Source organism: Falco biarmicus, chromosome 7, assembly GCF_023638135.1.
Source record: "Falco biarmicus isolate bFalBia1 chromosome 7, bFalBia1.pri, whole genome shotgun sequence".
Lineage (NCBI taxonomy): Eukaryota > Metazoa > Chordata > Aves > Falconiformes > Falconidae > Falco > Falco biarmicus.
The window spans coordinates 71,690,356-71,744,752 of record NC_079294.1 but is presented as its reverse complement, the minus strand read 5'-3'; the positions used below and the strand labels follow the sequence as shown (position 1 = coordinate 71,744,752).

Here is a 54,397-nt window from a genome sequence, read left to right as displayed (position 1 = left end):
AATCAGTCTGTTCCCCCAGAACAGGATTTCCCTGCAGGGATATGTACAGACAGGAGGAATTTTTAACCGACTTTTTTACAGTGTGAGTTAAAATCTTTGGAAAATCTCACCTTATGTGACTTTGCAAGGTCTGGCCAGGCTGACAGTGCCAGGGAGCAAAGCCAACCCCTTGGATGTGCCTGCTGGGTAATGTCACTTGGGTGCAGTGACCTTGGCTCCAGTGGCAGCCGATCCCTGCATGAGGCACTGCTGTCCTGGCTGGTGCAAAGGCTGGGACATGAGCAGGTTAGCAAAGCTCTGACGAGGCCAAAATGCAACGTTTGATGTAGAAAATGTCTTTGGTTCCTTTTGTCTTTGAGTTGCAGGGGAAGCAGGAGGGGAGGAGTCTGTGGCAGGGGATGCTGTGTGCAGGCGACACCCTTTTATCAAAATTCATGTGTCTTGGGGAAAACGTACCTGGCCAGGGCTGAACATGAGTTGGATGGTGGTTTTGTTTTCTTTTCCTCTCTGTAAAATTGAGACCTGATGGATGAAAATGTAAGATCTGCAACTCCTTCCCCAGCTTGCCTTGTTTCACCCTGCGTGGGGAGGAGCTGGGGCTCTGGAGACCCTCAGTGCACAGTTAGGGATGGGGGTTGGAGCAGCACCTTCCTCCCGGTGCCTCAGGCTGCAGCTCAGCGCTGGCTTATCCTGGGTGGGTGTTTTGGTCAGTGAGAGGCATGTGGCCGACAGAAGAGACATGCAATGTGTTGTGGCCCTTGCAAACAGCATCTAATGGTCCAGAGAAAGTCTGCGCTGGGATGGAGGGACCAAGCTGGGCTTTGTGAGTGCTCAATACTTTCAATTATCTCAGAAACCACCTCCTGCTCTGTGCTGTTCGCTGTTCCCCCCTGCAATGTCAAAAATTGTGGCTGCTTTTCACAGCCCCATGAGCCAGTTAAGAGTTATGGGATGTCTGCTGGGGGTTTATGGCAGTGGAAGAGGTTAAACCAAGGGGTTTTTTTCATGTGGCTCTTGGATTATCTGATTGTGGGTCAAGTGGCCCAGCAGCAAAGCTGTTGATTGAGTTATAAGGGTGCTGGGGGCAGATCAGCGTTACTCAGAGCTTGGGCTGGAGTTTGATGCTGAGTGGTAAGAACTGGGGCAGGCCAGGGCTGGATGTGGAAATCCGGTGAAGGTTATGTAGGACATGGTCCTCCACCAGCTTGGGAGTGAGGTGAGAGCACCTGGGTGCTGGGGGGAAATCTGTACGTCTCCCTGGTCCTCTCCTCTGGGAGCTGCTGACGGGTTGGGTGGGTATTTGGCCAGATCCCATGCAGCCATCACAGAGGTCCTGAGTCACCTGGAGAACCGGTGGCTGGGTGCTGGGAAGAACTGGGACATGGTGTGCTCCGGCTCTGCTGATAGTCCTGGCAGCAAGATCCTGGGGATGGGGCAGAGGGAGGGGAAACGGCTGCAGTTTTGAGGCTTCAAATGAGGTCTTGTTCCTCCCCTCTGCCCGAGCTCTCCTTTAATGGGAACACACCGTGAAACAAGAGTTGTTAAAGCTCTCCTTGCACTGGGGCTTTTGATCAGGGAAGTATTAATTACGCTCGAAAGCAAAGGAGAAAGACTAATGAAGGGGAGATCAAAGGGAGCAGCAAGCAGGCTGAGTTCAAAACCAGAGCTCACTGTGGGGACTGCTCTGCAGGGACCTGCCCCAGCACCTACTGAGAAGGTCCTTGCTGTCGTCTGGACTGTCGGAGGTGATGGGGCATCCGTCAGAGGCTGATCTCCACCAGAAAGCACTCTGTGGTGTGACCTTGGCTGCCAGCCATGCTAATCATAGGATCAGAGAAGTGATTATTAATTATTTAGCTGGGGAAGGGCACAGGGCTTTGCAGCTCGTGGTTTGCATTGGCCCAGAAACACAGTGTTTGCTCCAAGGAGGTTGTGCAGCCCACAGGCACTGGGAAATGCCCTGGAGAAGAAGAGGACCAAGGGACTGGGCAAAGGTTAAGTTAAAAGACAATATTGGCACAAAACCAAATGGGAAATATGTCTTGGAAACGGGGAGCAAATGTACAGAGGGTGGACAGGTTGGCAAACATGTAAAGCTGCGGCAATGGAGAGATGCTCTCAAATGCTTCCTCACTGCTGAGGACTGGGAGAAGGTATGCCTGATAATTCATTTGCTAGTTGATGGAATAAAAAGGCAAATATTTGCCTTGATGAATTGTGTCTGGACATGGAGGCTGGTTGAATAACGAACTGCTTACACATAGATATTTTATCCATTAGCTGGCAAGAGCTATTAGCAGTGTAACCTATTTGGGAAGGCGATTTGACAAGCGATGGGAGCACCTGCAGACAGGAGCCATATAGGAGAGTACTGAGATGATACTTGGGGTCATCTCCAGGTCTTGGGCTTCATCACTGGTGGATGTCCACTACACCCTTCCCAGCCTTGGCTCTCCCATCACAGGTATCTCATGCTTGAAGCAACCTCTTCCACCCCTTGTTGTCCCTCCCTCACTGCCCATCAGCCCCCCAATCTCCCCTTTGTGGACCATGGACCCGCTTTGCCTTTAATAGGGAAAAAGCTCCTCCTTGATGTGTCTTAAATAACTTGTTGTCTTGGGCAGGCAGGATTCCCCCAGGAGCTGTATATTTTTAGTGCCTGATATTGTTTTAATCATAGCGAGGAGTGCTGCTTGGAAAATATTATTTTAAGATGTGCAAAATTAGAGATCCTGCTGTCGGGGAAGAATTGGATGGTGGCTAATGAGTTTGGAAGCATGAGCTGGGTGGAAGAACCACTACGACCTTCAGGCAGCTTTGGAATTTCCCTTTTCCATGACAATTTAGTCTTTTTGTGCCCTGGGCTTTTATCTGAGGTAGAGAACCCAGTTCTCTGATAGTTTTCACAGGACCTGGTTGGTATGTGCGTGGGGTCCCTGGTGGCCTTCTTCATCAGGTTTTCCCCATGCATCAAGTCCTGCAGGACTTATCTGGGGTGTCCTGCTGGCCTTGCCTTAACCCACAGGGGAAAGGGCTGACCTGATTCTGCGCCCCATGGGGCGGAGCAGAGGATGGGTTTGCCTTTAGATGGGTCTTTGGTTGTTCTTGCAGCTGGGCAGCTCTGCTCTGCCAAGCCCTGGCTGAGTTATTCTCCTCCACCTCTTGAGCCTTTGGAGACTTTGCCAAAATGTTGGGTGGTTTCTGTCCTGCATCCTGAAAGTCCATCCACATTGTGTTTTCCAGGCTTTTTGGGAGCAAGGATCCCAGCACAATCTCTGAATGCTGCAAGGATGGGGTGGAGGGATCCCATGTGTTATGGGGGCAGTAGAAGGGGTTTGAACTCCTCCATTGGGCTACTGGGAAGGTGCTGGGAGCTGGAGAGCCTGCTGCAACCGCCTTCTGCATCCTCTCCGCACCTCTTTGACTCTCAGCTGTGATTGCAGAGCAATCCCCAAACCAGAGGGGTTGCACAGCAACATGAGCTGAGAACAGGGTGGAGAGGAGCAGGGGCTTTCTGGTTAACACTGATGATGCTGTTTGATCCTCCTCTTTGCTTCCTCAAGTTTAAACATTGCTTTGCTGGAAGTGGCAGCAGTCAGGGCAGGGAGCTGCTTTTAGCCTTTTGTAGCCGTGGCTCCTGTGTGTGGAGCAGAGCATGGTGCATAGGCACAAAAAAAAAAAATAAATAAAGCAAATAGGGGGGTTCTGGGGCTCCTGTGTCTTCTCGCCAGCTCTGGGTAGGTGGATGGTTGTGGCTGGCTGATTGTCTTGAAAATTTGTACACTGATGTGTCCAATTCTGGGCTGAAATGAACCCGAACAAGAATCAGCCTGATCATATCAAATTGCATGTCAGACTGATGGCACTTCAGCTTTGCCTGGGGGGAGTGGCAGGGCGAGCCCCTCCTGAGCACTAGTGGTTTTTCAGAAGCTGAGCTTGTGGGGTGATTTGTGCCAATGATGACAAATCGTAGCATGTAACCAGTTGGTGAGGAGGGGGGTGTTATCAGCATGGGTGACAGGTCCTTGCAGCCCCTCAGTTGCCCTCAGCGTGAAAAGTGACCTTTGTAGGTGTCAACCTAGGGGGAGTGTGGGCATTAGGGGTCCTCCAGCTTGCTTTTCTCTCCAGATGCTCCCCCGGGCTGGCTCTGCTGGGGTGATGATGTGCCACACTAGGTTGTACGTGTAGGAGGGCCATAGTGGTTCACATCTTCTGTGGCTGGGTGCGGCGGTCAGCAGTGAGGCATCATGGCCAGGCAAGAACAAGTGGTTGAGGTGTCTCACCCTGCACCTTCTCATCTCAGGGTCCTGGCTGGAACAGCTCGTTTCCAGCAGGTTTTGTACCTTGTTGTGAAAAAAAGATAGTGAGTGTTACTAGCAGTGCACCCTGCTCTTGGAAATTACTCTTCTTGCATGAGTAATCCTTTTTCTAGTGCTCATTTATAAATGACTTATTGGGACAACCCTGCTCTGGAGTGCCTGGGTTCACCATGAAGGGCTCAGCAGCAGGTTTCTGCTCTCAGACTCAGTGAGCCTGAGCTTTGTGCTAGTTTGCCACTGATCGCACATGCTTAACCTGTGACCATAAGGCCATGACCTGCATCATCAGATGCTTACCCTCAGATTTAGAAAGCCCACAGCAGAAAGAGGCTAAAGAGAAAACTGTGCCCTGGGGGTGCTGCCCCAGAGCCCACCCTGGAGTTTTTTGGTATAGCAATAGGACCTGTACCCTGTGGGTTTTTTTAATAGGGCGGGTTCCTCACACTTGGTTCCTTCCTGTCCAGAGAGTTTTGTATCTCCATGTCTCGGCAATCATGCTGGGAAAGCCCTGTGCTGGCCATGTGCCTGGGGGGGAGCATCACCTGGTACTTGGAGGTGAAGGATGCTTTGTAATCCCATTCCAAAGGACTGCCCTGCTGCTGGCCCTGCAAGTGAGGCCCCTGCTCCCTCCTTCCCCTCTTGCCCCCTTTTGCATCTAGAGAGCATGGCTTTTTATTACAGCAATTTCCCTGTATTACATAGTTGGTGCTGGGGAGAAGTGCTTTCAAAATATAATTTGTGCATTAGCTCCAGAGCCCACTTGTGGCTTTGCTAGTAGCTTACACTTAAGTGATGCTCTTGCTGGGGAAATGAAGGGGTTTATCAGCCCTGAGGATGGATGCAAAGCCATCTGTGCTCAACCGAGCGAGCGCCTGCCCAGCCTGGAGCTGCCTTGAGTGAACAGTTCCTTCTGCAGCAGGGCTGAACTCATCCTGGCGCTTGCCTCTGGCCACCAGCCACTGCGAGCAACCCCTCACCCTGAGCCACCAGCCCTTGGAAAGCCTTCATGCCCTTAGCAGGAGGCTGTGGGCTCTTTGGCGTCTTTCTTGGGGTTGCCGCGAAGTTTTGGAAGCTGGTGCTGGTTGCAACGCCAATATATGCAATGTCAAGATTTCCTAATTTCTGATATTTTTAGAGCACCCAGGCAGCCTGTTTGCTTTTTACAAGCATTTCTGGGCAATAGGCAGGTGTTTTTCATGCAGCTTCTCCACTCTTTCTCATCTGCTACCCTCCCCGGTGGCATCGAGGAGGCCAGCTTGTTCAAACAGATTGGAGTGGAACATTATTTATTTGTAAAGGTCCTTGGCTGCAGTGAGGGAGAGCAGGGAGTGTCACTGGGGACCAGCACAGTATGCAGCCACCTGGCATGGGATGCCCTGTAGCAAGCACTGCTGGTGACAAATGAGGTGTTTTTGCAGGGCTGGGCTCTTTCTGAAATGAAAACCAGGACTGTGTGGTGGTCCCTTGGAGCTGAGAAGCAGGGCTGGATGTGCAGTGGCACCTGGCTGCTCTCAGAGCTCGTGGTGGGGTCAGGGCATTGGGGTCTGCTCTTGGCTTGGCCATCAGCCCATGTCTAACCTTGCGGTTTCTCTCTGCTTGTGTCGTCAGGCTAACCCGCCTCCCAGGAGGATGGGGGGAGGATTTGGGAATGAGTTCTCCCACAGCCTTGCGTGGCTGTGACGGGGGGTGCTCCTGGGCTGTGCTCTGCAGTCCCATCTCAAGCCACCTGCTATATATCAAGGTACTCTGCTATGTCCAAGTGACTGGTCCCTTCAAGCAATTTTAAGGCAGGCACCCAAAAAAGCTCTGTGAAACATCACTTGCCGGGGTCAGTCAGCTCCTGAGGGCACTAACATCTCCAGCTGGCAGTTCAGAGGGACCAAACTGTCAGTGATGGAGGAAGGACCTACCTGAGGTGAGACAGGTGGTGTCTGTAGCCTGGTTGGGAGTGAGTGATTGTCCGGAGCCCTCGTGTCAAGGACAACTCCTGCAAGTGGTGAAGTTGTGCTGGGAGTATCTGGGTAGGTCTAGACCTTGCCCTTGCCTAGGCTTTGAAATGTAAAGCTAGAGGGGGGGAAAAGACTAGATTTATGGAGCTGTCCTCACTAAATGACCCTCAAATTCCTGATTTACACAATGCTTCTTTATATACAGCTCAGATCTTCACCAAGCTAAATCAAAGCTGATTTTTTTTTTTTGTTGTTTTAGTGTTTATTGTTATGATTTAGGGTACTGCAGCTCGCTATCAAACCCAGTGGCTGTTAGCACAGTGAACCTAGTCGATCTTTCCCTGTTGGAGAGTCTCTTCTGCTGCCACCTTCAGTGCTGTGCTGTGAGGCTGGTGGGGAGACGTTCTCCCTGTGCCCACAGGCACCCACACCTGCCCCAGGCACCCACACCTGTGTGCTCAGGACGAGCCACCCCTCCATGGCCGCATTTCAACAACAGGATGGAGCTCACCTCTCACCCTCTGCTAACAACATTTCACGAGATGATATTACAACCATCTGATTAAACAGAGGATATTTGAATTGAAAATTGGAGATGAGTCCCAGAAGGCATCTGCTGCTCTCTGTGTGTGGGAAGATCGTTTTATTTTGGTAAGAGGCCATGAATATGAACCCACCCTTGGAGCTGCCATTCCTGCTCCCCCCATGGGGACCCACCTGCAGCCCAGGTCCACCCAAGCATCACCCCCAGAGGGTGGGGGTCATGACCAAAACCATGACTCGGGTCCTTGATCTGAAGATGAGACTCATTTTCCCGGAGACAGCACAGGACTGGGGCAGATGCTCTGCACTGGGCAGGATGGGGAGCAAAGCTACTGGGGATGTGGTGCTGGTCACCAGGGGATGATGCTGCAGGTGGCATTGGGCCAATCTGTAGCGTAGGTGCCCACTGGATCTGCAGGCACTTTGAGCTTGTCCAAAATTCACTAGTTAAGCAAAAGCCACAGTCACAGGACCATCCTCTGCTGCTGGTGGCTGTTTCCAGGGGCAAGCTGGGTCAGCTGGCACTTTTCCAATTGAACCAAAATGCTTGGAGCTGAGAAAACTGAGCACAAAACAAGTTCAGGAAGAAACCCAATTATTTTCCCACCCAAAATACATATCTCTGGATAATGCTAATTGCACATCTCTGAATAATGTTAATTGCACACAACCTCTGTGAAGACATATGTAGTTAATAATACCTTGGTCTTCAAATATCCTCTTCGGAACTCATGAATATAACTAAAATGCATCATTTTTGTCCCTTTAAACACTCCCTGCTTTATCACGAGGCTAATGAGCGTGGTGGTGGGCGGAGAAGCTGGTTTCCAGCAGGCGATGTAGGTCGTGCTCCAGTTTTTCTTTCTCCAGTAAGCAGCTGTGGGACCTTCTTCTTTCCAAACCTATTCAGTCCCCGACCCGGGGATGCAGCACCGTGCCTGATGGCACCGAGCAGCGGCAGCATGAACTGGAGAAGCAGTGGAGCTCACGGAACCTTCCTCAGCCCACGGCTGTAGATATTTGTGCTGTCCAGAGAACAGGCTTGGAGGGCTTGGCCACGAGCACTGGCTTTTGGGCCATGAGTGCTGGCTTTTGGGCAGATATGGCAAGATGGGTTGGGGTATAGGTGCCTCTCTTGGGGGCTGCTTCCTTGGGAGTTCTGCAGAGGGGTAAGACCAGCATGCTGGCCATCTGGGTGGCTTCTGGTGTTTGCCCCACATGCGTGACTCCAAATTGAGATCTTTGCTTTTCTAGATGGTCTTGAGGACCTTCCAGAAATTTAATTTCTCCACTCCTGTGCTCTCCACCTCACTTCTCTTTGTGTCCCCACACTCCCAGGGATGCTTGGGGACGTCCCTTACCACCACTGTGGTCTCTGCCTGGCTGCGTGAACCCTGCATGACAGTCCTGGGGGGGATGTACGGCTCATATATGGGAATCTGGCTGTCTCTGAGACTGGTAAATATAGCTGCAGCGGGAGCATGTCTGCATGCGTGTGACAGTCTGTGCAGCCAAGCTCTATTTTTAGGAGTGCTGGCAAAGGACACACACACACACACACGGATCTAATCACAGCTTCTCCCAGGCAAATGTTCCCTTTCTCTGGGTTTCAAGCCATGCTTATCAATTTTCTCTGCATTGTTTCCGTCCCTTCTTCTGCGACATGTCAATCTGCTGTGGGGAGGAGGGAGAAAATGAGCTGTGATGGGAAAGAAAGTTGGGAGTGGGAGATTCCTGAGTGGGAGCAGGGTCTGCCTCCCAGACTGGGTGATGCTTTTCCAGCTAACAGCCCATCCTCATGGGTGGGCTCGGGGGATGCTCCATGGGCTGGGTATCCACTGGGACAGCTTGTGGTTTGGGGGAGCTGGATGGAAAGGTGGGGAGTGCTGAGATGTCCCCCAGACACCTAGTTTTGCTTTGTAGGATGATGGAGGAATGGGAGGGATGGGTGCAGGGAGGAATGCTGGAGGCTGAGTGATTAAAACCAACCATCCTCCAGGCTGTGATTTAGTGCCGTTGGCAGGAAGGGGCTGTTAATTTATTAAGACTTGCAAGATGTCCAGCTTTTTTTTTCGGTATGTTTTCCTCTTGGCATGGCTCTCCAGGGAGGGATGACATTGGTGACAGGTTTGGTAGCGTGGTCATTGGAGGTCCTGGTGGGTATCCAGCCTCAGGTGTGTTCTAGGCTGGACAACCCCAAAATCTCACAGTGCCAGCAGCTTTCCCCAGCCGTGCTGCTCACAGCTCCCCTCAGAACAAATATTCTGATTTATTCAGTTCACCTCGAGGGCCAGGGAAGCCACATGTGGTTGAATTTCACAGGGTGACGACCTCCAGCAGACCCATGTCTGGGGGGTGATAGCGCCTGTGCCAGCTCCAAGGCATAAATATTTCTATAGGTGATGCTCCTCGGCCAAGAGAAGTATATTTTTCCTCCGGCCGATTTGCAGGCAGTGGCAAGACAAGCTTCTCAGGGTCTCTCCCTGACTCATTAAGTGGTCAGAAGCAATTAATTTAACCCCTCACTTTCTCCATTTGGAAAGACAAGGGATTATTAATTGCCCTTGGAGGTGGCAAAGATGGATGAAGCCAGTTAACGCTTGCCCTGAGCTTTCAGTACAGTTTCTGTTTGCTTCAGATAATGAAACTAAACCAGTTTGATCCCCCAAACTTAGCAGAAATCCTGGTGGTTTTAGCTAAAATTCTCCTTATCTAGCACTAAGAGCAAGTAAAGATTCCTTGTGGTCTAAGCAGGACTGTGGTGTGGAGTCTGACATTTTTAATCTATTTTATTTTTATTTGAGGGGTGGGGGAGCAAAACCTGCTTTTCTCAGAGCTGGTTGCAATATAGACTTTTTTTTAGTTCAGTGGCATAAAGATATAAAGAATATTCTGAAGCAGAATTAACATTATTTTGTTAAAATTCTTGATGAACAACACCACTGAAATTGTCCTAGTTGATATGCTGTTTGCATTGACGGGACTTCAATTTCTAATGTTCAAATGAAAAGTTTGAAACTGTTTTTTCAAGCAGAAAGCCATCCTAAAAAAAATAATAAAATGCCTAAATAGGCCCTATTTTTTGTTTTGTTTGAAATTTAGCAGAAAAAGGCAAACTGGGTGTTTGCCAGGAAGTTGGGTCAATAAATCTCTTTTTTTTTTTTTTTTTTTCCTTCCAGGAAAAAGGATGGTGGCGGTGGCCAGCCTGGACAAGCCATTTCTAAATCCAAGCTCAAACCAAAAAAAGCCATCACAGGAGATAGCAGGGAAGAAAACGGCTCTAGGCAGAGATGCCACCTGAAAGCCCTGTCCCTGCCAACCCTCCCTCCTCCAGCTGATGTGACAAAACTCCAAAGAAATATATTTTCTAAATGGGCTATTTGCTTTCCTTTACCATTTGCCATAAACACAGCTTTTTGTCTCATAGCAAAGATGCACTCTTGCTTTTATAAGCCCATCTTAAGCACCACTTCTTACATCAATGGCTTTAAATGAAAAAAAGAAAGCTCTTTTGAATACAAATGTGGCATTTACTTCCTTAATGCCTCTCTTGCGCTAAGCTACCTTCAAACCCATCAGAGACACTTTAATATATTGAACAGAACTCCCCTCATTTTGATGCTAATGCAGCATTTCATGCAGATAATGTGCTTGAATCATGCACTGAAATACATTAAAGGTGAAATCTAGAGCTTCAAGGAACCGCTGGTGGCTCAGCTTTCTCCTCCTTCCCCATTTGCATCTGCAAGCCAGGTCTTGCCAAGCTCCCTGGCAGGTCCAAGGTTGAGCTTGTCCTATATAACTTGGTTTGTCTTTTAATTTAATTTAAAAGAAAATCCAAATCACCTGATTTTTCATACCATTTCATTGCAATGGGATGTTCACTTGTGGGACTCCTTGCTGCAGGATGTTCCGGAGGACAAAATGGGCTTTGCCAGCTTGTGAGAAGAGGTTTCAAGGGGCTTTTAAGCACTGTCTGTGTTCAGCCTCTGGCATCCCTGTGCCCAGGGCATGCTAAAAGCCAGAAATGAGTGTCCAAATCCAGGAAGAACATCTCTGCACACTTGTTTTGCTGCTTGCAAGCTTCCACATCTCCTCTTGGTCTTCTTTGGAGGTGGGAATTACTGATCCCACCTGGAAGTTTTATAACATTCCTGTTCTCATAATGCTTGATACCATCAGCTGGGTGTCCTCTGGTGATGGGAGAGTGCTGGATGCTTCCATTCACTGTCCAGAGTAAAAATTAATAATAAGCTCCAAATCTGGGTCAATGTGAACTGAATCTTTTTTGGGGGAAAAAACATTTTTTAGAGTTTACATTTTGGGTCAGCAGGTGTCAGAGGACCTGACAAGAAACTCTTTGTTTAAAAGAAATTAATTTATTTGTGGAAACCTCATTTTGTTTTGAAGAAATCAAAGGCAGGCACATCAAGGTTTGGAAAGACTTTCAACTGTGCTTTTCTGTGAGTGTTATTAAAAAAAAAAAAGTCTGTTTTCTGCTGAAACTCCTGTGATCTGGGTCTGCGAGTGCCTGTGTGCCCCAGAGGAGCTGTTTCACCCTAGGTGGGACATACTTGTGTCCAGCATTTACTGCCCTCAGCATGGTGCAGTGGCTGAATAATCCCCTGCAAAGCTGCTTCCAGGTGCAAAGGAGAACAGGTGGAGGCTCTTCGCTCCACTCTTGCAAATTAGGTTCATTCCTCTTAATGCCACTCACTAATGGGCAGCTATCCCTTCAGCAAAGCCCGAGGAGGGGCAAGGGGGGGCTGTTAGCTGTATTACCTGCCCTGTGGAGCAGCTTGGTGTCTTCTACTTGCATGGGAGAAAAAAAATGTCCCTGCAGAGAGCTTCATCCCTGGGGCTTTTTTTACTGTTTTCAGCCTCAGGAGGTGGGATAGTCCCTTTTCCCATCCCCCCAAGGATGCCATTGTATGCTTGGTGGCGTATTAATCTCAAGCTTCTGTTGTTGTTCAGATGATGACCCTTGTGCAGGCGTTCCTGGATGAGCACACTTGCTACTCCATCACTTTGACCATGCTAAGGTGAGACCGACCCAATTTACTGGAGGGTTGGGCTGGATGCAACAACCCTGATGGAATAAGGATGGGACCCTCTCTGTGTGGGTAACTCTGGTGTCCAAACTTAATAGTCTGGAAGGAATGTGGGTCTGGGGGAGACCCAGGTGCAGATCCTGGTGATGATGTGACCACTGTGAATGTGACTTCTGGGGAATCTAAAGAAGCAGGGAGGGGAAATGAAACCTCTTTCACCACTAGTATGCTCAATCCACTTTGCTTCATGGAAATCATCTTCTTAAAGCAGCTCTGTCCTTGCTGCAGCCCAGTCTTGGAGGCTTTCCAGCAGCTCCAAGAAGAGGCAGGGTCCCTGGTCAACAAGATTAAGCTGGAGGTGGAGCTGTGCAGCTCTGCTTGTCTTCCTGCCTAAAGATGGCTCAGTCCAGGTGACGCGACCCTTGCCAGAGCATCCCATGGCCCTTTCCTTGCTGGCAGTACCATCTCTGCCAGCCCAAAGTCCACTGGTAAGGGTGCAGGGCCACCAGCCCCGAGACTGGGACCAGATCTTTGCTTGGGTTGAAACGCCCTTGTCAAAACCCCACAGGTATCTATCCTGGTCTGAACCTTCCTCTGGCCACAGACCCATCTCCCCCATTAGGATAACTGCCACTGACATTTCAGTAGCACGTTTCTTCCCAAAGGGATTCCTGGATCACTTCAGCTGCTGCTGCTGAACCGTGGCCACCAGTGAGGCTGGGTGCCCGTCCCTCATCCTCCCTTGCTGGCAGTCAGGGCAGGGGGATGCTGCTCAACACATCCCTGGGCAAGGTAAGAAAGCATTGTGATGAATGACTCAGAAGGGTGGGAAAGGGGATAATTTGGAAGGAAAACCAAGGGAAAATGTGGATGAAAGCGTGGGGATGGTCTCCATTGCTGGGCTGCTAGGCAGGCCCTGGGGTGATGTGTGAGTGGAGCACATCAAGAGGTCACCCCAGACCATGCCATGACTTTTCTCACATCAGTTCATTAAAAAGCTTCAGTCCTGGTGAAGGTGTGGTACAGCCTCCTGGGTCTCAGTTGGAGTGGGCCTGGCAGAGGCAGCCCAAAAGGGAGGGGGGTCACTGGGTCTGGCTGTCCTCAGCTTCAGCAGGAGGTCTAGGGAGATGATGGGTATATATCAGTGGAGCTGGTGTTTAATGTTTCCCCCCAAGCCAGCTCTCCCAGGCTGATGCATTTTCTGTGCCATGGATCTGCTTCGTGTCCCTGCTTACAAGTGTCTTCTTGCAGGTGGTACCTCAGCTTGTGGCTGAGCATCTCTGGTCCATCCTGTCCTCCTGCCACTGATGCAGATGGGTACAAGCCGAATGCATGGAAGGAGCCTGGGCTGGACAGAGAGATGCAACCTGCCTTCCCAAACCTTCTCAAATGCAAAGGTCTGAGGGACGAGCCACTCTGTTACTGCAGGAGGTGGAGGAGGGAGTGTGCAGTGCTGAACAAATCCTTTCTGACAGCCGGGAAATGCCGTGGCCTTTGCGATGGAGCTGAGCTGACGGGCGGCACGACTCCCTGGGCAGGCTGAGCCTCCTCTTCCAGCGCTGCTCGGCAGGGACCGTGCCTGCAGTGGCATGATGCTTGGAGATGGAGTCAGCAAAGGCAGGCTTGGACCCCTTGGAGGGGGGCTTGGAACCCCTTGGAGCCCCCCTTGGATGGGGCTTGTACTTTTGCATACAGGGTGCAAACTACACCCATACCTTGTTGTCCCCTTTTCAAGCCTTGTTGCTGCTTTTATCCCCTTTCCCCATTTGCTCAGTGCTGGACGTGGGTCTTGAGCCCCCCACTGCAGTGAGCTCAACCGGTGCTGGGTTCACACCTGCATCCCAGTGGACCTGCAGCAGTGCCTGCTGAGATGGACGGGGTTTTACATCAAAGTGGAGGAAATCTCAGGGCTTTTTTGAACACCAGTGAGATGCTGGGCAGCTGGAGAGCATTGCTTGCCATCCTCAGTCCCAATTTTCTTCGGCTTTCAAGTGTTTTCCTCTCCATGAACCATCGTGTTCAAGCAGGCTGGCATCAGCTGGGCACTGTGAGAGCCTCTCTGGGGCTGGGAGATCTTTCTTTTGCAAATGATGGGGTTTTAGGTGTTTCCCCTTCCCTGGGATGAGCTGAGCCCCTCTGCCCCATGCCCAGAGCCTGCGGGGGCTGCACTTGCCGGGGCTTGTCCTCACCCCCACCAGCACCATCAGCCAAGCTCATTTCCCCAATTAAACATTATTAGTCTTTGAGCAAAAGGAGGAAGGAGGCGGCAAGGAGGGATTTTTATTGGGAAATCGTTTGTTCCTTAATTGAATTGCTCCCGTTAACAGAGGCGAGGAGAAAAGGAACAAAAAGCCAAACGGGAGGTAAAGGCGCTTAATTCACTTCTGCTCGAGAGGAGCTAATATTAATAAACTTCTGGATGAAAGGATTTGCAAGGGTTTGTTAGAGGGATTAACTCCAAAATGGTGATTAGATTTCCCGCAATAAACTCACCGATAAACAAGGGAGCTGGTGAGATGCAGATGCCGTCCCTGTGAGGGGTGAGGTCCCTCCCAGCTGCCAGGCCTCCAGCGGAGGAGTCAGTCCCTGCTCCAGGGCAGGGGCTTCCTCCAGGTTTACCCCAAAACCAAGCAGAGGTGATGTCCTGGGCCCTTCCCAAGGGGGCCTGGATGTTGCTCGGATGAGGATCCTGCAAACCTGAGCCTGGATGGAGGTGGCACAATTTAGAAGAACCATATGGACCAAGGAGCAGGATCTGGGAGCCGCTTGGGTGCCCATCCTCGCAGTGGTCCCCCCAGCCAGGTCCCACCCCGGGGATGGATGCTCAGAAAAGCCTGTATGTGGCCATCCATGCAGCTTTTCCATGAGTATGGTAGGTGGGCACTGGTGTTTCAGGAGTGTGGGGAGCACTGGGTCCACCTTCCCCCTTGGGGAAGTGAAGGAGGAACTTCTGAGATCTTTCACTTTGCCTTTTTGTTTTCTTTTTAATGAAATATCTTTGTTTCAGGCATCCTGGCACGCTGCTAATTAAAAAAACCAAAACAACTGGTTTGACTTTTGCCTTTTAAATTTTGGTGGTTTTTTTTAAATTTAAAAATGGATCTAGATAGAGGATATAAAAGCCTGAAACAACACATGCCATGCTGGGGCAAAAAGCACACGTTGTTCCAAGGCAAAGAAAATATCTCTGCTTGTCCTCAAACCATTTTTTTTTCTCTTTGATTTTGCTGAAGCTTTCTACAAAAGTTTCTGTTTTGCACTAACCTAAATATTTTTTTTCTCAAGTTTTTGCTTTGTTCCCTGAATTAACTCTCCACGCTGTTACCTGCTCCATGTAGGGGCAGACACAGACCTTCACTGGTACTTTCTCTCTTTTGTCACCCAGCTGAACAACATGAAGAACAACTGTGCATCCCACCATGCTGCATGTTCAAACTCTGCTCTTCAAGCTCCCACTATCCATCCATCGTCTGCATCAGAGCCACCGCAAGCCATAGGAGCACCTAGGAGGCTATGTCTGCTGAGGTAGGTCTGTGCAGAGTCCCACACCATGCTCTTGCAAGGACCAAGCAAGGGGAAATAGACTCTGAATCTCAGCCAGGGTTGCTGGGGTTGAAGGAGCGGCTTGTTTGCTGCCAGTGGTTGCAATCAGGTTTCTCTGCTGATGCTGGACCAGCGTGAGACCTTCTCTGGTTCGTGATGGGCTCTTGAGAACAGAAAATCTGGCTGGTGAAGGAAGAAAGAACTAAAAGCTGGTTCAGAGGTTGATGCTGGCTGCATGTTGATGGTCTTCAAAGCACTGCTTGCATCGTACGATGATTGAGCATCCTTTAGCACGTGGAGGCACCCAGCCGTGCAAGCACTTTGGAAACAGCAGGCTAACCAATTTTTCCCCCATAACAGAGTGAAAAATTAATGCTGTCCCCATTTCTCAGATAGAAAACAGGACCCAGAGTAGTCCAGACCACCCAACACAGAGATGCCCAAATCCGCTGCTGTGGTACCCAGCCCTGGAGAGGCCCATCGGAGCAAGTCCGGTTGCAGCTGAACAGCTACATCGCAGCATCAATGGGCAGGCAGAGCTGTTTTGATTTCATTATGCACACATGTTTCCTTAAAGTGGAATATTTAAAAAGGGAAGGGGAAAAAAAATCATTCAGAGGGTCATTGTCACACTCCAAGCATCAACTTTTATCTGTTTCAAATTATTATGATCAGATAAGAATGCCATCCGAGGTAGGGCTGCTAGGGTACCTACCTTCCCCCCTAATTCCTGCTCTTGACAGTCTGAGCTTAAACTCTGCACTGAGCTTATGAAAAAGTAAACAAAAAAAGTCAAAACCAGCAAAAATGTGCTTGGAGGGAGCTGGGGGTGCTTGGGCAGGACTGAGATGACAAATGCAAAAAAGGGATTTAGGGATTTGGTCCTTGCTCTGTCCTGGGGATTGGAGGACTTCAGGGAGGGTATCAGCGATGACATAGGAATGAGATGAAGCTGGAGAAACGTGACTGAGAGTGCATGGGTTTTGCTGTTCCTCTTTTCTTTGGTGCATCCTGGGTTTATTCATAATTTTAATACTTTCAAACCACCCAGAACAACACATTTTGGTGTTGTTTTCTTAGGGCAGAGCAGAAACCTTAGCCTTCTGGGATGGGAAGGTGTCCCCATCTCCTGTCTGAATATTCATCATTCCCAGCTTTATCCAACAGGATAAACCTGCTTTCTCCTCCATAGCCTGCCCTCTCTCTCATCCCTCCCCTTCTCCTTGCTCTGGCCATCCTCAGGGCTTGGGAAGCCTGGGGAAGGAGAGTCCTGGCAGTCAGAATGGTTTAGAGCTGATGAGGCCCTTTGGGCAGCCACACCTGGAGGCTCCTGAGGGGGATGCAAGGCTGGTATGGTCACCCTTGTGACCCTGGAAATGGATCCTTGTGCATCCCTGGAAATGGGTGGCTGCTGACTCTGGGGATGTGGTGACTCACAGACTGGCAACCAGTGACTCACGGGCAGGTGCTGTGGGATCCTCCATAAGAATTGGCCTCAATTTGCTCCAGCAAGGATGGGGAGGCTGGAGGGAAGGTAGTGCCCCCACAGTCAGCTCTAATTGCAGCCACGGCCCCCCTCGTGTGCTCACCGGTACCCCTTACACATCCTCGGAGATCCCAAATGGGCAGCACAGCATCCTGACCCATGGTGTTTGCAGAACGTCCCCAGCAGCTCCCGCCAGCACTGTGCCCTCCTCTTGTACCCAAGGTGTCCCCATCTGCCACCCACCTTTTGTCCCCAGCCTGTATGGCTTTGAGGAGAGGGGATCTGGTCCCCTCCTGGGCTCCCCCAGGGATGCTGCCCTCTCCCAGCATCCTGGACCTCCTTGGCTCAACAATCCCTGGTCCATGGGGCCGAAGGAGTTCCCTTTCCAAGGCTCCTTTCTCCCCAGAGGGTTATTTAAATCCTCTCCATGTGCTAAAGTGATGCTGCTGAATGACAAGAACACATCATGGGATGAAGGCAAGGGTATAGCACATGTTTCTCCATCCCAGAGCAGGGAGGACGGAGGGTTATTGCTACCTCAAACCTGCAGCAATGCTGGAGCCTGCTTTTGCCAAGCAACCTCGAGACTATTTTTTTTATTAGATCATCAGGTCAGCTGATAAAGATAACTTGACTTAATGCACTTTGACTTCTGTGAGGCATTTGACTTAATCATGCATCCCAGTCTGATAAAAATCCAGCACTGCACCAGCCCTGTGCAGCCTGTGTTAAATGGTTTAAAAGCCGGTTAATGGAGAGATCGTCAGTGTTGCTCTTCTTGCTCTTTGCTATATTTGTCACTGAGCTGAAAAACGATATAAAATAAGTGCTGGACATATTTGCAGATGCTGAAATGTGGTGAAGCAGAAAGGGGAAGCAAATAACCCGTTAAATAGGGATGGCCCCAGTGGTGTGGAGAGCTGGGGCTTTGCCGAAATCCATCTGCTGTTGAACTACCGAGGCAGCCCCAGGGATGCTGTGGACAAACAGGAGAGGATGTGACATCTGTGTCCCCAGGGAAGAGCCTCGGTGGGGGGGGATTAGTCAGGCTGGAGGTGCTCACAGGGAGGGGAAGGGGATATCTCAAAGCAGATGGTCTTCAGTCAGGACCAGCACCAACACATCATGTCCCCAGCATCTATACCTGTTATCGGTGCTGGTGGGGAAACTGAGGCACAGGGCAGCCCCGCAGCATAAGGACTGCATGGAGATGGTTTCTCCAACCCAAAATCATGCAATAACTCTGCTTTTTATTTTTTTTGGAGTGTGGATCCAGGGCTGCCCCTGGGGCTGAGCTTTCCATGTCCCTGCACAGCTGTGAATGCTGAAGCCAAGTGCTCTCTCTGATACTCTGCTTCTCTTGTTTCCTGACCCTGCCACCCTGAATCGTTGGAAAAATGCCTCTTAATTGCTAGACACTCACTTCTCTGCTAATTAACCACCTTGCAGGCATTTAGTAAATGATGCTCTTTGTTCATAATTACCAGGAAAAGGTGATTCCTACCTCCCAGAAGCAAACTCATTTTCACCTACTGGGAAACATATTTTCTTTTCTTCTTTTAAATTTGGTGGGCTGAGAGAGCTGAGTGTTTTACAGAGAGGCAGGCCTGGCTCCGGAGGGTAGTTTGATCCTGCAAAGTGCTGTGTAGGGATTCGAGGGGAGTTGTTTGCTTTTCTCCAGTCCCTTCAGAGAGCCTTGGAGCCAGCCCAAGGGCTCCATTAGCTTTGGCTCTCAGTCTGCCCAAGGACCCTAGCTGGGCATTTCACCTGGTTTCATCATGCAGCATCTCCATTTAATTTTATTTAGGTCCCCTCTTGTGTTTTAAGGTTTATTTTGGTGTGTGTAGAGGCAGGCATCATTCCCCTGGTATGGTTCCTGCTTAGCTGAGCTCCTGTATCAACGACTCCCTCCATTGCTTGCACCATTGCAGCAGAAGGGGAAACTGAAGCACGAGGCCAGGAGCACCTCGGTCACCACGGAGGTCGGGTGGCACCTGGTCTGTGCTGTCTCAGACATCCCAGTGGGAACAACCCAGCCCTGACACTGGGGACGGTCCAGCCCCAGGGCTCCACTCCCCCAAAGGGGTGTGAAAGCCCCAGGGTCTAGCGGGACAGGCGATCCAGTGCTGGGAATCGCATGGACCCAACACAATTCATTTCACTTGTGGTCCCCTGCAGCAGCTTGCTTCAGCACAGAACCACCAGCCCCGTTTCCGACCCAGCTGTCACATCACTGTTTGATATTCCCCATGAAAAACCCGGCAGCGAAGCCAAGAAGTTATTTCCCCTCTGCAAAATTGCCCAGGGAAGAGCCAAGTTCAGCTTTTCTATAAATAGCCCTGGCCACAGTCATGCTGTTGTCACACCGGCTCCTGTGCCGAGTTGTGGCCTCTGCCCTGAGCCCGGCTTTGCTAACTCAGCACCACTTTGCTAATTCAGCACTGCTTTGCTAACTCAGCACCGCCAGAGCGCATGGTGTTGACCCTTGACTTGGAATGGTGTTGACCCTTGGCTTGGAACGCCGGGCCAGCCTGGTCAGCTGCCCAACTCAGGCATTTGCACCGTTGCAGCCAGCGGCCGTCAACTCCTCATCAGGCCTGGTGAGTGAGGTATTTCCAGTGATCCAGAAAGAAAACTTCCCTTTTCCTTGCAGTCTTTGCACAGTATTTGCATGGAATACTGAATTTTAGAGTGCTTTTCCGCTCAGGGAAAGCAAAGTGCTGGGGACCAGCTCCTTGCAGCAGCACCCTCCATGAGAAGCAGCATCCTTGGTACTGGAGAAGGTGAAATAGGTACAGTTAAACACAGCCAGCCACGAAGCCCTTGCAAATGCCAAGTGTGGACTTCAGGCTCTGTCGCGTGATGTTATCCAGCCCAACCCGCACCCTGTGGCCCTTGCAGAGCACCCCCTGATCTGGCTCCATCATCCACCGGCTCTGTGGACTGACTGCTTCCCAGGAGGGAAGGCTGATGGGAGAGGCTGTAACTCCACTGGTGCTCTCCCGACTGATCTTCAAAAGCGCTTTGAAGTTGGGGGAATCGGTGAGGTGGGTTTTTTCTTTCTTTCTTTCTTTCTTTCTTTCTTTCTTTTTTTTTTCTTTCCTTGGTACTAAACTTTAGAACTTCGGATTTTAATGAGGAAGGAGCTCTGTGGCATTCATCAAATGCTGCCAGCCATTAGAACTCAGGAGCAACAGCTGAGCAAATAAGCAGGGACATTGAAAGGACAGAAAAAAAGGAAAGAAATTCCATCAGATGAGAACTGAAATGTCTCAGGGGAACCCCTGGTGAAACTGTCCGCTCCCCACGTGAGATGTCCCATTGCATGGGGACATGGGGACATGCCTGCTTTGCCAGGCCAAGGACACCCAGCAAGGTGGTGGCAAAGCCTTTGCCAGTGCTAGGAGGTTGCAAAAAACCTATATAATATTTTAAATACATTTTTTTCATATTTAGATTTTGGTCTAGAAAGAGAAATGTTGCTCATCAGACACTTCTAGTGGTTCCTTGGGTATAACTCGTGGCTTTTTCCCCTGTGAAAGGACCCAAATATAACCAAGGATCTGTTTAAATTACAGGCAGGACAAAACATAGGAAGTTCTCTGAGTTAATAATAACCATAATATGGATATTACTCTCCAGGCTTTGTCATCCAACAGCTTGTATTATTCAGTTCTTCACACCCTGGGCTGGTTTTATTCTGTAAATTCGGTGCTGAGGCTGACAGGCAACTTGGAGATGAGCGTCTTCCCTAGGGTCTGCTCATGGCGAGGGCTTGGAGGGTCCCCCCAGGCTCAAACAATGTGTTTTTGGTAGCCAGCACCCAAAAATGGGAATAATATTAACCCTGAAGATACGTGCTGGTCTGTCCCCAGTGAGGTGATGGGAGCAGGGGCTGCTTAGTGGCTTTTTTGGGGGACTTCTGGAAGAAATAGGGTGCTCTGCATACATCCATCTGTCTGTCCCATCCTCCCATCTGGGAGGTTATTCAACTGCCTGATTTTAATCAAATTTAGGAGAGAAGCTGGTATCTCAGGGAGAAATGGCTCTTGGGTGCTGCTTATTCACAGCAGGATGGCTCCAAAGGAAGACATTTCGGGGAGGGGTGGTGCCCAAAATGATGCACCTGAGCCTTTTCCACATGGATTCAGGGCTGGTACAGGCTCTTGCCTGTGTTTAAAAAACCAGCACTCACACATTTTCAATTCATCAAGAACAGAAAAAGTCACTTTAGTAGAAAGAAAACTTAGTCTTTGTCCATCCTCTGGTCTGGTCCTTGGCTCGTGCAAGGGCTTTCAGCATCCCTCAGCTTTGCCTCTCTGGATGCAGACCCAGGCTCTTCCCACTGCCACCACATCCCTGTTGGTGTGCTTAATACCCTGAAATCGAGTTTTCTAATTGGGGTTTTCTAATTGCTGCTGTTGGTAGGGCATCTGGGGTGGGCTTGAGGCAGGACCACAACTGTTGGCACCTGTGGGTGCTGCTGAGGCTTAATTAGAGGGCTGGGGAAGTTGGGGGCAGCTGTATTTTTGGAGGAACTGTAGTGCTATGGTGACCTCAGGAGTGTGTGTCCTTGCAGGGACCACCCCCCACCCCCCATGTGCCATCACCAATCCCCTAAAGCCAGGACATCATGTGGTGAGTGTGGTGTAGGTGGTGGGGGGCAGGGCTGGTGCTGGCTGTTGTGGGGTGCCGGGTGTTGTTGGGTTGGGGGTGGTGGTGGGTTGTAGGCTGCTGGGCATCCCCGATAGTAGCCCTACCCTGGAATGGGATGTCCCCCTCTGTGGCTTGTCCTGATGCTGCTGTGCATCCCTTCCTCTGGGGTGGGGGGAAACCCTGATGCATTGGAACGCCCTGCTCTTCCATCTGGGTGTGGGCTGACCTTGTAACCTGCTTTTCTTACTGTCTGGGGGGGTCTGAAGACCTTAGAGAGCCCTTTAGTGTTACTAACATCTCCCTGGGGAGCAGGCTGGGGATGAACATCCCCCACACGTGGCTGCTGCCAGGCACGGGGGCTTATTAGTACTTCTGGGGCATGGCTTTCCTGACTGGGACATGGGAACTGGACCCCAAATTTGGATCTGTGGGAGTGGGGTCCCTGCTTAAGCAGGTGCCTGCTGGGCTGAGATAGTCAGGGTGGGCACAGAGCAGGGTGATGCTGCCCTGTGCCAGCTCTGCAGGGATGCTCCTCATGGTGCTGGGTGCTGTGCCTCTGTGGCAGGAAGGATCTAGGGAGGGTGGACACGATGGGGCAGGACCCGCTCGCAGGCAGCATGGGGGTGAGGGACCAGGCTGGCTTGGGCTGAGCTTGGCATCCTACCCATAAGCATCCTGCTGCAACAAACTGGGGTACCCATAGTTGCCCCCATTTTGAGGCAGAACACCCTCCTTGCTGGCCAGGTTTTGGAGGATTTGTTAATTCCCTGTAGACCTTACAATGAGATAGGGCTCCCCAAAAGCATGGCCCGAGGGACATGCTGGAGCTGCGCATGCCCCCCCCCCCCCCCCCCCCCCCATTTTAGCCCTGGCAGGGACCGTGATATCCTATGAGGAGGGGAAGGAGGGACAAAACCACCTGCTCCGCTCTTCTGCCTGCAGTTTAGGAAGGCTTGAAAGAACAGCAGAGGGTGAGAACGGAGCTGACACGGTGCAAGGATGGATTATCAGGCCAGGGGTAGAGAGTTTAAAAGAAAAATCCAGGGCTTGAGGAGATGGGATCAAAGGTAGCACTGGGCGATGCCTTTGAGGTAGAAGCAGACATGAAGGGAGGAAAAGAGCTCATAAATTATAAAAGTTTATGGTCCAGCTTCCTAATTATTCCCTCCTAATCACATAATCTCTTTGCAATGCTTGGTAAATGGCTCTAAGAGCTCAACCAGGTGGACGAGCATCCCAGGCACCATCCCCCTCTGATTTATCGGCTAGGAAAACCTGAAATGATTTTGCAGCGTGGAATGATTGTAGCTTTAATTAGTCTTACTTTTTTTTTACAGCATTTTCATTTTCTGTCTGGATTTGCTTACATCTTTCTGTAAGTAAGCGGCTTAAGGGTGGGGAGGTGGGAAAAACATGTCGATGCAGTTCAGGAGGAGGAGTGGGAGCTCAAGACTCTGTGTTCAGTTTGTGCAGGTCTTTGCTGAGATGTCTCTTGGGTGCTTTGCTTTCAAGGAAAGGGAAGAAATCAAACCATCTCATTCATCTTCACCTGAGAAGATGCTGGCACCTGCTCTGCAGAAAGCAAGGCTTATTTTTCTTCCCATTGGGTTGAAAAGCCTTTGATTTCCCGTTTAATTACATATATTTTGCATCCCACCGGAGCAGTCTCTGTGGGGGTAACCCTAATAAATTTTTGGGATGTGGGAGCCTGGCTCTGTCCTTGCCGTACATGTCTGATGTCCAGGAGATGAAATCATTCCAGGACCTGGAGCAGAGCCTGTCCTGGAGGCTCCAGCCATGGAGATCTGCTTGCTCTGGGTTAAAAGCAGGAGGAAGAAGGGATTGCACCTTTCAGAGGCAGTTTAGGGGGCTCAAAGGGAGATGCAGAGGATTTTTAGGGTGTGCACAATGCTGTAAGAAGGTGGTGACCCCATGCCAGGACCTGCTGCAGGTCCTGCATGTCCTTGAAGGGGAGATTCAGACAGCCTCAGCATGTACCCAAACTGATGTTGTTTTGGCCAGGAAAGAAATAAAATAATAAAAAAACCCCAATGGTTTAAGAGCTGAGACAGAAGAACAGAATTACCGTATGCCTTTTGGTGCTTTCTGAGTGAAAATAGCTTTCCAAGGTGTTTGGGAAATGTCCAGCCAAGGAGAGCATCCTCGTTGGGAGCATGTCCCCACGTCCTTCATCTCCTCATGGAATAGCAGGGCTGGTTGGCTGTGCAGGGGAGTGCTGAGGGGCTTTTTTGGATGTGAGAACGTGCCTGCAAGGGGCTTCAGGTTCGTGTTCATGGACCAGCCAAAAATCTTGCTGGCATCTCCACAACTGGAATATTTTCATCACTTATTTGGCTGCTCTGGTCTCCTTCATGTATGTGACTTAAGCATCGACCTGAAGCAAATCTGTTGCTGTCACAGTGCCTCAGTGTCCCTTTTAGTGCTAGGTTTTCTCCCTCGCCCCAGCCCCATAAAGGTACCCAGCAATGCCAGCTCAGCTGCAGGATCCAGGCACCCCATAAACACTTCAAATAAGCAACATGGAGAAAAACATTACATTTGACAGTTCTGTGATCAGATATACCTGGAACATATTTCTCAGCCTTTTTCTTTTTCCTCCTCCTTGACTACTCCCAGCTGGGCTGGAAACAGGGCTCTGCTGTGATGATGCCCCATGCTGCTGATATTTAGGGTGACATTTCCCATGGAGGAGGAAATCCTGCACCATGCCGCATGTTTGCATCTGAAGGGAATGAGATGCAGCAAATAAACACAGCCCCAGTGTCGTCGCCCCCCCCTGTTACACAGGTAATTTATTCCGTGGATTTCACGTCGCACAAAGCACCTGGAAAATAGCTGTGTGGGCTTTCCATATGGGTTGCTATTATTTTCCAGGGTACAGAAAACAGATTGTTGGAAGAACTCCCTGTTCTGTGGCTTGTGCTATTTTATTTTTTAATTATTTTTTTTTAAAGCAGAGCAGCAGTCAGTGCTGTTTCCTCTCTGCTGAACGTGGTGTAGAGATTGCTTCTAGTGCAACTCAAAGCAGGAAAAGGCTTAGAGTTTTTAATTAAAAGCTACAATCTGCTCTTTCCTCTAAATGCAAAGTCTCACCTACAGGATGGGAGAAAAAAAGAATAATAAAAAAAAAATCCATTTTCACTCCATGAGGATGGACTGAGATTAAACCGCGGGGTTGCTCCTCTGCAAATCAAGTTGTGTTGCTCGTTGGGGATCTCAGCAGCAGGTTGGGAAGGTTTTAGGAAGCCCACAGCTCTGCTAGCGTGGCCACATAGTCGATATATTTATTATTATATAGGCACCCTTTTCTTGAGCATGACCCTCCTGCCTGAACCTCCAGCAGCTGTGCTGGGCCTGATCCTGCCGAGCCCCCCAGCCTCACCCGGAGGCTGTTTGCATCCCCTAGGAGGGGGAACCACAGATGTTTCCCTGGCCCGCCGGCTGTTCAGCAGCATCCATGCATGGCTAAAGAGGTCAGCTTGCTTTTAAGCACGTCACCGAGCATCTCTGTCTCCCCCAGGATGCAGGGTACCAAGAGCAGCCTGTGGGGATGGGTGGGAGGGAGCTTTCACTGTGGCAGCTGAAGATGCTGGAGGACATGGGAGGTCCCCAAGGGGACGTGGTGTCAGGAATGCATGGGCAAAGGGATGCTCCAGCTTGATAATCAGGGAGTTTTTATTTGCAGTGTAAATGGGCTGACTCCAAGGAGGTAGAAGATGGGTCTCCTATATTTGGCGCTGGGGAGCATGTCTAGCTCTGCCTGTTGTTCCTCCATCTGCGATGTCTGGCTCGTCGGGGTGGTGAGCCCCCGGCTCAGTGTTTTCGTCAGGAAGTGAAAGCTTTGGGAGGTTGTTTTTCCCCCCTTTTTGCTGATGATGGGGGAAATGCTCCAGCCCCTTCTCAGACATTGCAATTCCTTCACCACACCTGTATTCTGCCCTCCTTGAAGGGGGACCATTGCCCCCAGGATGGCCTTATGTTCCCTGGGGGGTACTGGGCAAAGACATCCTGCCTGTCTGGTCCCATAAATGTCACAGTTTGTGCGAATAAAAGAAGGAAGAGAAAGGCAGTGAAGGGAAAAAAAGTATCGCTATAACCTATAATAAAAGGAAGATGCTAATAAAGATATTGTTCATTTGTTGGACTGCGGGGCTGCATTAATATTCTCTCCGTCTGGCGGCTCTCCGCCTCTGAATTCAGAGCCGTGTCCTGGGTAAAACATGAAATGTGCTATAAAAGAAGGACTAGCAGCTGGGACCCTCCCTGGGGCAGATGGGGTCTGGGGGCTTACCTGTGCCAGGGGCATTGGCTGTGGGGGGATGTAACCCCTTACAACCCCCTTGGGTGCGTTTGGTTGGGGTCAGAAATGTGTTTGGTTTCTGTTTTCATCGGTTTGATCCTGAGTCTTCAGGGTGATCCTGGGTCATGTTCTGGGGCTTTTCCTGGCAAATTAGAGCCAGGGGTTCATGGGATGCACGAAATCAGTGAGACCATGAATGCGTTCATCAGATACAAGGTGAGATGCAGCTTTTATATTAAATCTCCAGCTCCCTTCAACTTAATTTTCCATTAAAACCCTCTGGAGGGATTGAACGGGGAAAGACGGAGAGGTGTGGGAAAGAGGACCCCTGCATCCTTCCCACCCCAGCCTGCACCCATCTGTCCACGCTCCCACCCTTCCCACCCCAGCTTGCATCCCTGGACGTGAGACCCAGAAAGCTGCTCAGGGCTGCTGGGTCAGGCTTGTTGGGGTCCAGCTGCCTCGGGGTGAGACTTTTGGGTCCCCCAGTCCTTCTGCTCATGGTGTCTAGTAGCAAAGCATCTTTGCAGGGGAGCTAATCCCCTCCCTTGCGCAGTGTCCTGTGCAAAGCGCCTGTGCTTAAATCTGGCAGAGAGTTGAGCCAGGAGAGCAAGTCAGGGTGGATTTGGGGGGAGATGAAGCAGGGTGCTTGCTGTGAGCTCTATTTGAGCCCCCAAGCTATGAGCCGGGGTGGAAAGGGGTGGCTGTGGGTTTTACAGGGAGACTGGCAGCTCTCCTCCCAGAGCCTCAGCTCCCCATCCCTCCCATAGCACATTGAAATTCAGATCGCGCCTCTCCGACGACGGCTCTCTTTGTTGCTTCTTCAAATGACTAATTGTCACTTTTTTTAATAAGGCAGCATCATGGGGAGGTGCAGGAGATTTCTTTTTTTCCCCGTTTTACAATTATTATTACAAAAAAGAGGAGGTGGGGAAGGAGAAACACACGCACCAGGGATAGTAAATCTCTTCCTCCTTTCCACACACCAGCTGCTGTGATGCTCTACTGCAGCGGCCAAGACACTTCATCCTCCTCCGGGGTTTACTTGGAGCTGTGTGATCGCTTGGGTAAACAGGGCGATTCCTGCTACGTTTGCTTTTTATTTTTTTTCCTTGAACTGGCTCTAAATAGCTGGGGAGAGGGTGAGCTGGCCTTTCCCAGCCCTTGGAGTTAACTTAAAACCTCTCAAGTTAATTTAAAACAGGGTCGAAGTCCCCTACATCTCCTGCTGGGGTGCTCCGGGTCCCTCCCCACCGTGGGGAGATCATGGAGTTGGTTTATGGAGCTGCCCTTGCTATTTGCTCTTAAAACTCTGCTGTTCCCATCCCTGGTGATGCTCCCCCAGGAGAAGGTGTGCCCCTCAAGACTGGTGGGACAGGTGGGTTTTTAGCTGATCCTGGACCTCCTGGATCCCCACTGGACCTGTTGTTCGTGAACAGAGAAGGACTTGTGGGTGATGTGATAGTTAGAGGCTGTCTCGGGCATGGCGATTACAAAATGATAAGAGTTTTTGATTCTTGGAGAAGTAAGGAGTGGGATCAGCAGAACTGCCACCGTGGGCTTCTGGAGGGCAGGCTTTGGCCGCTTGAGGAGCCAGGCTGACAGAGTCTCTTGGGAGGCAGCCCTGAAGGGCAAAGGGGTCCAGGAAGGCTGGTCACCCTTTCAGAAGGAGATCTGCAAGGTGCAGGAGAAGGCTGTCCCCATGTGCTGAAAGACAAGCCAGCAGGGAAGCAGCCAGCCTTGGCCCCAGGGTTGGTCTGAGCCATGCAGGGACGGATTTCAGGAACAGCATGAAAGAAAACCCCCCTCTCCTCCTTTTATTTGTCTCAGCACATCTCTCGCTATGAACTACCGCCAGCCTGGTGCCAGCTGGACCGTTTACGATGGCAATAAAAGCCAAACGGTGATATAAAATTGCACCTGTCATAATTGGGTTTGATTTAACTGTGGATGGAGGCAGCTGATGGTGATGCTTGTTTGATATGTTGTGTGAGGGTGCCTTGCCCAAAGGATGCTGCTGTGGCCATGTCCTCCTGCCATATGCCGGACTCTCGAGCATCTGTTTTGCGGGGGAATAAAATCACTTTGATTCTCCCTGAAAGCAGGATGCTGTGTGAGCTCATGGTTTAAAGTAATGGGAGAAAAGGACGGCTGCCATTTTAATTTGATGTCAGGGTTTGGTTTTTTTTCCCCCTTTCTTTTTCTTCCTGAACTTCATAGGAGACTGGATGGTGCTGACAGATGAGGAGAACCTTTTAACTCTTGCTGCTCCAGAAACTCACTGCTGTATTTTCTCCTTTCCTAGAAAGGCAGCCAGGCCAACAACCAAAAGGTCTTTTGTTCCCTGGTTTTTACTGGCTTTGGCTTATCCTGCTGGAGACAGGACAGGAGCAAATGCCGGTTGTACAGAAGCAGTGGTATTTACACCCAGAAAGCATCTGGCTTGTGTGTAGCTCCTGTACTGTACTGGACCAGGGGTGAATGTATTTACCTTGTTTCCCTTTTCCCCTGGTCACAAGAACTGTAGGAATCTCTCAGTGCAGGTTTTGGGGTGGTTTGGTGTATTGCAAGAGGACGCGGGTTACGAGCCCCTCAGAGAGTAATAGTGGATTTAATTGTGGTGGTTTCTTGATTGTTTTAATATATTGGATGTTTTCTGCTGCTCCCTGCTTGTTTTTCTCCCAGCTATTTCTTCTATTATCCTTTCCTAACGAACAAATAAGGCTTGGGCTTGTGGGGCATGCAAAGGATACCCCGGCAGCTCCTGAGCTTTTGGGTTCTTCAGGATTTTGATCTGCATTGTGGCCATAGCTAAGGAAGGGGAAAGGAGCTCCTGGCACCCCTGGGGTTGGACTCGTGGCAGCATTGTTCGAAGCAGCATCCTATTTTCAGGCTCATAAAGGTGATGCTCCAGCTCAGCCTTCGTTGAGAGAGCAGACCTTGTGTGCGGGTACCCGGTGTGTTACCCAGGTCCTGATACTGGCTGTAGCACATCCAGACCCTGTGTTATTTGATTTCCTTTCTCAATATAATGAGTGTAAATGGGAAGGGAGGTACCACTGGCAGGAGTGCTTGCTGCCAGCCATGGAGAACAAAACAGAGGTAGTAGCATCTCCCTGGAAATCCCATGAGCACTATAATTGGGTATTCAAGGAAAACACTGAGTACTGAGCTTGGGTACCACATACATCCCTCATCCATCACTACAGAGTCACGGGGCTCTGGGCAAGCTCCCCAAACTACTGGGCCATCTGAAGGCCAGTGCCTGCTGTTGAAAGCAAGCTTGGGTTTCTCCTTCAGGACTCCCATTTTATTATCCCATCAGATATTTCTGCATGACATCCTGGCTTGGTTTCTTTTTCCCGGCTGTGCTTGCTGCTGGGGTTTGAGAGCATCATGACCCGTGCTCAGCACAGCCCTACCATCCCCTTTTGGAGATGGTTAGTGGAGTGATGCATTTAGTCACAAGTAATGAAAGCAAACGGTGTAATATCTGTCCAGGGGGGGCTGTTAATCCCAATCTTAATTTGGGTTTTTGAGGACAGGTTGAGCCTGTGGAGATGGGTTCATGCATCATTGATGGGAAGTTAATGGGAGAACAGATGTAAGCAGCTGCTTATCTCTGTAATCCATTAATACATGTCCTAGGGCAAAATAGCTCCAGGGCTGCATGAGAAGTGCCTCCTCTCTCCTTCCTGACCTGGAGATGAGGAGTGAAAGGGAAAACCCTATTTAAAAGAGGAGGGGTGAAAAAAATGCTGAGCTCCTAAGGATGTCTGCTTGCTGCTGGCCTAGGAGGGCATCACTTAAACCAGAGCAGTTAGTTAGAAAGCCACCGAGCCTTGAGCACGCCTGTGGATGGGTTGAGGGAGTGTATTTAGGACCTGATGTGTAACAACATTAATGATGCAGGGAAGAGGATGCTGCAAAAAAACCCCAACCATAATGGCTTGAAACCAGGCTAATGGGGCACACAGGAGTAAGCTTGTTAAAAAAAAAAAAAAAGGCTGGTCATCAAAAATCAAACCCAGTCGGAGTTCGTATCTTCTGGAAGAGAGAGGGAAAAGGGAGGTTTAGCTGGAGACAAAGGACCTTTGTCTCTAATTACAGGAACAGCAGAGGCGGTGAGGGAAGATGAAAGCTCCCTGTAAAGTACCAGGTGTTTTGATGTGCAATCGAGTTACCTCCAAGATGTTCTAGGAGGATCCCCCAAGCCAAATTAGCTTCTGAGGGTTTGTTTTAAAATAAAAGCCATGAAAAAAAAAATCCCTTTTTTTGTATCTTTGAGATGAAAAGCTTTAAACACAAGGGCCTGAGCCATCTCCCCAGCCCTCCCCAGTACAGAAACATCCCTCCCTCTCCTGCAAGGCTCCCCTTGGAGCTTTGCTGGATCATTTCCCCCCCTACAAGTTTGACCCAGAGGCCAGACCCTCCAACCCACCAGCTCCATGGGTTTTCCCCTCTGCTGTGACAATTTGTTTTGGATTTATGGCCTGTCTGCTCCACCTGGGGAGCTCCACAAGCATGGCAGGGCAGTGCATGGACTAGGGGGGCCAGGGAATGGTGACCTTTGTCGGAGACACCGTAGTGAGGAATCAGCCTGTGGCCTCTTGCTGCCTTTTCTTGTGTGAGTCTGGCTTAGAAAAGCCTTGCTTTTCCTAGGAGTTAAGGGAAAATAAAAACTGGAATGATATTTGAAGAAGAAATTGTGTCTTTAGGAGCCAAGTGTGCAAGCACCCAGCACCCATCCCTACCTTCACTTTGGGTGCAGATGCTTCCATCACTCATAGGCATCACCTGCTGTGTCGGAACCCAACCTCACCCAATGCACGCCTAATCACTAATGAGCATCTGAAGCTGGAGATGCTTCTCTAGGATGTTCCTGGCATTGGCAACTCTTAATTTACTGCCAGGACAGTTCCCTGCGGTCTGGCTTCGGCTTGGAGAAATGTATAACTGACAGCTGGTGAAAGCACCGTTTCATCCAGCAAAGGGGTGAATCCAGCAAATAATTGTCCAAAGATTATCGTGGCGTAATGGTGCAACAACAGCAGCCGCCACACATCATTAGAGCTTACCAGGGAGCGCGGGAAGAGATTCAACAGAACTAAAGCAAACAAATGCTGAGCAAAATACACAGCAGATGTAGCATATTAGTTGTGCACGGATTGACTTAAGAGCTGTGTATCAACAGCATCGAAGCAAGGCAGGGGTTGGCGAAGCCTGAGGCTGGTTGCATGTCTCAGACATGGCTCGGTCCTCATGGGTTTTTGGGTTTGAAGGGTGCTCAGGAGTGGCTGGGATTTCCTACAGTTTTTCTGTGGGACTTTGGAAAGAGGTAGTTGGGGTTTTCCCCCACCTCCCTGACTGCTGGATGGGTGCAATAACTCACACTGCCTTTGCCTTGTCCCTCCAGGTGGTAACTCTTTTTGCCCCAGCTTTTTTTCAGCCCTCAAAGTTCCTCCACTGTGCTAATACTGGCCTTGCTCCTCGGTTTTCTATTACATTTTATTCCATGTATGTGCGATGGGGGGCCAGTATCATCACTGTTTGCTCTGCGCCTTTATGCAGCCACTGGGGCTCAGCACCCTGCAAGCACTTGGGCTGCTCCATCAATGAGAACATGAGTTAGTGATTTTCAACTGCTGGTACATGAGGAAAGCAGGATCATCGGAGCCTGTGACAGCATCTCATTGCTTCTTGCAGCCATCCATCCCCTTGCTTCACAGGACAGGGACTGGCCAGTCTGAGGGGCCATCCCAGCATGGGAGCACGTCCCAGTTTCTTGCTGGGAATTCTTTGATCCATCCAAATCTGCAATGAACCTCTCCACAGGAGGGAATTGATACTAATAGCGTTTTGCTTCTTTTTTAGTATAAAAAGAAGTATTAAGGCAGTGGTGGATGTTGGCTGGGCGGGGGGGGGAAACAGGTACCCCCAGGTTAGGTCGCCCCAGTTAAATGTTGAAAGTGGCCGGGATAAAGGTTGTCCAGACTGTTAAATCCTGTGGGTTTTGGGTGGTTTCTAGGAGAAATGGAAATCTCTGGCTTTTGGGAAGCTGGCAGCAACTTTCTATCCTAAAGCTTGATCCTCAGGGTGAACAATCCAGGGGAAAGCAAAGCAATCTGGGACATAACTATTTGGTAAAAATGGCTTTGTACATTTGTATTTAGGTTTTTTTTTAGCCTGGTAGTGTATTACTACAGACCTCAGAGCAGCTGGAAAAAGGTTTTATTGGATGATGATTTTCTTGAATTGACCATCAGCTGCAGGCTCCCTCCCTGCTCTCCTCCTCTGCTGTTTTATACCCCTTCTATTGCTCCCCCATCCTCAGCACCCAAGTCCTTTCTAGTCACAGACGAGGATGATGATGGTCCACCAAGTTGCAATGTTACCACTTAGTTTCGCAGACAAGACAAACCCTCTTTCCTCCAGCCCATGAAACACCAGTGATGGAACTTTCTATGCCTGAGATGTGCCTAAATGCCACTCAACCTAAGGCAGAGTGTCAATACTCCCTGTGAGCCACACACCAAAGCTGAGCGTATGCCGCAGCAGCTGGGTGATGTTTGCAGGCTGCACTCATGTGCGCTGGAGAAACAGATATAGAACATCACCAACTTTCAGCAATTTATTCCACCTATGCCTTTTTTATTTGTCACTATGGTAACTACAAAGTAAAGATCAAAGCAGCATGCCAGCAGCAGGAAAAGGTATTCCCCCTGCCCTCCCTGCCTTTGCAGAAGTAACATAAGCTTGTTTTTATTTCCTTCCCATTCAGAAAAATCCCTTGCTGCTGGCCAGTGCTGCTACAAGGGCTTGTACCTGGTTTTGGCGAGGGATATATCTTTGTCTCCAGCTGTTGCAAAATTGAACCTCAAGAGTTTAAGTATCAAATAAACTGAATTTCCTTTGCCTTTGAGGCAAACATGAAGTGCAGCTTGATGGGTGGGTGATGGGGTAATGTGACAGAGGATGGAGAGGGCTCAGAGAGGAGCTCCTGTGTTTTAATAGTGGTGATGGTTTGGAGGGCTGGGGCAGGTCCTGGGGCTGGAGGAGAGCAACTGCAGCTACTAGAGGTTTGTGGGGTGGGGAAAACTTCTCAGGAGGAAACACTTGGTTGCTTTTCTTTCCTTGTTGAAAATCACTGATTTAATTAAAGGAAAAAGAAATTGTGGAGGAACAGCACGGTCAATAAGGTGGCCTGGCTGTGAGGAGCGGAGGTGTCCTGGGGGCTGCTCTGTGACCCTGCTGGTCCCAGCTGGGCTCCCATGGCTGTGCTGCTTAGGGGACGCCTGGCTCCTGCGGTGGGAGCAGAGCCACTCCTTAGGGTGCATAGCAAGAATAACAAGCGCCTTATTGAAAACAGGATGAGCCTGGCTGCATGGTGGGCTGGTGTCTCCTCCTGGCTTCATGGAGCCACTTGCCTGGGGTGGGGAGAGAGCTGGCAAGGCAGTGAGGCAGGTTATAGGGTTACCGCAGATCCTAAAATGCTTCATTCATCACTGGCTGGCTGGGCTTGTTGAGGATGCTGCTGCTGCCTGCCCTGCCCGCGAGCTGCCAGAGCCTTTGATGTATTGCACATGGTACAACCAGCCTGGAGGGACCCGGAGCGGTGGAGGGGAAGCCCATGTTGGAGCCAGCCACCGGGCTGCTGGGCATGGGCCGTCTGCCCATGCATGCCAGTCCTCACCCATCTCATGCTGGGCAATTTGCCAGGAGTGAATATTCCCTGCCTCAGCCTGCTTCCCAGGAAAGGCAGCTCTGATGGGGATATGATTGTCGCTTAAAATGGAAATCAGCAGGCAGCTGAAACAGCAGAGGGGAGGAGGAGGAGGAGGAAAAGTACCGTGCTGGCTGTCCTGGCTGGCAAAGAGAAAAAGAGGTTCGGGTCAGAAAAGGGATCACCCCAACAGCTGAAATTGCTCCTGGGTGTGCCCTGTGGCTCTGGGGCTTGGGATGGGTTTGGGGTCCCCATCCATGCCCCGTGGCTCTGGGATCTAGTATGGGTTTGGGGTCCCCATTCATGCCCTGTCGTTCTGGGCTTGGGATGAGTTTGGGGCTCCCATCCATGTCCTGTGGCTTTGGGATTTGGGATATGATTGGAGTACCCATCCACACCCCATGGCTCAGGATGGGTTTGGGGTCCCTTTCTATGTCCTGTGAGTCTAGACCAAATGTTTTAATGTGGATAAAAAGTCAGAAACCACAAAAATCTTGAACTTCGTTTGATTCTTGCTTGCTTCCCCTTCATTATCATGGAAACAGGGTGCAAGCGCCAAACGTTTAAGGAAGGGCCCCACTCTCTGCATATAGCTGCAGCTCCAGGGTCTTCAGTGAGGGTGCTCAGGATCCAGCAGTTGCCCTGCTCTGATTACCCTGTTAATTCTTTTAATTGCTAATAATTATGCTCTTCCCTGATAGGTGTAGAAATAGAAAGGCAGGTGCAAAAAGGAAGAGGATGCTCATTGATGTGCTGCCATCGGGCATCCTTCCAGCCATCGGTCCCCTGCCACCTGAAGCTGAATTCCTTGCTGAGCATGTGGCATTTCCAGCCCTACTTTGCTGATTTAAGTGAAGCCACTATGGAAGTAAGTGCAATCTCAAACTCTGTGTTTTTGATTATACCAAAATGTAGTCAATATACACAAGCAAACTTTAGCTCTGATTTAAAACAGCGAAAAAAGGGGGTTTTAAAATGCGTGAGTGCATTTGAAAGTACAACGTTTGAGGCTTCTGTGTTGCATGTTTGCAGTGTAAGTGGTAATCTTTTCCTCTATGGGCTATAAAGCAGCTTTTAAGTTGGAGGGAATTGAATGGTGTGTGTATTTGTTGTTTCTGCAGATGAAACGAAATGCACAGTCACTGCAATGAGTAGTATAGCCAATTAGGATGTAGGCGCTTAAAAAATTAGCAGAAGGTTTTTGGCTGTCAGGAGAGTTTCTGGAGGGATTTTGAGGACAGCTGGGGCCATCTGGTTTTAAGAAGGGATTTAATCCATTTAGGAGTGGGATTATGCAATATATTTTCTTGCAGGTGCTGGGGCATGGTAGCCTCAGACTCGCTTTGAGTTCCTCCTTGCTCCTGCAAGATTTGCATTGCTCTGAAGATGGCTTCTGCTTTATTTTTCTTTTTAAGTAAAAGTGTTTCATACACAAAAGGGAAAATAAATCTGGGGATGCGCTGCCGTCATGAGGCACCACTGCTGTACTCCCCTCCACAGTGGAGCTGTGTGAGGATATAGGGCAGGACCTAGTCCCACTTATCCAAGCCTTGGTCTCGTGCTTAGTGTGTTATTTTGCCAAGGGACACTTGTTTGGGATCACTCAGCATTGCCACTGGGTTGTAGGGATGTGCCAAAGCCTACAGTGGGGCAGGGGAATGGTTCAGTGCAGGTGAGCAGAGCTGGTTTTAAATTAGCAGGGGCCTTTCTAATACTGCAAGACTTCCTTCAGCAACAGTGAGTTAAAATTAGACCTTTAAGAGAAATTGATAAAAGTAACTAAATTAAAATTTCTTGGGGAGGTGGCTCTAGGGTCTCTCCTGCCTGACACATGGGAGCCCAATGTGGTGGGCCCATCCATGGGCAACCAAAAGCCAAATTACCACTTGATTCAGTCTGGGTAGTTTTCAGCGTTTTTTCCATCCTTCCTTAATTGAAGACACATTTATTGCTTTAAGCTGATGCTTTCCAGGTAGAAAGGGTTGGGAAGGGGACTGTGGAAAAGCCACAAGCCAGTCCCTGGTCATGCAGGCATCTTCTTCAGCTCTGCTCTTCGGTGGCCAAGCCCAAAAAACCACAGAGGATCTTCATAAAGGCAACAGCTCAGCAGGAGCAGATCAACCCCCAGCCTCCTCCATCTCTGGTAAGAGACTGTCTTGAATTTAATTAGGCTGAGGGTAAGGGGGGGCGGCAGGATGTGGCCCTGGCTTGCTGGCTGTTGGAGCATGGACCTGCCTGGAGCATCCTCCAGGGTGCCCCAGCATGCAAGTTGACTTTGTGCATTTTGAGTTGTTAGAGGGGGAAGGAGGGGAAGGGGACAGGGTATTTACAGGGAAAGAGCTGTTTTGGTCATCCCAGAAGTGTCTGTGAAATTGTTAAACAAAAAACCCAAAGCTGACTGTGCTGGCAGAGGGGGTATCTGGATTTGTGCAGTGGCTGAGCTCACAGGGTGTTTGCTCAAGAAGAGGGCTGAGGGAGGGGAGTATCCATCTCCTGGTCTCATCCAGCACTGCTGACGTCTTATGTGAGCACATAGTCCCAGAAATTTGCACCCCACCAGATTGAACTCCAAACAGGTCAGTAAGGGGGTGTCAGCTTAATCCTGCTGATCCTGGTGCTGCTGGTTCGAGCTCCTGAGCACACCCCACTGCAGAACATACTTATATCTCCAGAGGGTTATAAATTTCTATGAATTTTATATAAAATTATATCATGTCATATATAATTTTATATGCATTTCTATCCCAGGAAGGATATAAATAAATATTTATAGTGCAGGAGAGTTGAGCTGTGGGATGCTGCTGCCCCCCGTCACCCTCTGCACCTCCCTGCTCCCAGCAGGGCCACATCCAGGTATCCTCCCCACGGTGCATGTAGTGGGACTGTGCCAGCACCTGAGATGCCTTTGAAAACATGTAGGTGATGGGGCTATATATAGAAAAGGGTGGGTTGAAGATGTTTTGGTGGAGGCATCCTGCTGGAAGATGAAGCCCTGTCAATGCCAAAATGCTTCCAAAAATCAGGGTTTTTTCCTGTTTTTCCAAATTTTCCATGAGCTTTCATTTTCTTGCAGAAGAAAACAAGGAAGCAATAACCCCCATGTGAGCATGCATATAGGCATCTCTCATACCTATGTATGTGTGGCTGGGGTCAAAATGAGCTACAACAAGCCAATATATTGCTCCTGCATCGCCATCTGCAGCCCAGGACCTCCTCTTTCTAATATGCATGGCAAAAGGATGCAGTTGTAGCTGTATCCCTGCAGTAATTCCTGTGGGCAGGCAGGGTGGCAGGGCCATGGGGAATATGGGACAAGGGAGCACTTGGCATCATTGCAACTGCAGCGACATCAAGCCAGCATTTGCAAAACACTGACAAACTCAGTTTTGTCTGCAATGGATCAGTGTTGCTTGCAGCCCTTGATCTCTATCGCCGTCGACAGAAGCTCTTCAAAAATTTCTAAGTTGCCCTTCGATCAATACAAAGAGTGTTGTTACCCTGCCTGATGCTTGAAGCCGCCAGTGTTAGATGCAGCAATGCAGCTGGCCGAGGGGTGTTGGAGCTGTGGGGAAGGTTCTGAGCTCCTCCAAGCACCACTGATGGTGTCTGATGTATCCTAGGCATTTAACCTAGAGTGTCACAGGACCTTGAAAAAGGGCTCAGGCATGGGTAGGAGTGGGCTGGAAGCAGGTGTCCTCTTGTTGGGTGGTTGCAAGCAGCCCCTGGGAGCTCCAGGCTGGCACTTGCCAAGGATGGGTTTTGCTTGGAGCAGGAATTGAAACCCTGGAGCCATCTCTACCACTTGTTATTTTGGGGAGTGAAAAGCCCTCCCCAGCTGATGCTCTTTGTAGCCTCCTCTGTGGGAACAATGCTGGATTAACCAGGTAGGAGCTTAGTTGCATGTCCATCACGGTCAGAGCTAGAAGTGGAGGACTCCAGTGGCAAGAGGGGTTTGCCTTGCAAGGGGGCTAGAGCATCCTTCAGAAAACACACTTTGGATATAAATCTGATGCTAGGCTGGAGGAGCTGTGTGCTTGGTGGTGGTGGTGTGGAGATCCTCGCTGCCAATGTTTGGCTTGGTGAGTCTCTCAATATTGCTCTGTCAACATGTCATGAAGTCAAGGAGGCCATCAGTTTGTGTAAAGGTGCTGCTGACCCTCCTGGCCATGCACGATCAGGCCTGAGGGAGTGGTGCTGTGTGAGCCCCAGGCAGCTGAAGCTGGGAGTGATACCCCCATGAGATGCTGCAGCACCAACACCACGCAAATGCAGGTGCATCTGCTGAAATCCCACTCTAGGTGAATTTTGACTCCAGCAAAGTTGGACAAAGAAGTGGTTGTGTCCTGCCACCCTTTGGAAGGAAAGAAAACACAAACCTCTTGTTTCTTTGAAGCTGTGTCAGAAACTTGACGTACAGATGCAGGGGATGGGTTGGTCCCATCCTGCAGTAGCTGTCAAGATTCATTGAAACTCAGCAACTGTACAAAAGCTGGGGATTTCCATACAACTTAATTGTTGATGCACATTCCCCTGGCTGCCTTCTGTCTTTTTTCCACTCTGGGTTTTGGCAGGCTGCATGGACAGCTTTGGTGGTCATTAGGAGGAAGGCACACCTGGCAATTGCCCACATGCGAATCTCCAGGGTGCACAGGTCTCTGGGGCTGCTCTGGAAAATATTCTGGGCAAAATAGCAAAAGTCTGCTTGTAAGGTGCTCAGGTAGCTCATCTCTCCTGGATGGCTGGGGCGATGTGTGGTTGCCTGTCTTTGGCCAGACCCTGTGGACAGATGCTGATGCTCTTCTGCTTCGGTGGGGGCACCTCTCAGATGCTCCTGCTGGGTAGATGGAAGGTGAGCACCAAAGACCACTGTGGACATCTCCATGAGCCTTTGAAGGATGCAGGAGGTTATTTTGCACTTGATATGGGGTGATGGGATCAGAGCCTGGCTGCCGTACCCTGACAGCAGTGATAGTCACCTCATTGGTCCCAAGGCTTTGCAGGGGCAAGCTTGCATCTCTGGAGGTCCTAGATGTGATGCCAGCAGGGCAAGCCAAGACCACTTTGGGGTGCATCATCTCACCTATGTTGTGGTGTGGTGATGCTCCATGGGAGGGAATAAATGGGGATCACTGTCTGTGAGAAGCACGGATCACAGATGCTCTAGTCCCTGCCCCATTCCCTGCATGGCCTGGCAGAGAGGGACCACGGGGTGATAGTGGCTCTGGCTCACCAGAACAATCCTGTCCTGGAGGGATGCCCGGTGCATCTGCCTAGGATGCTCACACCCCCCTGCCCAGGTATCACCCACCCAGGGGACATCCCCAGCTTTCCACCCCCCCTCCCCTCCCCAGCTCACATACATACCGTCACGGGCCATGACTCACACACAGCCGCCCCCGCTGCACACCCCTCTCCCTTCCCACCCCCAAGCGCCTAAATATACCTCCAGCTCCACACTGACACCCCCTCCTGTGCTCCAGAACCCCCACGCCTGCTCTCTCCCATTCTCCCCCCCCGCCTCCTGCGCTGATGTCCCCTGCACTCCATCTCTCCCCTGGAGGGGGGGTCCTGTGGGGATGCTGGGGACAGCCCGTGGCTGCCCGCAATGCTCCAGCCCATGTCTCCCCCCGCCCACCTCCACCAGCGTCCCGCTGCTCATATTAATGCACCGCTCGAAGTACAAGCTGTGATGGAGGAGATATATTTAGACTAAATCCCTCGCAGGTGATTTTGAGTGGGGAGGCAGGATTTAATTTTTTGCTGTGATGGTTAAGCCTTGGGGTCTCTTTCAGAAGCTGCGCTCCTGTGCCAGCAGTGCCAGCAAAGCCCCCAAGGTAGTGAGTGCTTTCAGGGACCCTCCCCCATTGCACCTCACATCTCACATGCAGATCAGAAACCCTGCAGCACACGTCTGAACCCTCCCCAGACTGTCTATCCATCACTCCTGATAGATTTTGTTGCCTGGTATCTCTCAATAACTCTTCCTTTGCAGACCCCTTGATCTCAGTGATGGTCCCTGAGCTGGTTGTGCCCCGCCTGAAGCAGCTTGTGCTCGCTTTATCCCTCAAGGCTTGTGTTAGGAAAAAAGGAATTTTTTCCCCTCCAGATACATGTGTGTGCTCCAGCCCTCTAGCATATGCAACATGACTCGAGGTGGTTTTGCTTGAGCTGATGCCAAAAGCTGCATGCTTGTATGCTGCACACCTGGCTTGTGGCAGGGTGATGGCACCCACTGGGCACATGGTCCCCAAACCCTGCTCTCTACCCATCCATCTCTTCCTGGGTTTTGTCTCTCTCCACCTGTTTTAAGCAGGAAGGTGTTTTCTCCTTTGTGGCTGTTGCCCCTCACACACGCTGTGAGAGGTCTGTGACAGCCACAACATGTCCTCGCTCTCCCCATCATCCCGAGCTTTGCCGGGCTGGGAGGGCTCTTACCCTCAGCTTCGTGCAAGACTGAGCCACAACTTGAGTAGCCTCTGGGGCTCCAGTGAGACTTCCACTCCTGGTGAGCACAGAAATGGTGCCAGCAAAGGTTGAAGGCATCTCAGAGGCCTGCTGAGCCCCATCTCTTCTTCCTGAGAGCAGTGAACGTGATGGATAGAATGTACTAGCAAGAAAATAGGCTAAATCATGACATCAAATAGGATTTTCATCTTCCTATAATGTTTCCACCTTTTACAAGCAAATTACCTTCCTTTATTCCTTTTCCCCTGGCCTAGGAATGAAGCAGCAGCAGATGGGAAGCCCACCATCCGTGGCCTTACAGGTGTTCAGCAGGGATGGTACTGTCTCCAGGACAGAGCACATGTACGGGTGGCCCCTTGTCCAGGTCAAATGGAGGATGGAGAGACCCCTTTCCCTGCACACCCTGGAGCTCCAGCACCTCTCCTCATGGGATGCCTATCAGGGGGAAGCAGCAGTGTTTGCTCTGGTTTGGGGGGGCTTTGGAGTTAGGGGCGTGCTCGGAGCTCCCTGCGGGTCAGGAGTGAACGTTGCCTTGGAAGCCTAATTGCCTCAGGCTGAGAACAGGTGAGGAAGTTTTTATCATTTCTCTCACCCATCTGTCAAAGGAGGTGTGTTTTATGTCTGCAAACCAAAGGCTGAAATGGGAAATCAGGATTTATTTGGGAAATAAAGCTCTCCATATATTCGTTCTTTTTTTTTTTCCCTTCCCCTTCCTACAGTCTATTTATCTAATCCACTTATGTCTATTCATCTATCTGTCTCCTGTTTATCTGGAATATCTTTCAATATAAATCTATGCCTTTCCCTTCTGCATTATCTCTCTTGCCCTTATGAACCACCATCAATCTAATTATAAGATCGCTTCCGTGCTTTCCATCTTCAAATAAATTTTGGGGTTTGGACTATTTCTGTTTCTTACTCTACTTGTTGCATGCTACAGCTTTTCCTAACCACAGCCACCACTCTTCTTGAACAGAATATTTTAGGAAAATGTGTCAGTAGCAAGGGATTTGATTGATTATGCATGTTAGGCATTTGGGGATGTGATGTGGAGCTGGAGCACATCCCTGCAATGGACTGTGATGAAGGAACACTGGTGACAAGGAAGTGTGTGAAGCCCTGGGGAGATGTCACTGGGCCTTCATGGTCCTGGGGAAGGAATAAGCCCTTCTCTCCAGGCTATCATTGGAGTTGCAAACATCAAGTTGGGTTGCTTTCAAGCCATGTCCCTTCTCCATCTTTCACTTCTGCCAGTACAACTCAGAGCCAGCTTGGCATTCCTGGCAGGTACGGCTTCCCACCACCTCTCAGCAGCGCTGACCGGGTCAAATGCTCATTTATAAATGAGCAGCTCAGGGCTGTTTGTGCATTACCAGGCTGCAGGGATTGGTGGACAGGCAGTTAAATAATTTTTTCACACCACATCCTGTGGTGCCCTTGATTAATTTTATTCTCAGCGTATCTTGGTTTTGTGCTGAGGTCTTGTCCCCCCCATCCTGCTGATGTTTAACATTCCTGATGCCAGCATGTTCAGCCTGGAGCAGGACACTGTCTCCTCTGCTAGTCCAGCTCAGCGCTCCTTCCTTCTGGGGAGGGTGAATCAACCCGTTCCAAGCACCAGGTGCCTTCTTTGGACACAGACACTCAACACTCTTTCCACCTTTGCAGGTGATGCTGCTTAAATTTAGTTCTCCAAGAAGCCTGCTTTGCTCCTCATGCCAGGGAGAGAGGGCTTGAGTGCAAGAGGCTCATCTCCAAAAGCCACAGGTATGGTCAAAAGGCACTAATATGTTTGATTTAACACACTAGTGTCTAGTTATTGTATTAAAATTAGCAACAAGTAGCCATCAAGAAGAGAAGACGCCCCTTCCTCCTCTAATAAGTTCAGTGATGGAGCACCTCTTGGGTATGTTGCTGGTATTGTGTTGGTCATGTAGAAGATGGCTGGCACTGATGGCAATTATTCGAGCCTTTGGGAGACAGAAAAACAAAAGAGGGCTTCTTCTCCTCCACTTGATCAGCGTGAGGTGAGTGCAAATTAACCCACCAGGAGGTACCTTGGTGTTCTCATGATATGGATGCTCTCACACATGCTGCACTGGGACAGTAAAGGAGCTCGGTTCAAGGGGGATAAGCTCTGCAGGGTGTTTGTGTCTGGAGGTTTCCCCTTCCTCCTATATTTTTGTGATCCTGGTGTTTTTTTCTGAAATCCCCGGTTGCCTGAATCATGGTACCACCTGAGAGAGAAACTCAGTGTTTCCTACAGACAATCGAATACGTCCCTAGTTTACCTGCATCACCCTGATACTGTCAGGCTTGAGGAGAGATGTTGAGCTTTTCCTGGAGGGGGAAACTCAGCCACGTAATTATACGCTGCTGCCTCTAAATCCCTGGGCAGGACAGGACAGGACACCATGGCTGCCCCTTCCCATTGCTTTCCACCTGGGTCCACCTTCTCCAGCAGGACCATCTCTTGGCCTGCCTTGTCTCTGGCCATGCATACCCTCATCTCCTGTGTTGGGGTCCCCATCTCCTTTCTCAAGGGCAGATACCTCCAATCTTGTCCCCTTCACATCTTGCTGCAGCGTCATCGTCTTGCACTGTTGCTCCCTCCATGGTCCCAGGCAACTCTTCCCTGATACCCTCCTCGTGCCTTCAGCGATCCTTCCCCTTTTTTACAGTTGTCCCCTCTCCATTTCATGGCCAAGTGCAGAAGGAGTTTGTCTGGACCCTGCTTACTGGAAGTCCTCCCCAAAAGTGCCCAGCAGCCATGGAAAGCCTCACGTGGATTGCAGCTGTTGAACACCCAGGTCAGGTCCGTCAGGAAGCGGTTGGGCATGCATATCCCTTTCTACTTATCAACAGCTGTCTCTTCCTCATGGCCATTTCTTCCATTGCAGAGCTCCCGTGGGACACCTCACAGGAAAGCAAGGTAAAGTCACTGAAATTATTTCCCGTAGGTAAGTTATTGGCATGAATTTCTCATCAAAAAACAATAACAGGGGATTATTTTTTTGTTGGTTTTTTTAATTTGTTTTTTGTTTTGATGGAAGCCATGGTGCATAAGAGAGCCAGCAACAAATATCCACTAGATAATTAGATTGAAAGAAAACCACCCCTCTGAAGACAATGAGATGATAAAAGAGATCAAGGTCCCTGGGAAAACTTAATCCTTACCTTTTTTCCATTACTTCTCAGGTTATTTCACTTTGCTATTAGGAAATTTGATTTGCTGATGAGCAGGAGAGGAAGCTTCCAGACTGGGATAAAAAAAAGTTAGGTTGGGTGAGGACAAGCTATTAAAGATTCAGTGATGGTACAAACCCCGAAGGTAGAGAGTCCCCTGTGAATTAGCATGGGACCTGGGCTTTTTGGTGGAATGAGGCTGATTAAACCTTTCTTCTGTCAGGAGGTATCCTGCAGTCATCCTCAGCACCATTAGATAAAAACAGCCCGTAGCCAAGCACCAGTCACCCAAACCTGCCTGTGTCCCTTTGGCCAAGGCCACTGGGTGAGGTTGCAGGGGAAACCTGGATGTCTGGGTGAGTTCAGGTCTTTTAGCTTTGGGGTTGGTTTGGTTGTTTGGTGGTTTGGTTTTTTGGGGGTTTTGGGTGGGGGGCGGGCGGGGAGGTAATTATGTCTTTCATAGAGTTGGTTGGAAAGAAAAGGAGGGTCTCCAGGTCCTCATGATCAAGGCTGCAACCTGGGAGGAGCCAGCCAAGCTGGTTGCTCCTATGTGCAAGGCTGTGCCTGCAGCCTTGCTTGCACCGAGGGGGACCCTCACAGGAGGACATCTCCCCTTGTGGCATGTCCTTCCCCAGTTGCTTCCCCTGCCCCCATACAGCTCCTCCCTGCAAAGCTCTTTGCTTGTATGCGGGAGAGCTCTTTGCAGGAGGAAGCCTCTTCTCAATCTCATGGAGATCCTCCCCACATGGGCCCTCTGCTTGGAGGTCCTCAGGGTGCAGGAGCCCTTTCTAATGAAAATCTCAACTGAAAAGCTTCACACCATGGGGAAGACACCTTTGCCTTTCTTCCCTTACTTAATCTTACTTAACCTTCCCCCTCTGCTTCTGGTTTCCTCCCTTGGTCCTTGGTGGTTCGGTGGTGTCAGATCCCTTCACAGCTGATGGACCCACCGGTCTTACAGCCATGGGCAGATGCCACCTCCTCTCCGAGAAAGTGGTGAGACCTCCTGGCCAGCCCCATGCAGTTGCAAAGACAACCCCTCTCTGGAGTGAGCATGCCACCCCAGATTCAGGGAGCCTCTTGAATGACCATAAGAAGCCCTTCATCACTTCAATGGTTACAAGCACTTCGCCAACATCCATCAGAAAAGTTTGGACAGTTTTTGTCCAGAGTTCTGCAGCTGGAGGCAAACGAGAAAGCCTGGCCACCCCAAGCACTGAAAAATGCCTCTCAGACCCTGGGAGGTAACTACCAAAACCGATTGGATGCCTTGGAGTTGTCTACCTATTTTCACAATTTTTTTGGCTGCATTTACTAAATGCGAGCTGGTTTGTTTCCAGGTGACAAAGGAAGGTTTGGACTCATGGGGCTGCAGTATCTAGATCTGGAGGCACCAAGGATTGGGTAAAGATCTCACAAGAGGTGGGATAACAGGATCCAATCCAGCCCCACTGGGAGTCAGTGGAACGAGGGCAGCACCTGACTGCAGTGTGCTCTGCCTGCCTCCCCATCACCAGTGATGAAAGGAAACTGAGGCATCTTGTCCCTGGGGAGAGGGTGGCTGGGTATCAGAGCAGCACGTGGGCTGCTGCCTCTGAATGGACAAGACAAAACAGCACATCTTCTGCCTGCCTCGTTCCTTGCGGCATGAGCTGCGACACCCATGCGTGCTCAGTTCTCCAACTGTACTGTGGAAAACAAAACATTTCTTGTCTGCTTTGCTGGTGGCATGCTCTTAAGCTTAACAGACAGATAAGGTATCCCTGTGCCCCCTGCACAGCCATCCTGGGGTGATGTGGCCCCCCTTCCCACCACCACCACAAAGCTGGTCTGGGATGAGCCTCATCACCACTGATGCTTGGGGTCTGCTGCACCGGGGGATGTGCAGGCAGGAGGGAGCAGCAGCCCCAGTCACACGATGGTGAGCAGAGAGCTCCTGTGGTGTGGGCCCTTCCCTTCCAACTACTATGGCACGGCTGCTCTCGAGCATGAGAATTGCTCTGGCACTTTCTCACCCCACTGCTCAAATTGGCCTTTCATTGCCCTCAAAGGAAGGGATGAGCGAAATGCCACGGCTGTGCTCCAGCTGTAATGAAGCTGCACAGCTGGACCCGGTGCTGGTATTGGGCTGCATCCTGGCTGCAGTCCAGTGTGGGTAATTGTGCCATGGAGCAATGTCTCCCTGCTCCTTCCCTGGAGTTTCTGTCAGGATCGGTGTTCCTTGCTTCCCCTCCTTGTCTGAGTGACTCTGGGAGGAAACACTAGATCCCCCTACCGCAGTGCCCCCCTGGCTTAAAAATGAGTTGTTGGGGTTTTTTTCCTATTTGCCATGGGAGGTTTTCCTTCTTTTCCCAGCCCAGGCACCTCTCCAAGGAGGAGGTGTGGTGGCCAGGGTGGCACCAGGTTGTCCGTCCCACCTGGCTCAGGGAGGGAGGCTGCAAACTCGCATCAAGGCGTGTGGCTCAGCATTTGAGCATGAATTATTAATTCATAGCCAGCCTCTCTCGGAGCAGCACCCTGCCTGGTTCTGGGACACCTGCTGCAGAGCCGATTTACTGCAGCCATCGGGAGCCTGTATCTATATCGTCACCTTCAACCCCCCATATTAATTTGCATGTGCCCATGGAGAGGGTCGTTTCACCCCTCCCTCAAAGTCGTGTCCCGCGGTCAGTCTCAGAGGAGCAGCTCCTTGCTCTGTTGCTCCTGAAGTTGGTTTGGGCATTGGGACTGCTCTCCTGGCAGGGTGGTCTGCCTGCTCCCTTTGCTTTCTCCACCCGAAGAGTTGCTCTTAAGCCGTTTCCTTCCTAAGATTTTGATGTATAGAAACCTCTCACATGAGTTTGATGCAATGGGAGGTGTCTGGAGACTGTTTTCATCTCTAGTTGTATCAATAATTAATATGTTGATCCAGAGCAATATTATAAACAGGGCAAATACTTTTTTTTCTCCTTTTTCTTTCTTTTTTTGGTAAGCAGCAAAAGAAAAACAGCAGCTGTTAGTGTCACTGCTCAGTGGGGACATTTCAGTCTTCCTGTGGGGCTTGTCCCCTGTCCCTGCTGATGCTCTCTACAGCCCTCCAGCCAGGTGGGTTGGAGGTGGCCATGGCTGTCTTCAGCCCTGGGCTCTCAGGTAGGTGACATGGCTCAGTGGCTCCGTGGAGGGTGAATGGTTATTGGAAATGTTAAAGTTTAGACTTATTAAAGCTTTTCTTTTAATGGGAACCTCACATATAATGGCATGGAGTATTTCCATAGCAGCTGAGAGCCCTCCAATGCCGTTCAGCTCATTTATGTTTTGGAGGTTGCTTTAAGGACACTCTATGGGGACACCAGCATGGGCACATGTCTTATTGCAAGTGGTTTCTCCAGCTTCTTCCCACTGACCTTTTAAATTTATGACTCATTTTTTAATCTTAATGCCTCTAAGAAACATGTTTGGATTTAGAAATCACGTCATGGCTCAATGTGCCCATCAGGGTTGAGGAGATCTCGGGAAGAGAGGCTGAAGCAGCCTTGGCAGAGAGTTTCCAGTAGCTGAATCTCCAAAGGCTATTTGGGCAGCACATGAAGGGCACCTTTCCAGAAGTCTTCAGTGCCCAGCTTGCTGACTGCTGACTTACAGCATCTTGGCCTTGGTGTTCAAATAGTTTTGAAGGTCATTTCATCAGTCACTTGGCGTTTATTCTGGAGAACACCACAGCTAACACGATTCACCTGAGGCCAATTATACCCATGGCATCTGAACTTCTTAAACATGCAGATATGACTTTCTTCCTCTCACTTGTCTGCAGAAGTCACCTCTGTCTTTCATGACGTTCGTTGAGGTTCCACAGTCCAAATTAAAATATCATCTGCTGTAACTTCAGCACCTCCTAATCCCTCAAATATCTGCTAAATTACTCTTTGAAATACCTTGGGAGCAGAACTAATTCCAAATGGCATTACCTTAAATTCACAGTGTCCAACTGGTGTATTAAAAATCACTAGCTTTGAGCGCCATTCATCTAATTTTACTGGCTTTAATAGATGTCCTGCCTTCATGCTGAGAATATTTCTGCTTCTGAGAACATTGCTAACTTTTCATTAAGAGTTTCCAGTGGATAATGTCTCCATTTTAAAGGCTTTATTTAGACCATATAAATCAATCTGCATCTATGATTTATTTGGCTTTTTGATTCCTACCTTTTTCAGTTAATGCACGAGATTTAACCTAGTCCATTGGTTAACACAGTCTGGAGGGATGAAAGACAGCGGCAGGACAAGTTGTTCGGTCCTGACATAGAAGGAAATTCCAGGATGAGCTGGGGAACCAAACTTGTTCTGATCCCACTAGTTTTGGGTGGTTTCCTCTCCCATCAGTCTTCCCCAGGGTGGTAGGACACATACCTCCCTCCTGCCACCAGGAAAGGATTTAGTTTCTCTGCAAGCTGATTAATAGCCCTGTTGATGCTGGAATGCACCTTTTGTCAAATATTTCATCCCTCTGCCAGAAACCTGTGCCCGCAAGGAGGGCACTCTTTAGAAAGTCATGGGCTGCCCATGCTGGGGTTCTTTGAGGCGGTCCCCCTCCCTGGGCTGCGCCTGCACCCGTTATCCCCCTGCCAGAAGAAATAGGAGAAGCAGTTTTGTCAGACGGTGGACCACTGTTTTTTCACCGTTTCCATTTCATCCAATTTGGACTCAAAAATGACCACAAACATATAAGTAAAGTTTCCTGCTGGTTGGGCTCCAGGGCATGAGAGCAGTCTGAGGAGCAATCACTTGTCCTCAGCCCAAACTTGCCCCCAAGGTGCACCTCACTCCAAACTGCCTTCTGGGTGTGGGACATCCAAGTTTGTCTCTTTGTTAGATCCCCTCTGTGAGGTAGATCTGAACTGGTTCTCCTGTGATGTTGTGGGAAGGGCCCTAGGGAGATGTTCTGCTTCACCTCCAGCTTCAGTGCATCTTCTTGGGGTCGGCGTGCAATGACGTCCCTGCCTGACCTTGGGCCTCATCCGGTCCTTGGGGAACGGGATGTGGTCTCCTTGCAGAAACAGGTGGAGACTGAAGCCTGAATCCATATGCTCCTATGACAAATCATAAAGGATCCACCATTTATGTGGTACCCAGCAGGGATTCGTCTTCTCCAGGCATTAGCTAGGCACACGTCCAGCCTGTTGGAGCTGAAATGAGTTAACAGGAGGGGAAGAAGCTCAAAAAAAGAGAAAAAATGGAGAAAAATTAAAGGAAAGTCCTTAAGGGTTGCTAACCTGGCGCCTCTGAAAGCTGAACGGAGCTGCCATTCGTGTGCAGCTCTCTTCCAGCTACGTGGGTGAGGGAGAGAGCAAGAGGAGCTGGGAGTACAGAGCCTGCCAGACAAGGAAACAAGCTGCAGGGGAAGGGAACCAGAGGGAGACGCTCTCAGATCACGAGCACCTTTGAAGTGTGCGAAGGAGAGGAAATTGCTCCTCACCCCCCCCTTGGGATAGCAGGCTGGCACGCCGTGACTTTTAAATTTTGTTTTAGCGAGGTGGAGGTGAAGGAGGAAGGCAGGGAGAGGGAGGGAGACTGTCGTGTCTCCTACTGTGAAAGAGGGATCTTGAATTCTGTGGTGTAGGCTCGCTTTTCCTTTGAAAGTCATCCCTGGGAGCTGGTCTGATGAAAGACGAAGGTTTCCTGCTGGGAGATGGTTCACTGCACCATCTGCATGAGACTTACCTTGACAGTGCCGGTGCTACAGGCTCAGGGCATCTGTCCTGCTGCACACCGGCCAGCATGTCCCCTGGCTGGGGCTCCAGGGCAGGAGCAGGATGGCAGAGCACAGGTTGGGTCTACAAGGTGCCCCTTCCCCAGGGCCACCCTTGGCTGATGGAGCCAGGGAGCAGAGGGGGAGTTTGGTGGCTGAGGGGCAGGGGACACAGCTCCAGCTGGGTTGTGGCATCTTGCCGCATTGCCAGTGCTGCTGATGATGTTGACAGGTGCTGGGGATGAAGCAGGACGGTGATGCTGCCCACGCTGGTTAGCGCCGAGCCAGCTACAAGGCTCCCATGGGGAGCCACCATGCCACCATGGAGACCAGGGGCTTAGCCCAGGCAGATGTACCCCAACCCTTCCCTCTGCCCGGGCGCCAATGGGAGGCTGGCAGCTCTGGCTTGACCATTTGCATAACAATTTTGCAGCCATCCAGGTCATTTGTCTTTGATGAGTGTGATGCCTTGAAGCATTGGGAAGCATTGGGAAGCATTTGGGCATCACTTGAGCTCTGGCTGCTGGTTTCTTCTCTGGTCGGGCTGGACAGATGGTGAGGATGGAAGAGGCGATCCTCTCCCACCTTGGCTCTTGTTGCTGTGCTCGTTTGCAGGGACCATGCACCAGATGATGCTTCCTCCATGTTTCCAGGCTGGTACAATTGCACTAGGCATGCTGTTTTTTCTCTTGTTCCTCCAGCATGTCCTCGCCCTGCCAGAGGACCCTGATGCCCTTGAGGATAGCTGTGCAAGCTCAGGCTGGCCCCGAAGGACTCTGCTCCCTGTCTGGGACACCCTGTGTGCATCAATTTCCCCATGTAAAGTCAGGCAGGATATTCACTGGGTTTGATTTCAAGGAACAAATCTCCCATCCTTTGGGTAGGACTCTGGTACTGAGGCCAGCTCATTTCCAGGCTGGCTTCCAGCAGGGAAGGGTTGGAGGCCACATGGCAGCTGCTGAGATGATGGGGCTGGAGCTGCCAGCAATTTTCTGCTATGACCAAAATGATCTTTAATAAATACATCAGGGATTTCTCACTCTTTTTGTTCCCCCCTTCTTTCCATGCCCTTGGAGCTTGGATAAATTACGGTGTGCTCAAGCAGTGGGGACCACTTGGCAGGCAGAGGAGCATCACCAGCTGGGGGGCATCTTGGTGAGCTGGTGCCACATGTCCACTGGCCAGATGCATTTGGATGGATGTATTTCTTTTCTCTGTGTTTGTCCCTAGGGAGGGCTTCCCACTGCCATAACAGACCTGATGAGGCCATGACGATGGACAGATGGACAAAAGGGAGCTATAGGCATGGGCTCAGCACAGCCCAGCATCTCTCCTGCCCATGTCTGCACCCAGAAAATCTCTTGCCTCTTCTCAAAAATCCCACTTTCCTCCCTGTTTCTGGGAGGGCTCTTGGGATATATATTCCCCCTCTCACTTTTCTTTCTCCAGGGCAGTGAAGCCCAGCATGCCTGGCCCAGCTGGGGAGCCCTGGGGTGGGGAAGGAGGCTGTGGCCCTGGGATGAGCTGATGAATCCCTCACCAGTGCCAGGCTGTGCCAGGCTGGCTGTGCCAGTACTCCCTGGAGGAATGAAAATAATCCCTAAGCCTCTAGGATATTCAGGGAATCTCCCCAAGGGGAACTCTGCAATGTTGCTGCTACAGGAGTTTTCTTGCAGAACATGCAGTTTTATTGAACTGGAAAAATTCCTAGAAGCATATGAATACTAAAAAAAACCCCAATCCCATTATTGCAAGTGTTGTAATGGATCTTTTCAATCTCATTTCACTTTGATAGGCAGAATGTTTCATTGAGATGTTATCACTTCAATTTCATAAGGACTTTTCTACTGGTTTCACTTATATGTGAGCTTCATATTATATGTTGCATTACACTGTTCAGATGTTATCCCAGTGGAATGTTGTTATTTATCAAAATTAAATTCCCTTTTGGAATTTCCTACAGGACCTAAAATGCATTCCAGCAGTGCTAAGCTAAGAGACATCTTCATTTTGGGATATGGCACCCCTTTTCCTGGAGATTTTTTTTTTTTTTTTTGTGATGGCATAAGTTGTTCACTCTGAACCCTACAGAAGGCAACTTAGCTTTGAGCATTGTACTTCATAAGCTTCTTGTCTCTGAGCCTGTTTTATCACCCAGGGTCCCTCCCAGTACCAAAGCAGCAGTTCCTTCAGGCTCAGCTTAATTACTTCAATAAATTAGATAACAAGGAGTGGAGAGAGGGAGGTGTTTAGGCAGCAGGGGGTCATGCAAGTAGAGGAGGTGTTTACCCCCTGTCGGGACAGGTTGCTGGGAGCTCCCTTGGTCAATGGAGGTTTCACCATGAGCTGCTGCTTCATCCTGGGGTGATGTTGTGAGTTGCCTCTGAATAATCCCTGAGGGATGGAGCTGCCCCACCTCCCTGTGTCACCCTGTGCCTCTGATGTCCCTGAGGGACACGCCAAGGTGGAAACCCTCCCTGTCCCCTGTACCTGGTGGCCTGGGCGATGTTATTTGTGCTCCTTTGATGCTATTTATCCCCCTGTCTTCTTTGTGTTGCTATTTCCCCCCTCCTGCTCCCCTCTGCCATGCCAGCCCAAGAGGCTCTGGTTTAGCTCTGTGCCCAGGGAAGAAGCGGGATAGGCAGGAGTGGGAACAGCTCTGCAAGTCCCCAGCTCTGGGCAATTCCCTGGGCAGAGGCGCAGGCAGCTGCCGGTGGTAAGAGATGCCCCTGTGACCCCTCAGGGCATTGCTGCAGCCCCCAGAGCTCTTCCTCTGCACGGGGCTGCCCACCCTGTGAATTTGCAGGGCGATTGCTTTTGAAGTATTAAATTCAAGCATAAATAAGTTAGTTCCTCTTGTTTTGGGGATTACTTATAGTCCCTATCCCCAAAATGGGATGTCCCCTTGGTGAGACGGTCCCCCCCTCGCCGCCTGGCACATGGCTCCATCCCTTCCCAGACAGACTTTGGCAAGACTCTGCTCTGTTTTTTGCATCTCTCTGCAGAGCTATCAGATGGAAAACAGCCTCTGAAGGAAGGCAAACAGCCTGTGACCCACCACTGTGGGCTGGGGTCTGCTGCCCTGCTCCCTACCCAGTGTTTTTGGGGTCCTTGGGCACCCTCGAGCTTTGCAGCTTGCTGGTGAGCTGCACCCTTGGGATGGAAACACCCAGGAGCAGAGTGGCTTGTGCTCATCAATGTCCATTATTTTGACATTTCCTTTTCGAAAAAAAGGGATTTTTTTTTTTCACTTGTTCTTGAACGCTTTGAAGGGAGACATCAACTTCTTGCAGCAAACCCATTTTGACATCCAAAAAAAATCATGGAATTTGGAAGAACTGGAAGAAGTTTGATCTCTGGACTGTCAGAAACAACAGGGGGAAAAAACAATTGGTCCGAGCATAAAGCAGTTTCTCTCCCTGCATCACCACCCTAATTTGCATCCCTGGCTGAAAGCAAATCCTTCCTACAAAAAAATGCTACTTATTTTTTTCCAAATACGCACACACAGCAATTTTTAGCCTAATATTAATTGGGCAGAGGATGCCGCAGAGGTCAAGCAGTACATCTAAGTGGACTAAAGACAGGTAGATTGTCTTTCAGGGCTGCAGCAAAATGAATCCATCTCTTCCCTCAGTCTCCCAAAGACTAGTTTCTATTAGAGCAGATTAAGGGACAAAGGGGAGGGGAGGGGGAATAAAGACAAGAGCAGGTCAGCAAGAAAGGGAAGGAAGAAGCGGTGTGCAGTGAAGAGACCAGATTGCCTGCCTGGAGGTTGGGTTTTGGTTTCTTTTCCCTTTCTCTATCAAGGGTGCAAGATAAACAGAGACAGAAGGTTGGAAAGTGTCCCAGAAAGGTCTCTGCAGAAGCAGACCAAACATATTTAAAGTGGATAAACAGCAGGCGAAGAAATGAACCAAAATTTTGAGTCAAGGTGGTACAAAATTAAACCCCTTAAAGCTGCTATAAATGCATTGGGTACATGATCTCCACCCTAGCTGTCCCCAGCCTGCCTGCAGAGACTGCAGGGCTCCAGGAGATCCTCTGAGTATGGGTTTGTTCCTATCCATCCTCCAAATGCTCCCCCTGGGTAGCTGGGCTGGCAGGTCTTCCCCATCAGCATGTAAAGATGCTTGATTGGTGTTCATGAGGATCATCTGTTTGAAGGGCATCACCCTAAGAGGGCATCCTATGGCAGTACCCATCTGACTGGGAGATGCTGAAACCTCCCCTGGATTTGTTGCTGGTGCCATCAGCATCTCCATCTCCTGTCTGTTTGCTGCTTCAGGAGGGATTCCCGTGTTTACAGGCTTGCTACGCTGCACAAAAAAATCAGGTATGAGATGGGGGCAGCACACATGTGACAGCCGTTTCCAAGTGTGGAGCCTGATGCTGTGGTCATCCCAGTGTGGTGTCACCAGGGCACGGAGCAGCTGTGCTGCTGTGGAAAGGGAAGAACCATGGGTGAGCTGGTGCGCATTGTCCCCACCAGCTGGGCAGCTTGAGGACTTCACTAATGCTTCAGTATACAACTATATCTATGGATTTATTGCATGGATACCATAGTGGGCTGTCAGCAGCTTGAGACTGGTGGTTAACACCTGCTTGGTGGCTCAGCTGGGTCAGGAGGAGCAGTGGGGGTGTCACTTTCCGACGACGGTGAATACTTGTGCACAGGAGTATCTCCTTGTGGGTCCCAGCATGGCCAAGACCTGGGTTTTGCAGTGATGCTGTGCAGAGGTGGGGGTGCTGGTACCTGCTATAGCGTCTGGGGGTTACCCCTGCAGTGATGGGGGGAGCATCCTTCTCGTGGTGGGACCTGGAGATCAGGTTGCGCCAGGGGCTGGAGGCACCTTGTTTACCATAAAGCCATCACTTCATCTGGAAATAAATTTTGCTGGATAGTTTGGCCTTGTTTTGCTTGGAATTGCTCATATGGGAATTGTTCGGGGGTTTTTTCCTGGAGTGGAGAAAAATCCCCAAAGACGCTTTTTAACTAAGATGGAGTAAAAGGGAGGGACAGTGTCGGGGGGGGGTGGGGGGTGGGGGGGGGTGGGGGTGTGTGTGTGGAGGTGGACCTCAGCATGTTGAAAGTCCGCATCCAGCATGCATTCCCCTTTGGGCACCATTCTGCACCTCTCAGGCTCTCTGTCATGGGCCAGGATGCCCATGGGTGCTGGGGACAGGAGACCCCCACCTTGTTAAGGGCTTAAATGACCTTGGGTTTGTTGTACGAGTGCACAGAAGCCCAAGGCTGCCGTGCATCGATGGGGTGTGGAGCAGAGAGGACAGCCAGCAGCATGGCTTTGGGGGTTCCTGTTTCATGTGGGTGACCCGGTCACACTGCTGGTTGGTGTAAACCTACAGAAAACATATCTGCTCATCTCATGTGGGTTTACTCCACAGAAGGGAAAGCCTGAATTTGCTGTCC

General features: G+C 50.2%; 1 long non-coding RNA gene across 4 annotated transcripts; it reads left to right on the top strand.

Annotated features, from left to right (window-relative positions):
• Window positions 1-25,901: 25,901 nt before the first annotated feature.
• On the top strand, window positions 25,902-49,449 carry LOC130153122 (uncharacterized). Of its 4 annotated transcripts, XR_008823226.1 has the most exons (8): window positions 25,902-26,084; window positions 34,293-34,459; window positions 40,311-41,823; window positions 42,738-42,871; window positions 42,957-42,988; window positions 43,466-43,598; window positions 44,168-44,486; window positions 44,583-49,449. It is a non-coding gene; the product is annotated as an uncharacterized LOC130153122 (long non-coding RNA). The 4 variants fall into 4 exon arrangements; XR_008823224.1 differs by having other exon boundaries at window positions 42,738-42,866; window positions 44,168-49,449; XR_008823225.1 differs by having other exon boundaries at window positions 42,738-42,866; window positions 42,957-43,598; window positions 44,168-49,449.
• The last annotated feature ends 4,948 nt before the right edge of the window (window positions 49,450-54,397 follow it).